Source organism: Cavia porcellus, unplaced genomic scaffold (assembly GCF_034190915.1).
Source record: "Cavia porcellus strain 051 isolate PalLab524CR breed Dunkin Hartley unplaced genomic scaffold, mCavPor4.1 scaffold_33, whole genome shotgun sequence".
NCBI classification, from domain to species: domain Eukaryota; kingdom Metazoa; phylum Chordata; class Mammalia; order Rodentia; family Caviidae; genus Cavia; species Cavia porcellus.
The window spans coordinates 2,632,489-2,704,577 of NW_026947516.1; positions in this window are offsets into that span (position 1 = coordinate 2,632,489).

The window sequence follows — 72,089 nt, forward strand, 5'->3', positions numbered from 1 at the left end:
TATCTGTATCTGTATCTGTATCTGTATCTGTATCTGTATCTGTATCTGTAGCTGCATCTGTATCAGTATCTGTATCTGTATATCTCTATCTCTATCTCTGCCTCTGTCTCTGTCTCTGTCTCTCTCTGTCTCTGTCTCTATCTCTGTCTCTATCTCATAGGCTGGAGATTTAGCTCCAGCAATGTAAGTACCTGCCTGGCAAGTGTGAGGTCATGAATTTCATCCCCGGTACCCTCTCAAAAATTTATATATATATATATATATATATATATATATATATATATATATACACACACACACACACACACACTACTAATCTCTGAAAGTTCATACAAAACAATAGTTTGTGCTCTCATTGATTATATGATCATTTTTTCTTGCCTAAATCTTGTAATCTGAACAACTACCTCTAAGATAGTTAGAGGTGCAGTATATTAACTAGGGTTAATTTTCTGCTATTTATGTTTTGAAATTCGATATCATTTCTATCTCTATTTTTGTCCTGTTTTTAAAATGAGAAAGAATTTTTAAAAATTATTTAGGAAAGATAAATAGATAATGTCAAACCATAAGTGGAATGCCACAAAGAAAATAGTTATTTAAGTAGGTTTTTTTTTCTCCTGAAATCAATGTTAGGTTTAATAAGTAGGAATCCTAGAGAATTTCAAAAGTTCTGAGGGACGATGTGATGCTAGGTATCCACTAAGATCAAGATCAGTTTTGCTAATTTTCAATATTCATAGTTACATTCTACTGACAGTGAAAAAATATGGCAGAAAGTCAAAAAAAGAGAAATCTGCATTGGACAGGGTCCAAGAGAAAGAAGCAAATGATCTTTTAGTTGTTTGGTTATTTTTTGTTTTATTTTGTTTTTTTGTGGTAGAGTCTTATGGATCATGCGTCACATTCTCTCCATCGCGTGAGGGCATCTATTAACTTTCTGTGGAATGAGAGAGACTTATCTGAGTTCTGTTATCCAGAAATCTATCAAGGGATAGCCATGTAAGTATGGAACATCTGTTTCCTTTGCCTCAACCCTCGTGAGAATTAAATCTGATAAAATATGGGCCCCATTCTTAGGTCATAAAAAATAAATCACATTACCAGGGGTAAATTTATGGTGTAGCTCAGTATTCCAGGTCAATAAAAATAACCCCTTAGCAAGAAGTATTCCAAACCTTCAGACATCACTGGTCAGGAGCTGGTCTTAAAGACCTTGCAAATGTACAGCGTCCGCTCACCTTGGTCTTTGTGGACTTGGTTTGGAAATCTTGCCAAAATTGTCAGAGGGAATTTCTGATTTGGAAAAACAGAGCTTAATTTTAGCATTTAATTAGGAACTCTTTATGTAATTCTAAGGACATGACCATCCAGTCAGCCTTAAGTTCTTAATTATTGGCCAACATCACATTCTTTTAAAAGCACTGCAGACATATTTATCTCTGAGTGTGTTGGCTTGAGGCACTTGTAACCAACCACTGGAAGTCGGTTAGAAACCACAGAACATTATCCATCACAGTTCTGAAAGCTGGAGTCCAGGGTAAAACCACATCAGTTGTCTGTTGAGAAACTGGTTCCCATTTCACAGACGGTGCCTAATTTTTTTTTGCTCTTCCCATGTTGGACAACAGAGAAGTCCCTTGGGCCATACTCCAAAGCTGATTGGTTCTGATTTATCAAAGAGTGTGGAGCTGAACAGAGAATTTGTTCTTAGATCTGCCTTGAGGCTGGTTCATCTTCTTTTACGCCGTTGTTGGAGTTGCACCCAGACTAAAAATGTTTACTCTGGTGTTCAGCATGCAATCCAGATTCTATGGATGCTCACCTCCTGCGATCAAGTGAGAAAATCTTTACAGAAAATTTCTTCATGTGCGTTACATTGGCTCCATTTATCCAGAAATCTTGGACTAATCACTTGATTTCAGAAGTCTACCTTCTAGAACATGCACAGATATTTGTTTTTAAAAATTAGAGCTCTAAAAATAAAAAAGAAAAGATCCAATCAAAAAATAGTCCAGTGGAATAAACTGATACTTCTCAGAAGTATAAATGTTTAAGAAATATAGAAGGAAATGCTCACCTTTGTTGGGCATGACAGAAATCCAAATTAAAACAATGCTGAGATTATGTTTTACCCCAGAAAGTATGGAAATTGGCAAAGCATCAAATAATGACAATGGCTGGAGGCAATGGGAAAACTGAACACATCTAATTCAGTGGTATAAATATAAAATAGTCCAACTAACGTGGAATACAGTATGCGGATTTCCCAAGAGACTGAATACACAAGTCCCATTGGAGTCAGCTGTTCTCACTGTGTTTTCCAGAGAGACAAAGAGATAATATAGTGATGCATACACACCCATGTTCAGAACAGCGTAAATTCATAATAGTGTAATCTTGGAAGCAGTCTGTATGTCCATCAACAGATGAACGGAGAGAGAAAATGTGGATTTCAGCCCCTGAGCAAATTGTGTTTCCTCCTTTATGACACAAGCTGGAAGGAATCTTGAGTCTATTAGGGAATGAACACATGAACACATGGGACTGGTTCATGTAAAGACTATATAACTCTGTCTATATGAACCAGCATTCCTGGTCCTGGGATATAGTCCCTGAAAACCAGAAGTTAAAGGACAAGAGCTTCAACCTAGTGCAATGGCTTAGGAGATGCAGTCCATGGCTCCAGGGCAGAAACATCATGGCGGATGGGTCTAGTGGAGGTAAATGCTTAATTCATGGTGGTCAGGAAGGAGAGCAGGGGCATGGTGTCAGAAAGAAAGAGATCAGGGCCCAAGTACAGCACCTACGGTCATGTTTCTGTGGCTCATCCATACACACACATATAAGAATTCTTTCTAAATTCCCTAGTTAGCTCCAAAGTCAAGAGAGTTGGCATAATTAAGCTTATTCACACTTTCTCAGTAGGAAACAAAAAATTCGGATGCATGCTTCTCCAGAGATGAATTTCATTGTTATCATAAATGTAATGAACCAGTCATAAAATGACCAGTCTGTTATAATGTGTAACTCGGGGGTCCTGGATTGGATGCAATGATAGACATGGTAGTTCCCACGGGTTAAATGAATAGAGCGTTATTTTGTAGTATGTGTGGAGTTTATAGTTGGTGACCAAGGCAGCTTTTTGCTGCTGTGATCAGATTCCTAGGAGAATGAACCTAGGAGAATCCATGAGCTGTGAATCCACCGAGACATGGATCCCCTGAGAAAGGCAAGACCCTCAGGATCCAATCAGCTCCCTGAGTTTCACACCTCAACAGCACTCGGGTCTAAAACTGACTCCTCACTGGGCCAGTGCAGGAGACCAGTGCAACCTTGGAGGAGACAGACATCTCGGCTTTGGGTCAGATCTCAAGACAAAAGGCAAGACAAATGCAACCACACCCTAAGAAAGAATGTCAGGGATTGATATTCCAAATAGGTCTCTATCACCCAGAGGAAGCCAGGAGTCACCATCCCAACGCCCTACAGGAAGAGTCACTTGCTCTGTAGCCATGCCCACTTGCTAGGTGACTCGCTCCCCATTGGTCCCCCGTTTAATCAATTTTACATGAGCAATTAATCTTATTGGTTGATCATAGTTCTGTCCCGCCTCATGCCCACCATGTTTTCCCCACCTTGGACCCATGTCATGTCATGATTTTACTCTGTAAAAGTCCCTAGAAAAGACAGAGTCCTTGGCAGCCTGCTAGGACCCCTCCTCTCTCCCCCAGACAGAAGCTTTCTTTCTCTTAATAAATACATTCTGTTCCTAACCTCCATTCTTCTTTGGTTTTAGAGAACACAAACTCGTACTGGACATACAGCAGGTTGGGAGTTTCATTCCCCTGTATCAATACACACTGTCTAGTTGTCTTAGTCTTTATAAGCGGATTCTATGATTGAACTTTTTGTCTTTAAGTTGCAGAGGGCTGTACTCAAAACTGCTGAGCTGTAAGCAAAAAAAGTGGTTGAAATGGAGGATGTGATGTATATTTTCCCCATTTCTTTTTGAATTTAGAGCGTAGCTTGTCCCTAGGGTTCCAGAATTCTGAGATCAGCAAGCCTCTGTCCTCGGTGGGTCTGTGCCTGCATTGCATAAAGAATAAATAGGCTTCCAATGAAACACAGAGCAAGACATTTAGGACATAAGGAGGCTTCAAAATAGGTTACACCCAAATGAAAAGAACGCATTTGTACATTTTAGGTTAGCTTAAGAAAAAATCCCTATAAAAGCTGCTCTAAAATTGGTGCTAAAAAAAAAGGTCACTTTTTTTTTAAATAAAGCAAATGTTTCATTAGCATTTTCCTGCTGATAGCCTGATAATAATTGCAGCTTAGGTCTTCATTCTATTTAGCGATGTGCTTTGTTTAAGGTGGTGCTCAAATTTCACCCAACCCATGGCCAGCAAGCTCAAAAGAAGCACCTCATTAGGCAGTGAACCCAAAACAAATGTTAAGAAAATTATACTGCAGGCCGATAACAACACGGGCTTTTGTTCTCTAACAAAAGAAGACAAGCTCATTAGCTCAGCACTGGGATGTTTAACCTGTGATTTGGATTCTGCAGAGAATAACACAAGATTCTGTGCATTGGACGCTTTTCCAGCTGGAGACGTGCAAGGGGGGTTCACAGGTAAACTAAGCCCCTGTGAACGGCAGTGGAAGGTGGTACCTTTGCTTCTAGGGAAAATAGGTGTGTAGTCAGGGGTTGTGTGAAGAACAATTACAAAACACAGATTTTATAACATGTATGATGTCACCCAGAGTTAATACAAGAAAGTGCAGGAAATCTGTCCACAACACTGAAGACTTAGAATGTTCAGCCAAGCGCCTGGATCCCACAGCAATGTCCTGCATGACTTCAGATGAAGACCCAGAGCTCGTGACAATGCCTCCCACGAGTCCAACAGGAGGTCCAGAGCCCACAAGAGGGACTCACATCAGTGTCTTTACGGATCCGTGCTGGGAAGGCCCACAGGTCAGCAGTGGAAGCCAGAAAGTCTGTGCCAGCAGGATGAAGGAGCTGTGCTTGTAGGTTGAGGGTTCTACACAGGAACCGAGAGGTCATGTTTAAAATAAACACCAGGGCTGCCCTGCAAAGCATCACAGCCATCCTCAGCGACATGGAGACCCCAGGCTCCTCTGATGAATAGTTGAGTACATGCCAGGAAGCCAGCATGATGAGTTTCTCTTAAACAGCGCACGTCTTCCCCTCCAGAGCCAGGAAGCGATGCTCGATGTAAGGACCAGAGCTCCCCCAAAATGAGCCACGGCCACTCTCACCAACAAGGTCTCGAGCTCCTCTGATGACAATAGTCAAACTCACACTGGGCAAGCTAAGCTAGTCCTGAGGAGCTCCTCCAGGAGAACCAGTGGCTCAAAACAGCAAAACTTAGAGAAACCGCCTCCTTCTCCACATCTCTATTTGTGCTGGCAACTTTCTTCAGGTGGAGCATCTATGCTCAGCACCATGGTGATGCAATTACACTGGTATTAAATTTACCATCAGCTTTTAACCCATAACAACAGATTTTCCTTTTCTCTGTGCAATGTGCGAGATCTCTCGGTCTCAGTTACCTTTCTCGTTTCTGACACAAAATACTACACACTGAAAGTGAACAGAGAGGTTCATTTGGCTCACAGATTGTAGGAGTTTCAGTCCATCATCAGTGGGCTCCAGGGCAGGGCGAGGTGCCAGAGCGCATCACAGTGGAGAAATAGTTCGTGGCAAGCAGAAGATATTAAAAGCAAGCAATCAGGGGATTTTAACAGCATCTTTCTGCCCGCTATATTTTATCCAGGCTCCTGGGAGAAGGTTGCACACATAGACCTAACCTTAGCACCTTTGAACCTAGCATTGCATCAATGATGAATCCCAGCATCACACACTCTAGATCGAGTCACCTCTGAAAAAGCTCACTCTGTGCCCACTAGAGGTTTTGGGGTGTCGTCTAGACACAAGCCATGAAATAATGCTAAATAACAGCCTACAGACTACAACCAGTGAATGATGATCATGATGTGCTTTAACTTTAAAGTGCAACTCTCAATACATTTTTTTTTTTAACTTTTTATCGGTACTGAGGATCGAACTCACAACCGCCTGCTTGAAAGGCAGGTGCTTATGCCGCTGAGCTAAATCCTCAGCCCTCTCAATACATATTTTTAAGCCAGGAGTGGTGATACATGTCTGTAATCCAGTGCTCTGGGAGGCTGAGGCAGGAGGATGGTGAGTTCAAACCCACGCAGGGCAATTATGCGACTTGGCAGATTCTGTCTCAAAATAAAACCAAACCAATAAACAAAAAGGATTCAGGATTGACCTCAGTGCAAAGGCCCTTAGGATCAGTCGCTGTTACCAGCAGTATAAAAATAATATTTTTGATACTATTGTATATGAAGTTATACTCAACTATTTCAAAGAAGGAGACATCATGGTAGTTACTGTTAATTACAGGTTGTCTTCTGGTGAAATATTGTTTTGCTTACATTGTTCTGATCTGTTGTTATGTGCTGTTTTGTCTTAATCTCTTTAAAATAAAATTTAAAAAATAAGATTTACAGAGTCAAGGGAGAAAGAGAAGACATTACCAGACCCCACTCATATGAAGGTAATATGTAATGAATGCTTTAAAAGATAAAGTCATTAATGTTCTCCAGTTCTGGAAATTAGAAGACCAAAATCAAAGTCCTTCTGAGAACTGTCAGGCTCAATTCTTTGCTCTTCAAAGGTTTGATGATTAATCTATGTGTGGGATATACAGTAAATATGCCATTATGGGAAATGGGTACATATCCACATTACATGATTTGTACCTTCCACTTCTTTCTACCCAGAGATCAAGTTTCCATCTGTGTGAGGTGTATATCCCTTTGATCCCACTATCTTTTGGTTTGCTCTTTATTTACACATTGGGTTACTCATATGAGAGAAACCATGTGATACTGTAGCTTTGTGTCTGATTTAATTCACTTCATATTACAGTCTCAAAGTACATCCGTGATCCTCCGAGCAACTTCACCAAATCCTTCATCATGGCTGCGTAGTACTCCACTGTGTGCAAACACCACGTGTCCTTTATCCGTCCACCTGTTGCTGGACACAGAGGCTGCTTCCAAGCTATTATGTATAGTGCTGCCGAAATATGAGGGTGCGTGGATTCCTGTCATAGCGTGTTTCTATCACAGTGTCTTCTAGTTGACTTTTTGGCGGTTACCTGCGGTCCTCTATTTTTGGGGCCTTAGCCCCATTCCTGCCTCCTATTGCCCTTGATTGTCACTGAGACTTGCTGTGTGTTCATTCCTCCATGTGGCTGTGTCCTAACTAACTCTTCAAATGTCACCAAAGTGATGTCATGGGGGCCCAGCCTGTCAACACTACCAGATCTGCAGGAAGACCTGTTTCCAAACCAATCTCACGTTCTTCGCCATCAGAGACTCAGACTTCAACACAGATGCAGCTGGGAAACAGAGTGGGGGTGTCCCAGGGTGATGCCCCCGAGTTTCTAACTTGACCCCACCCCAGAATCCCAGCCTTGTGCCCTCCCTGGCTGCAGCCATGGTTTCTAAAGTTCTTCTCACCCTGAGTTTATCTGCATTGATTTTCGTTTGCTTTCTGAAAACACTGCATGAAATTTTACTTCTGCTGATTACTAAGCGTTTGCTTCCTGTCTTAAACAGATAGCAGCCTGCAAGATACCTCCTTTGCTGAGCCCAACTCGCGTGTCTGCAGGTAGTTACTCAACTTCACCTCTGATCTGAAATTCCAGCAAATTTCATGTAACTCAAACTTCCCACCAGCATGCCTTCCTGCGTGTGGAAGGATGTGATCTCAAGTCTGTCTACTTTCTTAGACCCACTGACGGTCACAGTGGAATCACAGTGTACTGTCCTCTTTTCTTAGCTAAAAATAAAGTAAAATATTACTCCCCTCCCCTCCCCTGGTGAGCCACTGGTTCTCCTGGAGGAGCTCGTGATGCTGGCCTCTCCAGTGTGAGTTCATCCACTGACATCAGAGGAGCTCAGGACCTTGTTGGTGAGAGTGGCTGTTGTTCATTTTGGGGGAGCTCTGGCTCTTACACTGAGCATCGCTTCCTGGCTCCAGAGGGGAAGACGTGTGCTGTGCAATCTCCTGTACAAACTCGACATGCTGGCTTCTTGGCATGTACTTGGCTGTTATCATCATTAGAGGAGCTCGAGGCCTCCGTGTTGCTGAGGATGGCTGTGGTGCCTCTCAGGACAGCCCTGGTCTTTGTTGTGAGTGTAACTTCTCGGCTCCAGTGAAGAACCCTCAACCCACCAGCACAGCTCCTTCACCTTGCTGACATGGACTTTCTGGCTTCCATGCCGACCTTTGGGCCTTCCCAGCATGGATCCATAAAAGAGACTGGTGAGAGTCCTTCTTGTGGGCTCTGGACCTCCAGTCGGACTCCTGGGAGTCATTGTCATGAGCTCTGGGTTTTCGTCTGGACTGATGTGGGACATTGCTGTAGGATCCAGGCCCTGGGCTGAATATTCTGGGTCTTTAGTGTTGTGGACAGATTTCTTGCAATTTCTTGTGATGAACTCTGGGTCCCCATTGTAAATAATGTTATTAATCCTGCATCCTGATTCTAACAACCCCAGATCCCAAGACACCCTTGGGAGACACCCTCTGCTGTTGTTACGGGGTGGCACATCTTAAAGCCTGGCGTCTTCTGGCCTCTGGAAATGACTTCAGGTTCTCTAGCCTTGGTCTCTTTGACCCACCGAGCACTCTATTCCACGGTCAGTGCTTTCTATCAAAAGAACCTCGGAGTCCTCTTAGAAGTGAGTTGATCGGGTTTGGCGTGTTAAAGCTTAATCGTGTGTGTGTGCATGCGTGTGTGCATGTGTGTGTTTTGGTACTGGAAATTGAACTCCTAACTGTGCTCACCAGGTGGATGCATACACTGCTGAGCTAAATCCCTGGTCCCTAAAGCCTACTCTCTGTAAAAATCTCAGCCTTCAAACCAAGACTCTGTTCCATTCTGAATGATAGTATCAAGTTTGAGGGTATAGGCAACTACTTTGAAGGCAATAAGATTCACAAAGATGCCCATTCTGGTTTGACTATTGTCTCCTTTGGAAGTCCTGTAATGTTTACAATGCCTAAGTTTTATTGGTCTTGTTCTCTACTGTTTTGTCCAACTTTATAATATCTAATGAGATAGACAATTCTTTTTAAGGAAACAAGAGACAACGTTGATAACCATTGTTGATAACCTTGTACTCTGTTCTACACCATGTGCTATGTCTATCCTTGGTATTGACTGACAGCTTTGTTTTGCCATATTTGACTTTATTCTCTCCCCCCAAAAAGTAATAAGAACTAAGAGTAATAAAATGCAAAATGTGTAAATTTTGTTGTAAAAAAGAGAGGGAGGAAAAAAAAAAGAGCTCTAACGGATATAACAGCAAGTGTGTTAAGGGGTGTTAAATAGCTGACTATATTAATGTTTTTGGATCATTGAACACAGTTGTTTGCAGTCTCTCTGTTTGAATGTCCACTTTGAATTCTTTGATACTGTGATTTGAGCAACTATTTTCAAGATGATAATATGTAATCTATTAACAGTTGATTTCTTACTGTTATAGGTTTTTTTTTGTAGTTCTGTATTACGTGTACCCTTACACCGCTTTGTTTTGTTTTGTGTTTTTCTCTTTTTCCTCTAAAATAAAATAAAATAAAATAAAAAACAAGACTATAGGAAACCAACAATGGCTACCGTGATGTCTCTCGTTTGCTTTGAAATAGCTGTCCATACCTTCACACACAATAAAGTAAAACAAAATAAAACGGAATAAAACCAATCAAAACCAAAGCATGAAAGCATTGTGGGGCTTCAAAACAAGACCGTTGTTTTGTTTGACTTTATTGTATGGGCAGCTACTTTGAACAAAGCGAGAGACATTATGGTAGCCACTGTTGATTTCCTGATGTCTTATTTTGAAGTTCTGTTTTGCTTGAATTGTTCTGCTCTGATTTGCTTCACTCTATTCTGTGTTGTTTTGTTTTATTCACTTTAAAATAAAAAATAAAATAAAATGATTTAAAACATTGGAAAAAAATTCTCCCCTTTGCCTCCTGGGAGAAATGTCCTCTCCTCTCTAATCCTCTAGGATTTTGTAACTGAGAGGTCTTTATTTAAATGGTAGCAATCTTATATCTTGTCACCTCCTAAAAATAATTGGGACTATCATAGGAAGACCCTTGAAAACCAAGTTTATAAACCATGGTTTAAAAGGGGAGATTTGGTGCCATAAAAGCTATTGACCCTTCCGGAAGAAACATGAATGAACATACCTTCTGTCATGCTGCCTAGAAAACTCATGGACAAAATATAGGTCTTAAATCAACAGGAAATGAAGGAACTATTACATTATGCAATACAAGCCACAGAAGGACCTGGTTTATATTTTGGTCCACAAAAGGAATGCTTTTATATACTGCTCAGAATTAAGCATGGTGTTTACTTGTCTTAAATAAGTGAGGGCAGTTATAGTTTGCTGAACATGAAAAAGTAGGTCTGCTGGGTGTAATGGTGTGCCTTTACCATAGCAGCATTTGGGAGGCTGAGGCAGGAGGATCTCTGTGAGTTTGAGGTCAGCCTGGGCTACATAGTGAGCTCAAGGCCAGCCTGGCTGCACAGTGAGACCCTGTCTCAAAAAGAAGAAAGCAGGTGAAGAATGAAAATATTTTAGTTGTCCAAATTCTGTCATTCTCCTCCTCCTCTTCAGATGTATAATCCACCACAAGAGGAAGCAGGACACAGATTTGGGGGGAGCTGGGGGCTGGATTCAGGTGCTCCTCAATTCCAATTTAGAATCCACTACACCTCTTTCCCACACACCAGCTGCCTTGAGGGACAGTCGGATTGCTTCTGCCCAGAAATCTGTTCTCTGACTCATTTCTGAGTGGTAAGGTCCTGCAGAACCCCAAAGAATTGCTAAATATGTTCATGATTTCTCACGCTGGGCGTAAGAAAGGCCGCCCTGTTAACCGTTTTGTGGAGAGACCGTTTGCTGCCATGTAGAATCTGCATATTTGCGCTGAATCTTGCATCCCGTGTCATATTCATTCGAGAATGATGGGGCAGGTTCTCCATGATCCAAACGCCATGCACCTTGGTCACCTTCCGAGGACCACAACGGGGTACAGGAGGCAAAGGAGTTTGGGAAGAGATGTTTACTTAGCTCAAGGTTTTGGATGTTAAAAGAGACTGTGGCTGCAAGAAATTGAATTTAAGAGCACCTGAATCCAGCCCCCAGTTCCCCCAAAATCTGTGCCCTGCTGTCTCTTGTGATGGACTATGCGTCTCCTCCTGCAACACCTAAAGACTTCTTCTAAATTTCCATCTCTTAAAGGCCTCTGCTACAGCTATGAGCACCCTACAAACTAAACCTTTAGCGTGGACTTTTGCAAGCCTGAGTATCCCAACCACAGCGACTGGGATCATGGAGAGAAGATACAGCCCCAAATGAGTCCGATAGGTCCTTTGTCTAAACAGGGGACCGGGAGGAGCTGGCAGATGCTGGTGTTAGTCCACTGGAGCCTGTTTAACCCCACGACAGCAGAGATGTATCTAACAGAAGTCATGACGAAGACTGGTACAAACAGGACTTCCAGGACTCCTCCCGTCTCGAAGGATACTGGGCAGAAGTTATTTTAAAAATGCATATATTTTTTCAGGTCTACAAATGCAACATCGACTAACAGCTATCCATGGAGCATTACTCGAGAAAAACAAAATGCAGGCTGGTTCCCATCAAAACGGCGAGCTGTGCCTGTTATTAAATTACGTTTCTCCAAGTTGCATGATGCTTTTAGTGACCAGAATCCCAGACACATGGAAAAGCCAGTCGAGAATCAATCACCAGACAGGTGACGGTCTCCGTTCCCATGGAAGTGTCCCCAGATGCCTGTCATTAGATGGTTTCTAGGAGAGCTGACACACAAAGTCTACCGACAGGCAGAAAGAAATAAAAATGTAATCACAGAGGCAAACGTGGTGGTGAAAACATATGCTATCACTCTTGGAGGCTGAGGCAGGAGCATACAGATCTGAGTCCAGGCTGCGTAAATTAGAGACCCAGAAAGACCCTAAATCAAAGCTTAGAAATGAACACAAAGCAAGTCAGCATAGTACTGGGGATGTACCTCCATTCAGAGGAGTTGGGTTCAGTTTTCAATCACGCACACGTGCACACATACAAATGCACACACACACACACACACACACACACACACACAAGTGACAAATGACAGAGACTTGATAAGGGAAAGGGATGTTACCAGTGCACCTCAGAAGCGTGTTTTAAAAATGTCACAATGAAATCTATTATTGTGTGCAATTAATATGCATGGATAACGGCTCATAAAAATGGAGATATAATTGGTGTCAGCAACTTTTAATGAACTTCAAACCGTGACACGGGTGGGCACGCAATCAGGGAAAGCAGTTTGAAACACTAAGACTCTTGGCTAGAATAGTCAACTGGCTTCTAAAATCATGTTTCTTTATAAAAGAGACACAAAGCTATAGTAAAGGATTCTCGTGCGGTAGGAAACATTCTTTTATGTAGAAAGAAAAATGTGGATAAGTGTAGTCATGTGGTAATTTTTTATGAGACATTCCTCTGAGTCTCCGATACACACACTAGCATTTCTATAACAGTAAATGTTGGCCAGTAATTCCGCGGGTGGTTTTTAACTTGGGTCATCTAGTCAGCAGTTGGCTGTTTAAGACCCTGAGAGGAGTAAACTTTATTTGCTTTTTGCTTGGCTTTTTGTGACGCTGACAGCGATGGCCCGTGATCCCCTTTAAGACAGGTTCTCCCTGAGTTAACCCAGCTGGGTCTGTCCTGCCTCAGCCTCCAAAGAAGCTTAGGTTACAGGGACAGGTCGTTGCAGCTTGGAAGGAAACCTTCTAGATTGTGGAAAAGTATCAGAATCCAAAAGAATCATCAGTAGTAAGCCCTGTAAAATAACACAGCTGTGCAGTTTGAGGGTCTCGTGCATTTGTTCCTGTTAACACCAATGAGCTTGGAAATCTCAGAGCCGCTGTGTACACCAAGTCCGCCACCCGTGTTCACAGCAAATGCTTGGCCGATTCACACACCCCGACTTTGGCCAGCTTGAACTTGGGCGAATGTCACCCGTTTTGTTTTCTTTTGTAACTGAGATTTTACTGCTTGAAAACCAGTAAGCTTTTAAAACATGCCTCTAACTCTTTAAAGAAACACACAGCCGCGTGGTCTGTGGCTCACTTCTGTTGTGATAATGATTCTCGAATTCTGTCATCTGTGTCAAAACTCTGCCACTTGTCTTCGAGGTGGACAGGATGTTGCAGCGGGCACACAGCGTCATGGCCAGAGCTCAAGAAGTCCTCAGGCAGCTGCTGATCTGGGACACACACTTTCCAGGTGGCCTTGATTGAGGTACCAAAGCTCACCACTTTGCTCAAATACCAGATTCACTTAATTCTGCGTTCCCATCACCAGGGTGATTTATTCTCCCCTGATGAAGGGTGCTGTGAACCATTGCACAATTTTTTTTTTTCCCCGAAGATTTTCGGTCCAGAGTGTTGCACAGACCTGGGAGAAACACAGACTTGACTTCATTATTTGAAACAGGAGACAGGTTTTGATTCTGCAAAGTTCAGAGTGGCAAGGCACAGAATGGTCAGGATGCTTCTCACCCTCGTCTCAGAGACGTAATTTAGAAATCTTGGTGAAATGGCCCATCCAGGGTTATCCACGTGCTCTTCTGATTGGCTGTGCTGACAGGGCTCGGATGGGGCTGGGCTGTTATCTGATGCTCGACACCCCCAAAGCAGGAGTGTTGGAACAGGTCCACCTCTAACACACGGAGGGAGGATACCAGGAAGACCTCGAAACACCACGCAGAATGGCACACAGGATCATCAAATACACCTGTTTTGAAAACAGCCCCGGCAGGCACATAGTGATGCAAATTTTGCAACATAAGAATGGCAGGTGAGGGGACCCCAGGGGGGCACTGTTCATTTGCATATATCACACAATCACATGATGGAGCATGTGAGCTACTCCCACAGACCTAAGAGGCCGGGGCTTATTTATTTTGCAGGATGATCCGGGTATTTATTAACCATGTTTTCTTTATCACCTGTGTACCGATGCAGAGATGGTGACAGCCTCAGAATGGAGCAATGAAAGGACATTTTTTGTGGCAATGGTGCATTTTCTTGTTTTACTCCGTCATTTGTTAGGCGCTGTTAAACTGAGAGATGCACAATCTACAATTTGGATGCAACTCCTGGCACTGCAAAAAGAAATGAGCCATTTAACAATATGGTCTTAAAGTGTACTGATTGCCTACAGGTGATTAAAGCCTATCCTTCTTTATGGCATAGTAGTACTCCATCTTCTTTATTTGCTTATTTGTTGATAGACATATACACTGCTTTCAAAATGTAGCAGATAAAAAATGTCCCAGATTAAAAAAAAATACCACCAATTGCTTGGGCTTCTTGTCCAGTAAACAGGAAATAATAACATGGAAGAGACTAGAACTTGTGTCTTCTGTTTTGTACAAATTTGAAGAAAGAAATGAAAATTGATGATTTCCTTCAAAGTTGATTTTGGGTACTGATGACTTATTTAATACGTGTCATGTGAATACACCTTTGTGATTATGGAAAACTTTAAGGTCAACCTTAAAGAATATCATATCATTTAGCAATCAGGATTCAACATAGGTGAGATATCCTAAGATTCAATCATTTTCTGAAAGTCCACCTCTGAACTCATGAGAATTTGGATATTTTAGAATGAAACCATTACAAGAGAAAACACATACACGCGTGTGAACATACGTGTTTCTCATCTCTTGCCATGTGAGATCTTTTATTATATCAGAACTCTGTTAGCAAGATGCCGCCCTCAGCATGGGACCTCATCTAGAACCACGATGCAAAATAAACCTTTGTATTTTATCAAAAGTACTTATTCTGATGTTTCTTATGCTAACAAAATAATCTCAGAAGCACATTGTACACACCCCAAGAATGGTTTTCTTTTTCTTTATCATGCTGCTCCGTATGAGGGTCTGTTTGCTTCCTCAATAAAATTCCTGACTTCCATAATCTTAAATAGACAGCTAGGTGTGGCGGTGCCCTCCTGTAACCCCAGCATTTCGGAGTCAAAGTCTGGAACATTTCAAGTTCAAAGCCAGGCTGGGGAACTTGATTATTTCCAACCTGTTCTGTGGGTGGAGATTCTATCTCAAAACAAACCCAAGCAAAACTCAAAAAAGCCAGAGCACGGAAACCGATCTCTCAGAGTTTTTAATCATTCAGTTCAGGTGGTCAACTCTAAAGTTAGCAGGAACCCAAATAAGATCCCGTGAGCCAAGTAAGGACCCTCACAGAACTCTAACCAACTCAATTTTTTTCCAAACGGGAGCCCCATCCACCTTGTTTGACTGAGTTGCATCTGCCACTAATATTTCATTCTGTGTTAGATAACCTCAAGGTGTGTATCATTTTCATATACACATATTATATTACAGAAAGCATCAGTTGATATATTATTTTGAGTTGGTTTAATGTGAGGCAAACCGTCCTGCATGAATAACAAAAATCACGCGTGCACAAAGACGATGTTGTAATATTGAAATGAGGGTTCCTCTCTTATTTTTGTTCTTTTTTGAAAGAGAAAATTCTTTGATATGGTGCATGATGCCACCTGAACTCATTTCAAATACTCAGATAGGAAATTTGCAAGTTAAAAAGTAACAGGGATAGGATGTCTCAGTGAAGCTTCTTTTGAGATGAAAATTTAAAAGGTGGGGTACAAAGCTGGGTGAGAGAGAAATTCATTGACTAGTACGGTCAAAGCCCAGGGATTAAGCTCCCAAAAGCACAGAAAATCAAATTTTTAAAAAAGAAGAAAAAGCCACGGACTATATTTTCTTGACTTATCATTTGACACTTAAATTATCTCATGAAGTTTAATAACATGCTTGGATAAAAAGATTTGCAGTAATCTATGAAGCATCTGCTTCAAATAAAGAAAGTTCTTACTTGGACATTTTAACAGAAGTTAGCATAAATAAATGCAGAATAAATGGAAAACCCCAAGATTTTTTACTGCGACTTCTTGTATTTGAAGAAAACTTGGCATCCTAATATGAAAACTTACACTGTCTCACAGTTTTAGGGAATATCCACTCATGCATACATGTATTTCTTGTTTCTGAACAGAGAGATTTGAAGTTCCCTCTGCACAGGATATCGGAATGGTAAAATCACTTGTATTTCAAAAAAAAATAATTGATTTTTCAACCATTACACCCACACCCCCTGGAATGGATAGGATTTGTCAGAAATGTCCTGGAGAAATTTATTCCACCCTAAATTCCCTTCATATAAATTGTGGTGGATTAATCAGTGGTCACCTTACGATACCCAGCTGAACTGGGTCAGCGTGGTGCTGGACGTGGAAGTCCACCTGAGGATTGGTGCCATCAGCCTAAAAGCTGCAGGGGAAGACGGTGAGCTGTTGATTGTCTGGAGAAGCTTGTCACACCGGCTTTGCTGATGTGAACTCAGCTGTTCCCATCGTCGTTGGAGGAGCTTGGGTTCTTGCTGTCTCTGAGGATGATGGCGGTTCTCTGCGGGGGAGCCACTGATCCTTCACCCCACTGGCATAAACTTTCTACCTTCCACCACTGACCTTTGGGCCTTCCCAGTGCAGATCCTTGATGCAGACTCGCATGGATCCTTGTTGTGGGCTCTAGACCTCCAGTTGGACTCATGGGAAGCATCGTCATGGGCTCTAGGTCTTCAACTGGACCCCTGCAGGACATTGCCATGGGATCCAGCTCCTCAGCTGGAGTCTTTGGGTCCGCAATACATGGACAGATCTGCACCCTTCTGCATTTGACTCTTTGGGTCAAATTCTAAACATCCTAAAATAATCCTATATATTATATATCCTGCCCTAAATCTATTCCCTTGCAAACTCTGACCTCACAGTAGCTGACGTCTAGTTTTTGCAAACTTTCCCCAGGAGAAGCACCTTCTTTTAGAATCTACAGAAGCTTGTGAACAGCACCACTTCAATCCTGAGGCTCGGTTGCGTGGGGTGACACAGCTGTGCCCCAGCCCATGCGAGAGACCCAGTCGGCCAGCAACCATCAACAAACACACACGCGGTATAAACTGTAGTTGGTCTGATTTTGCAGTCTCCAAGGTTCTTCCACCCCTGAGAAAATCCAACCTTTAGTGGAATGAGAAGCCATGCCCATGAGATCCTCCCTTAATTCCGGACTCAAATAATAGAAGAATTAAAATGTGTGGTGAGCAAGCATCAACTTCACACACTGAATGGAATCTCTTGTAGAGGGCAGAGGTCTAAAAATAAAATGTAAATTAAAACAAGCCTGAGATACTACCTCACCCTGGAAAGAATGGCTGTCATCAAGAAATCTACTGATAACAAATGCTGGAGAGGCTGTGGGGGAAAAGGAACTCTCCTGCACTCTTGGTGGGAGTGTAGACTGGTGCAACCATTGTGGAGGTCAGTCTGCAGAGTCCTCAGAAAGCTGGGACTGGAGGTCACATTCAATCCAGCTTTTCCCCTTCTGGGTGACTTCCTAGAAGAATTGGAAACATCATACCATGGTGATATATATGCATTCATGTTTATAACAGAAAGATTTGTAACAAGTCAATCTTGGAGACAGTCCAAATGCCCATCAACCGAAGAATGGAATAAAAAGATGTGCTATTTTTAAACAGTGGAGTACTACTCAGCCATAAAGATGGATACATTTGAGGTTTTTATAGGCAAATGGATATAATGCCAGTCCACGCTCATAAAGGAAATAAATCAGACTCATATGTGTAAATTCTATATAGTGTAAAAAAATCTGAAACAAGGCTGGAAATATAGTTCAGTAGCACGAGCAGCTGCCTGGCAAGCACAAAGTCCTGAGTTCAATTTCTGATGCTTTCCCCGCAAAACTGAACGTGTAAATAAGATGCAAAGCGTACCATAGATGTGAACATGGAAGGGAAAGAAAGTGCTCAAAAGGAAAGGACAAAGGGGGTCGGGCAAAGGAGAGGAGGAAGAAAAAAGATTATATGTTTACAGGTGTATATGTGTGTATGAATATATATAATAAAACATATTTTTGCAAAAAATAAATATACTATTAATCTCTGTTAGTTTATCAAAAGGAACAGGTTGTACTTTCATTGGACTATTGTTTAAATATTTTTTCATGCCTAAATCTTATCATCTGAACAACTACTTTGAAGATAACAATGTGCAATGCATTAACTGGAGTCAATCTCCTATTATTTTGTTTTGAAATTTTGTATCCCTTTTCTCCTCTTTGGTTTTAAAGTTTAAGAAAATGAAAAATAAAAATTTTAAAAACAAAGATGTGCACTTTTATTATTTGCTTATCTTTCTGGGCTTATTTCTTTTTCTGTCTTTAGAATAATATGTTCGATTTCAATCATTTTGCTTCAAAGTGGAGATTTCATTCTTCATGGCTGAATAGTGCTCCATTGTGCCTACACATCACATTTTATTGACCTGTCCATCTTCTGAAAGTCTGGTTGCCTGTTTTAACTATCCCACAGAGCAGTGTGATCAGTATCAGTGTGCAGATGTATCTTAGATGTGTCGATTTTATTTCCTTTGGACCGATCCACAGACATGGAATAGAGTCCACTCATTTTTTATACACATGTGTAAAGTGTGTGTTTGCATTCATGTCTCTCGAGTTTTGTAATTTCTACAAAAAGCTCCATTTCCCACCATCTGAGACCTGTCTCAGGTGCACCCTGGTCTCAGAATCCTCAGGCTGCTTTGTAAGCAGTTTCATACTTTTGCATCCTATCAGGGAATTTTTCAAGGGCTCTGCTCTTGACAACTATGAGGTAAATTAAATTCAAAAACGTCTACTCTCTGTCTGTGTCAGCACCGAACGAAACAGGATGAGATCGCTAGCATTTAACACTTCGGTTTTTACAAAGCTTTCCTCTTCTCAGGGAGATCAAGCTGAGTTCCTGGAGGAATAGCAGAACTTAATTAGAGAATGGAAATAAACCCCTATCATTGTCCAGTTGCATTTGGGCTCAATCATTCAATTAAAAAACAGCGTAGGGAGTCCCTGGGTTTTAAATTAAAGGGGAAAAATGCAACCAAAGCAAAATCAGATTTCTTTCCCCTAATGAGCAAAACCAGAAAAATCAATAGATACCCAGTTAAAGTGTCCTCCACTGGTCATCAAAGACAGGAAAAATCCAAACAAAGAAATGAAATTTCAAAGTGTTGGTTCAGGGAAAAAAAAGTTAAAACATCTATTTTTCTCCCCACAAGTGGGGAACTATATCAAGAGAGAATTAGTGTACAGGTTTTGAGAAGCAAAGTGTGATTTTCTAGAGAAATGGGAAATCTCTCCCTGATTGGATACTCAGAAATACTTTTCAGAGAGAACGCAAAAAATCATCGATGTTATCAGACCTCAGGCTGAGCTTTTTTGACTCTGACAATCTCTGGTACAGCAAGTTTGTTGGTATAATTTAGAATCCAGTGTTGCATACTGAGGACACTAGATATTGATAGAAAACAAATGAACTTTATATTCTTAAAGAAAACTAAAATAATATAGTCCTTTTCCCGAAAAGGAAAAGAAATAGGTGATTTCTATCTAAGCCATAATGTAATCCCACCTCAAAACTGGCATAGACATCAGGCATAGAGGTGCATGCCTATAATCCCAGCACTCACTGGGGAGGCTGAGGCAGGAGGATTGTTGCGAGTTCGAGACCAGTCTGGGCTACAAAATGAGCTCAAGGCCGGCCTGAACTGCATAGCGAGACTCTGCCTCAAAAAGATGAAAAAAAGAGAAAAAATTGCATAAATATGCATAATGAAAAGAATGATCAAATAATTTGCAAAATATATTCTAAGATAACACAGCTCTAGTGTTTATTTTAAAATGCAATCATAAGATATTGGGACATGTTGATTTTAATGATGTGTATAAATGTAGAGATGTGCTTGCATATGTATTATGTACATGTATCAGAAGAATAATTAGAAACTATCAATGATTCACTCTAAACATAAAAAATAGATTTGCAAGACTCCAGGATTATATTTGGTCGCAACAAATGCACACAGCATGATGGAAATATATGATCAAAGTGTGAATTTTAGAAATGAACTGTACTAAGAGACATATATGTGTAAGTTCCCTCCCAAATATTCTGTTCATTTTAAATACAGCCATCCCTTTGCTTTGCCCCCCAGTCTCCAATTTCCCGGGTGTCTTTATGAAATATACGGTGACTGTCTGTGCCCAGAGCTGCCCAACAGCTAGACAGGCTCGTAAGATCGTGACGCTGTGCCCTGTGCCCTCACCTGGCTCAGTCACCAGATCTGGAGTTGTATGAACTCACAGCTGTTCCCCAGGATCAAAAGGACCACAAAAGGCCAATGTTTAAACCCATCCAGGCATCCAGGACAGCACAGTTAAAGATTCTCAAGAAAGAGGACTCCAGAGCTGCTACAGAAAGCCGTAAAGATGACGGGGTGAATCAGAGAGGAAGCTGGGGGGTTCACAGCAATGCGCCTTGACCTGTGACTAAATGTTTCATTTACACATTCTGTGTCATAGTTTGGGATCACACCTTATGCACGGGCGTGTGTGTATACACACTCAACGTACCGTGCAAATGATTCGTTTTATTAAATAAAATGTCAGTTGGAAGACTTTGAAAAAATATTTGATAGCAAGAAGATAACAAGAAAAGGAAAATTTATGAGACCACCTTTGAAAGAACCTTTCCAACAAGGATGGGGGTTACAAGAGATATAAGTCAGGGTCAGGGAAAACACTAACTTGCTTGAGGTGCTGGGATCCATCGCCTTTGATGGAGCTCTCTCTCTATAGTGCAAGATTGTACAGAATTTCTCAAACCATCTTTAGTTTGTTGTGCTTTTCCGTTTAGATTTTGTATTGAGTATTCATTTAAATCAGGAAATGTCAAAATATGTAGTTATAGTGTTATATATTTAGCTAGAATAGTATAAAATATTTAGCTATCATAGTATTATGCTTGCTATTTGTCCTGTGTCAATATCTAGAGTGCTGATTTGTGCTGAGTTACAATGAAATCACAGTTTGTGCTTTGCTTTACATGCATACATTTTTCATTTAATTCTTAACAAAAATTCTTTCATTAATTCTTAACAAAATGCTTAATACTTTTGTTAAGTATTCATCCTGAATGTATGAATCTGATCTGATCCATCTCACTTTCTGATGTGTACATACCCCACACATGCCCGACGCCTTTAGCTTATTAAGCAGTGAGGATTCAGGGAATAAAAAAGAGTTATAAGGTTTACACGTTTCTCTAAATATTGCTTTTCTTTGATGGCATTATTGTGAAGCACAAAACCTAGAGAACAATATAAAAGGCAAATAATAAGAAACGGCAGGACAGGTATTTTGCAAAGGAGGAGGAGACCAAGAGATGCAGGCATATGAAAAAAAGAAATAAGATACAGACACTAATCCATTTACCCTGTGCAGTGCCAACATTCTGTGCTACAGATGTGTACTAATAAGAATAAATCTTTTAAAAATACCTAAAATAGACAGAAGCTTCCATATCACCAAATCCCATGTGTGTTACTGAATATTTTACTGTCATAAATACCTGAGACTATCAATTTCAGGGTTTTTTGTTTGTTTGTTTTTGGTACCAGGGATCAAACTCACCACCTTGTGCTTGCCAGGCAGGTTCTTATGCCACTGAACTAAATCTCCAGACCTCTACTATCAATTTCTGACTCTGAGGTTTATTTGGGCTCATGGTATTGAACTTTCTGGGGCACCTGGGTTTGTGGCTTTAGGAGTACAGTAAAGTGACCATCATGGCAGAATGCACAGAGGTACAAAAATGTCCAACTTGGGGACAGAAGGAGATAAGAAACACCAACTGTGCACCCCGAATAAACTGCAGACATCCCACTGAGCTCTAGAAAGTTCCATGAGTTTCCAATACGGCCACATGGGTACCCAGAGCTGTAACTCATGGGGAAGCCAGGAGTAGCCATAGAATTGCATATGGCGCCACTTCCTGTGCCATTAGCGAGTCTTCCTTGTCTCCGTGGATTTCATTTGCAAAACACATTTTCAAAACGTTGCTTGTTTCAGAATTTCAAGATGGGTACAGCAGAGCTTTGTGTGAAGAATGGAGCCCCTTTGGTCCCTGGACCCTGCAAAACCTCTTCACTAGATAAGTCAACAAATGTGATTCGATTCCTCCTTTCCTCCAAGATTCTCTTTCCTAATCTGAGAAAAATTGTTATCTAGAATTGTGCCCTAATTCTTCTGATGTTCTACAAGTGGAAATAGTCTTAACATTCACTTGAGTCTAAGCATCCTATGTAGTTAGAGTACCTGCTTGGGTTTCTTTTTTTTTGAGGATCAAGTTTGCATAGATTCGTGCAAGTTGACATGCACAGAGATATATAGATATAGATATAGATATAAATATAGGTTTAGATGTGTATATATATATATATATATATATATATATAGAGAGAGAGAGAGAGAGAGAGAGAGAGAGAGATAGATAGATAGGTATAGATACAGATAGACATTAATCCATATATATATATGGATTTTCTTTTTTTTGGTACCAATACCAGGAATCGAACCCATGATCTTGTATTAGCTAGGCAGGGGCTTATGCCACTGAGCCCTTTATATGGATTTTCCATTCTTTATTCTGTGTAATACCATTTTAGGACAAATGCAAGACCAACTCATGATCCACTGTGCTTTTGACTAGCATGCTTGGGTTTTAAGGTTCTGCTCTTTGCAAAGAAATGGTTTCAGCAGACGGCTTGAGATGTTTTCTGGTCCTCCTGTTCCTGGGATAGTTCTGAATTTTCCATGCACACAGAACTGCTGGTTTGGGGCTCATTTCCAGGCTGGGCACAGCACTGTAACGACACACTGCATTCTGAGTTTATGATGAGAATTTGTGTCTTTCAATATTTTTTAATTTTTTCCAAGTGTGTGGGTTAGAATGGGCACGTCCCCGTTATGGTTCTATGATTTCTATGAATAATATTATTTTTCTGATTTGTTTTCAGTAGTTTCTATTAGTGCATGCTTCCCGTACATCATAATGGATTTTCTTGTGAGGAATTAGTGCATTTATAGAACACATCTTCCTCCTTTTCCCCTTCCTTCTGTCATGTGTCTCCTCCTTTCTCTATTTTTTAAAATTACTTCTCTTTATCTTGTGGTCTATATTTTGTGTTTCTCATATAAGAAAATGCATGTGATACTAAAGCTTGTGATATGGTATAATGTAAAATATTTTCCTCTTTAGATGCTGGTAGATATTTTTCTAATATTTATTTTGGGTTGCGTGTATCTATGTGTATTTGTACATAAGCATTACTGATCTATTTCCTGGTTTAACAAATCAAGATTAGCTTCTTAAAATTGGATTTTTCACTTACTATCTTTAGTTTAACTTTGCATGGGGAGTTATTTATACTTTTAATATCGTTCAGTTTCTGCTGTTTCCTTGAATTTCAGTTTTGTCTTTCACCACTTAGCTTGTTAAAGTTATCTTCAAATAGATGGGATAGGAAGGGGAAAAAATTAAATTGTGCTGGACACATGTCTGTCATCCCAGCACTCAGGAGGCTGAGGCAGGAGGACCGTTGCAAGTTTGAGACCAGCCTGGGCTACAAAGCGAGCTCAAGTCCAGCCTAAACTGTCTAGCAAGATCTTGTTTCAAAAGGACAAAAAAAAAAAAAAAAAAAAATCAAGAAATAAGTTGTAATATGTGCCTCTTCCAACTCCCCATAATAAGTGTAATTGTCTGTACTGCAAACCTGGGCTAATCAAAATTAAATACCCAAAATTAAAAATAAAACATCAACTAACACTGTGTGAAAGAGTAAAGCACCCAATATCCTACCCCAAATATAGTGCATTGTTTTGTCTGATTTGGAACTCGCTACTCAGAGAAACTCGGAAAAACTTTAAAGCCACGGGGCAGGCTCCAAAATGCAATCTTTTGTACAAAGAAATCAACATGCGTCCAAATTGGTAATGTTAAATAGTTAGCAGTGACAGGCAAAGAAACATTTCTGTCTGACACACACCCCTTCCAACCTTTCAGCCAGGCTGGGATCTTTGCACAAACACCAGAGTCCGGGGATCTGACGCTTAGGTAAAAATTTTGAATCAGTTCAGTGATGCAGGTGGGTTTTACCAGACAGATTTCCCTTGCACTGATAGATAGATTTTTTTTTTCTTTGCACACCTACCTCAGCTTCACCTCGCTTGTGCAATGCCCTAAGTTGTTTAAACCCTCCAAGCGTGACAGAAATCTGCATCCTTTACAGCTCTCCTAGCCAAGTTTGTTTGAATTTTACCAAATCAGTGATTGAATTAGGAGAGAATGTACGTCTTCATTTATGAAGTGAAATACATGTCCTGCCAAGCAAATTACCTTTGTTGCACTGAATTTTACAGATTGCCTGCTGTTCTGCATTTCTGGAGTGATGATTAAAGAAAGAAAATTGGGTTTTGAAAGTTGATACTGCGTCTAGCGATCCTGAAAAATACCCACGTGGATGTGAATTATCCTGTGTATTGCCGCATCGTTGATACAGTGTGATGGGGTGGCCATCTGTCCCATTCATAAATCATAATTTTTCCTGTTCTAGCATTTGTAGGCGAAATACCTTTATAAAAGAGATCAGTGCATCACTCTGCATTTAAAATTAAGATAATCACTTTTCTTTCTGTTTGGTGAGTGTCTTTTTCTCATTCATAAAACACTTTTGACTTACGATTTTCTGGAAATTTGAGGTGCCCAGATCTACAATGACCTTTTTAGCTATTTTGCTATTATTTGTAGAGCTTTTGATGAGATCACTGTTTTTTAGAATTACGGGGTGGAATTCTATTTTAAAATATGTAGAGTAAAATAGCGTGCCTTCGTGAAACAAGCTGATTGATCATAATGTATATTCTGTTGAATGCAATTTAAGTTTTCAGGCACCTGTACGTGTAATTTTCTGTGTTTGGTGATGTACGGCATTGCCCTGAGAGAACCCATTCCACCATAAGTCCTGCAGTGATCTTGAATTAGATGGTCAGTTACCGTCAGCTTAGAACAAACCCAATAGCATTAGAACCAACCTTAAATTTCCAGCGCATATTCAGAAATGATGCTGAGCACTGAAAACTTTATTACCCTAAAAATCATGTCACCACTGCCTGCACGTAGTTCCATCACACCTACTCAGCCTTCTAGCCACTTTCTGCAGCAATTCTGAGTCCTCTTTCTTCAGGGTTTTAACGAGCTATGATCAAAAATACGGTGAATGTCGTTTTCAAGGGAACCCAACAAGGATGATCAGATGAGTGTAATCAAAATGAGGAGAAAGATTTTCAGAAAGGAGAATGCCAGTGAGTTTTTCACTGTGACGTTTTCTATTGAAAAATTCAGTGCAATTTTTGATCACACCACCAACATTATTTTCTGGACGAGTTTTATGAACCAGTAAAGAGCTATTGAATACAGTCCTCTGTTTTCCTGATATATTGTTGTGTCTTGTTTTTCTTATTTTTCAATGTGTTCATGTGTTGCTGCTGAGAATGCCACCATGTCCCGTTCATTCTTGAAGCCTTCAGTTTGCCTTGAGTAAACCATGGAATTCCATTGAAAAATTAAAAGTAAGAATCATAAAATAGTTGATAGAACTTCAGAGAATAACAGATTTGAAAAGGTAAGTAAAAACACTGGCCATATATAATTTACCCTCCATATGGATGACCACAAAGTTGCTAAAATTGCTTTTTACAGGTGGGAAATGTAATAGCAGTTAAATATTGGGTTGAAGTTATGCTGTCTGAGGAGCAGGAGATGCATAAATATGTCTGAACATAGTTATAGCTGAGATTTCAAATTCTCCTCAAAATTCTGATATGCTCACAGCTGTGGCATTCAAAGGTGGTGGATCCCAGGCCGCTGGGCTCCTCAGTGGACCCATCCAGGGGTGAGTCCCTGGCTATCTGTGCTGCAGGAGGTGGGGCCTGGCTGGAGGTGGGCACTGGGGGGGACCTGGAAGGTGGGTTCTTATCCCCAACCCCTCTGTTTGTTCTTTCCTTTCTGGCTGTGATCGTTTGAAGAATTTCTCTCCACCACGTATTTCCACCTGGATGTTCCTGTGTGGGAATCGTCCAACCAGGGACTCACCACACTGAAACCGTAAGCCAGATTCAGGATCCCCTTTAGTTAGTGGGTGTCATGCATTGTGTTCTCGCCGTGACAAGAAGGGCAATGTAAAGTGGATTATTTATATTTATAGATCCAGTATTGATTTACTAAATTATGGGCAGTTAATTATCTGCTCCAGTACATGATGTATAATTTTACTGAAGTCAGGATAATTGCAAAATTATCTATCCATCCATCCACCCGTTATCATCCCCTACACTTTTTGTGAGTCTGTCATGTCTCTCAATTAACTTCCTGTCTCTTTTCTGTTTTGTATATATCTACATCCTTCCTGTTTATCTATCTGCATTCAATTTTCTATCAGCCATATATCTTATATTTCTATGATTTGTATACATTTTGATCTATTGCTTCATTTGTCTATGCCAGATCTCTGATTATCTATAATTATATCAATCATTTAAATATCTTTTCCCGCATTCACCCACATATACCTGATCTATTCTATCTGCTCACACATATCCCTCTGCCTATTCTCATTTCCTGTGTATTTATGTTCTATACTGAATCCCCAATTCATGAATATCCGAGTTGCAAATCTTGACAGGGGACCTGAATAAGACTCACTGTGTCAGTTCACAAACAAGTCCTATTTGACAAGCAATTTTCCTGGAATGGACTGTTAAGTCAAGGATTTTCCTACTGGTCTATTTAACTCTGTCTGTCTGTCTGTCTGTCTATCTATCTATCTATCTATCTATCTATCTATCTATCTATGTATCTACCTCTCCATCTGTCTATTTGTCTATCTGTGTGTCTATGTATCCACCCTGTCTGTCTATTTATCTATGTGTCTATCTATCTATCCATCCTGTCTGTCTGTCTATCTATCTATCTATCTATCTATCTATCTATCTATCTATTTATCATGTATCTATCTACCTATCTCTCCATCTGTCTATTTGTCTATGTGTCTATGTATCCACCCTATCTGTCTATCTATCTATCTATCTATCTATCTATCTATCTATCTATGAGCTGTTTATCCATCCTATGTCTGTCTGTTTGTCTATCTATCTATGAGCTGTTTATCCATCCTATGTCTGTCTGTTTGTCTGTCTATCTCTCTCTCCCTCCATCTATCTATTTGTCTATGTGTCTATGTATCTACCCTATCTGTCTATCTATGTGTCTATCTGTCTATGTATCCATCCTGTCTGTCTGTCTATCTATCTCTCCATCTGTCTATTTGTCTATCTATGTGTCTATGTATCCACCCTATCTGTCTATTTATCTATCTATGAGCTGTCTGTCTATCTATCCATCCTATCTGTCTGTCTGTCTGTCTGTCTATCTGTCTATCTATCTATCTATCTATCTATCTATCTATCTATCTATGTATCTACCTCTCCATCTGTCTATTTGTCTATCTGTGTGTCTATGTATCCACCCTGTCTGTCTATTTATCTATGAGTCTATCTATCTATCCATCCTGTTTGTCTGTCTGTCTATCTATCTATCTATCTATCTATCTATCTATCTAATCATGTATCTATCTACCTATCTCTTCATCTATCTATTTGTCTATGTGTCTATGTATCTACCCTATTTGTCTATCTATGTGTCTATCTATCCACCCTGTCTATTTATCTATCTATGTGTCTATCTGTTTATCTATCCATCCTATTTGTCTGTCTGTCTGTCTGTCTACCTATCTCTCCATCTGTCTATTTGTGTATGTGTCTATATACCCACCCTATCTGTCTATTTATCTATCTATCTATGTGTCTGTCTATCTATCCATCCTGTCTGTCTGTTTGTCTGCACATCTATCTATCTCTCCATCTGTCTATCTCTCCATCTATCTATGTGTCTATGTATCCATCATATCTATCTATCTATCTATCTATCTATCTATCTATCTATCTATCCATTCTATCTGTCTTTCTGTTTATCTATCTATCTGTCTATCTATCTATCTGTCTATCTATCTATCTATCTATCTATCTATCTATCTATGAGCTGTCTATCTATCCATTCTATCTGTCTTTCTGTTTATCTATCTGTCTATCTATCTATCTGTCTGTCTATCTATCTATCTATCTATCTATCTATCTATCTATTTATCTATCTCTCCATCTGTCTATGTGTCTATGTATCTACCCTATCTGTCTGTCTATCTATCTATGAGCTGTGTATCTCTCTATCTATCCATCCTATCTGTCTGTCTGTCTATCTATCTATCTATCTATCTATCTATCTATCTATCTACCTATCTATCTATCTATGAGCTGTGTATCTCTCTGTCTATCTATCCATCCTGTCTGTCTGTCTATCTGTCTGTCTGTCTGTCTATCTATCTATCTATCTATCTATCATCTGTCTATCTTCTCTCATGTATTTTTCTGTCATCTGCCTTTCATTTCAGCCACTTGTGTATTTTTGGTGATTCTCCTATTTCTTCATCCATCCAACTATCTCCCTTCTGTCCATCAAGAGATACTGACGTATGTCATGTACGTATAAAAGCTTCTCACAAGGAATGTAATCTTTCTCTCTTACAAATATAGACTAAAAGAAAGGAAAGAGATCAGGAGATGGTTGGTGGGGAAAAGGGAAGAAAGAAAGGAAATACATGGCAGGAAATCTTGGTGCATTTCTGTAATCCCAGAACTCGGGAGGCTGAGTCAGGATGAGTTTAAGAGGCGATGAGTTTAAGATTAGCCTGGGCTACAGAACAAGACCAAATCAAAACACACACATGAAGGATGATAAGTTCTATCCATATGTCATCTCCCACAATAAATGCACACATTATACTTTACAAATATGTACCAATTTATCCAACATCTCTTACCTTGTTATCATCAGTCACCTGTCTTTCATAGGCATCATTTAATTACTTTTTCAATCAAACATCGATCCATCTTGTCAACCCATCTACTCATTATCTACCTGCATGTCCAACGTCTCACCTACCTACCTAAACACACACACACACACACACACACACACACACACACACACACTCCTGAGTAGCCTGGGCTGTGCAGAAATTATGAATTTCCAGACAAAAAAAAAAAGGAAAGAAAATCATCTCTCGTGCTTATGGCTATAATTCATCAAGTAGAACTAGGTGTCCTGGCTTTGACAATTCAAGAAAATTGGCTTTTTCCCTCAGTGTCTTCTATGAACACACAGAAAAAGTTGGAGGATGTAAGAAATGTATGTTGAACAATCTTCCACGTAGCCCGCCAAGGGTCTTATTTTAGGAAAAGTAATTGTATTTGCAAAGGCGTATTCAAAGCATCCACTCGTAAGTATTACTATTATTTTTGTTTTCTGTTTTTGGTACCTCATTGCGAGGCGATAAGGATGCTCACAGAGATGAAGCCTTATGATCCATCCTTTGATATACCTTCCCTGCTGAGTTTATGCAGGAGTCAGGTTGTTCTATTTATGTTTTTCGCAGTTCAATCTAAGCTATATATTTTAGAATGATTTTGAGTCATTTTGCTTATTTTCTGAAAGAAGCACAAGCCAAGCTATCATATGTACGCCTTGATTATCTGCAGCTAGTATTTAAGAACATAAAGTAGTTTTCCTTGAGAGTTACGAAATAGATTCATCAGCACACACACACACACACACACACACACACACACACACACACACACACACACGGGCTGAATACATCACTGCCCTAAACCATTTTGATGTGTGAGATCGATAGAATTATACCAAGATTTTGATGTGTAGAAACTAAGAGTGTGTACTGTGAATTTTATTTATTCATTGATTTATTTATTTTTACTTTTTTGAGAGACAGGGTCTCACTATATAGGTCAGCCTGCCCTTGAAGTCGCTTTGCAATCTAGGCTAGCCTTGAACTCACAGCAATCCTCCTGCCTCAGCTTCCTGAGTACCGGGAATACAGGTGTGCACCACCACGCCTGGTTCATATTGTGAATTTTAGACTGACTTTTTAAAAAAACAGGTTCTTACAGAATTTGTCTGAGTTATATTTTTCTATTAATTTATATATTCATGGTCAACTTAAAAACACATTATTGTTTTTAAATCCACACTTGTAGAATGTGCCTATTACAGTGAGCTGAGGGTCAGTCAGACTCAGAATGAGAAGCTTTTTCAAAACAAAGCAAAGCCAAGCAAAACATTGAAGCTCCTTTCAGGAAAATGAGAATGTCGTTTATCCTGTGGTAGATATGAATGTCCCTGGTGCAAAAAATCAGATCTGAGTACCCCAAATGAGACTCACTCCAAAGTGTGAGCTTTTATAGCCTCAAGACCAAAGCAAGTCATGAATCTGCTCATCTACTCACGACCCTGAGGAAGCCTCAGGTGGGCGAGCTCTCTCAAGACAGGGAGGACTTTTCTTGAAGTTTCAGATGGTCTCACATTTCATCGTGAGTGCTGGTGGAATTCAAAGACTTCTAATCTTAGGGAGACCGTCTGAGAAGCTCATCTGTTGGTGAGAAAAATGTTAGGTCAGGTACCAAAGTTAAGGGATTAGCTGAGCATGGCATCACACATCCCAGCAGTCAGGTAGGCTGAGGCAGGAGGATTGCCAATCTGAACTCAGTCTGGGGAATGTGTTGACTGAGAAGAAGCTGTCTCAAAATTAGTAAACAAGTAGGTAGATGGATAGATAGATAATAAATAGATAGATAGATAGATAGATAGATAGATAGATAGATAGATAGGACTGTGTGAAGGTCCTCTGTTCAATCCCCAGTACTCCTGGAGCAAATTACAAACAATAAATAAATCATGCAAAAATAAATAATAAATAAGGGAACTAGATATTCAGGGGACAAAGGCAGCCCAAGTTGATTCTGGTTATTGAATTAAAACACTGAGTCACTTCTGGCTCATAACTTCTCATTAGCCAAGGTTTTGCAAATCACAGAATCCTTTACAGAGTACTTGAGCTCACACTTAAATATTTGCTTTGCAAAGAGGATCGGCACAAATAGATGAGTATGATCATTTGGTCTTCTAAATATCTTGGTCCTCCGGGAGGTGTTTGCTTGTGTCATTTAAGCATGAGAACACAGAGACAATGAACAGTCTTGATCTACGGTAAGAAATAGGTGTCTGTGTCCCACGCCCACCACCCCAAAGGATGACTACCAGAGATCAGAGCGTACCAGGATGAAACGTGCTTCTTGGAAATATTTTAAGCTGGTTATTTTGAGAGACCTGCAAGCATCTCCCTGAAAAGTTGTTACCTTGCAAAACACATTCAGGTCTGTAAGAGAAATCTGCATCACTCCTAAACATTACTGTCAGGAAGACGATGGTTCTAAGCTAACTTACCTTCTCTGAGGGCCTGGAAAGCCCACTGGGTAACAAGCTATGTTTGGTTGATGATGTGGCTAAAGGTAGATTCTCCAGAAAGCAGGGCTGAGGTCCTGGATTCTTTCCACAGAATCTAAAGAGCAAAAGAAGGCTCATTCAGTAACAGAAGGAGCTGACACAGAGCCTGGACTATCATCATGTTTCTGAGGGTTCATGCATCTTTCCACAAGTTCATTTGTTCTCTGTAAACGCCCTGCAGTCCTTTTTCTCTATGAAGAAACTATATGTTTCTAGAGCCCAAGGGGCTTGGGATTTCCATTTTTCTTTGATGATACCTCAAAGCGTAGAATAAATGTGTTATCTTTTTTCTCTTGTTCTTCTGTTTTATGTCTAATTTGTAGTGGAAAGAACCTAGGACGGAGTAGGAAATTCATTTTATTTTGTGCTCCTCTACATTGCCAAGCCTTGAGGAAAACACCGTCTTGACACTAAAGATATCTCAATATGTAGGATTGAAAAAAATCAAGTGGGGATGGAGGGAGGAAATTTAAGATGAGAAATTCACACTCCCTAAAAGGTTTGCTTTTGCTGGCTACTGTATTCTGCTTTGATTTGTTTTGTTTTGTATTAGTAACCTATGCACAAATAATTTTTAAAAATCCAAATAAAAGATCAACAATAGGAAACAGAAAGAATTAAAGCAGCAATTGCTCATGATAAGAGTATTTTTTAAGGTTCTGAAATGCTACCAAGTACAATATGTTGAAAGCAGATATCTGACACAATTCAGATCTTGTCTGAAAAAAAAAATTGAACAGTCGGAACTCAGGTGGCTGAGGAATACAAATGTGTGGAAAAATTGTGCAAAGTGGATAGAATTGGGATGGTTAGCAGCAGAGCGTGGTTTATAGTGCAAAGATCACAGTGTGCGTGCCCCAAAGTACAGTATAGGTGACGGAGGACAATTGTATCAGTTTCCAATCTCGTGTTTGGGAAATTTTCAGCTATTACTTCTCTAAATATCCTCTTGACATCCTTTATGTCGTCCCCTTCTTTTTCATTTATCCCTATCAATCTTATGTTGTTTCTCTTTGCATCATCTTGCAGGCGCTGAATTGTTATTTCCTGATTTGTTATTTTTAAAAGATCTTTCCTTTCCTGTTCACTGGCTGCAATCTTGTCTTCAAGGTCTGAAATTATTTCTTCACATTCATTGAGGCAGTTTTTACAACTTTTGATGGAGTTTTTTATTTCCTGTATATCTCTTTGCATCTGCTTTATATATTCTGTTTATTTCTTATATTGTTCATCCAGAGATTCTTTTTGTTTAGTTCCTCCAATTTTTAAACTGTGTCTTCTTCAGCATCTCCTTCATTTCTTTTATCATTTCTTCTGTTACCTGAGAGATTATTTCTAGTTTGAATTCCTTTAAGGCTTCCAAGAGTTGCTTCTTTATTTCAGTTACAATTATTTCAGGTATTTCAGGTATGTGGAATGTATTTTCTTCTATGTACATGGCTCGTAGGCTTTCTTGGGATGTGCTGGATGTTTGAGATTGCATTTGGATCTTTCATTTTGTCATTTTCCTATATTTTCGAACTTCAAGTGTTGTTCCAAGTGAGGGAGAGAGGTCAGCCAGACTGGGACGGGATTCTCTCCTCCTGACTGACTCACTGATCTCAACAGGAAGCCGAGGCCTGGTGAGGCACAACTGTAGAACCAACCAGGCTCCTGCCACAGACGTGATACAAGACTGGTATCTAATTCCAGATACGGGAAATCTGGTGTGGAAATACTCACTGTCATCTGACAGTGGCAAATAGCAGTGGTGAATTCCCCAGGTTTACAGGCGAAGAAGTCTGTTTCCTGAAAAAGAACTAGGTGTCATTCTAATGCCCAGCCCGATCAACTCTTCCCCAATATCCAAGCATCTGCAAGATGAGAGCGTCCATCCAGAAAAGTATCTAGAAACATTAACCAGCACATTAGTCACTGCTAAAAGAGAGACAGAGAGAGAGAGAGAGAGAGAGAGACAGAGAGACAGAGAGACAGAGAGACAGAGAGCTAGAGAGACAGACACAGAGAGACAGACAGAGACAGAGAGACGGACAGAGAGAGAGAGAGAGAGAGACAGACAGAGAGAGACTGAGAGAGACAAGAGAGAATGGAAAATAGTGAGGTGGGAAAGAAAAAAATAAAGACAGATAAAAAAGAAAATCATAACTTTTTAATGATATTTTTCTCACCCAGGCATGGTGGTGCACACCTGTAATCTCAGCACTCGGGAGGCTGAGGCAGGAGGATCCTTGCAAGTTGGAGACCAGCCTGTACTACAAAGTGAGTGCAAGGCCAGCCTGAACTGCATAGGAAGAGCTAGTCTCACAGCACACACCTGTGATCGTGCATTCACTCAGAAGGCTGAGGCAGGAGAACTTCTGCAAGGTCAAGGCCAGTCTGAGCTACTCTGTCTCAAAAAGAGAAAGTAAAATAAAGCGAATAATTTTATGAAAAGCTGTGGTTTGAAGACACAGAGTCACTTCGGGTTAGGAGGCTTAACTTTTCTGTCTTGCCAAAAACTCACGCCCTAAAAACAGAAGCAGCACTGAGGTATCCTAAGCCTGCCCCCTGGGCTCGTGACTTTTCCTGATTTTTCCCTCTGATTCTACACATTTCCAAATTCCACGGCCTTAACACCCGGAGGAAATGCTGCTGGGTCCTGGATGTCTAAACTTGCAACACTTGGAAATGCTAACCCCACCCACACACAGGCAACCTGGTTAGGAGGGAACACAATCCTGGGTTATCTTTCTTGTTTGTTTTTTTAACTTATTTATTTGCATTCTAGAGACTCAATCTGGGATCTTTGCCTTGAGCTGCATACAACCCCCACGCCTTTTATGTCACTTATTTACCTCTGTTGGGGACATAGAGACTTGCTAAGTTATTAAACTGCCTACCCTGAGCTCAAAGCTGTGAGCCTCCTGCCTCAGCCTCCGAGATTGATGTGATTATAGGTAGGTCATTATTAGGATCCCTTAAGATCCCATAAATATATCCATCTTCTACCATGATGCATGTTTCTCTGGAGGGCTAGCTCTCATTTTATCTGAGTGCCTACTTTTTCTTAACTAGTGCAAATTTAATTAGTGTGTAATATCTACCTTCCCGGTGTGGAGTTGGTACGCGCCTATAAAACACCTTAACTCACATTTTCACCTCCTTTCCTTTCCTTTCTACTCGTTGCTTCTATTTATTTCTTGGTCCCTTTTCCATGTGAGAAAGATCTCTCTCCCCACTTGCTTCCTCTATCCTGTGTTTCTTTTGGCTCCTTGCTTACACTTTGGAGTTCTCATGTACGAGAAACCGTGCAATTCCCCAGTGTGTGTGTGACAAATTTCACTCAGCATTACGGTCTCAAGATGAACCCATTTTTCTACATGACTCCAGTTTATGATTCTTTAGGGCACAGTAGTACTCCATAGTGTGCAAACACCATGTTATCTTATGCCTTCATCTTGAGGGTACACTATCTAACAACCCCGTTGATGATTTTCCCGGCTGTCCCCTGAAATTCATTATCTGTGGGAGAAACCAGCAAATCTACTGGCCACTTCCAGTAGGGATATGAATGAATCCCGGGTTCCCTGTAGTGATACCCGGGTTGTAATATGTAAATGAGTGCATTTTTGCTCTTCCCATTATTAGCTGAGTGGATCACTTAAAAATGAGCATGGATGCAAAAGGATGTTTGCATATTTATAACGTGTTACAGATAAAGACACGTTGTCCTTAAAGTACCTCAAAACACCTCCACTTTGTAAATGCATTCGCCTCTTTGTGTTGGCTTTTTGCAGCGGCTCTGGAGTCCTCTTTCCTGAGGGTCTTTACCGGGTGAGATCCAAACTACAGTGACGGCCACTGCCGAGGGCCGTCCAGCAGGAAGGTGGCTCGTCTACACAGGACCCTGCGACCTCATCCCCCTGAGTCATTGCATCTGCTGCTGTGAGACTCCTGAGTCCTCCCCAAGTTCACAGTGACCAGGAAAGGTCAAGATTTTGAGTCCTTTCAGGAGATGGAAGTGGCCAGGACAATGCAGCTAAAGACCCTCAGGAAAGAGGACCCCAGAGCTGCTGCAAAAATCAGCAAGCACGGTGGGATGGGAGTGTGCAGAGCTGACAATATGTCTGTTATTGCAATACTTTTTTCTTCTGGTCTCTTTGAGACAAGGTCTCTCCATGCAATCCAGGCTGGCTTTGAGCTCACATTGTAGCCCAGGCTGGTCTCCAATTTGCAAAGATCCTCCTGCCCCAGCCTCCCCAGTGGCTGGGGTGGGCCACCAAGCCTGGCTGTAATATATTTTTGTAATTCAAACACGTAGTGTATTTCTGCCTTGCATCTGTTATCTCCTGCCATGACAGTGAAACCTAAAATATAAGACCTGTTCAGGAGAGGGCTGTCTGTACCCAGTTCATACTGAGATGATTGGGAACATAGTTTCATAATCCAGCCCCTGAAGAACGGCTCAGCTGTGACTGTCTCATGCAAAGTAAGCTGTTTTTCTTCCTTTTTTTTTTTTTTATTGTCTTTTCTTTTTAACCAAAGGAGCAATCCTTGAAGTAGTACATGCTGAACATGATAAATGCTGTTGTCAGACAGAGGTCAAGGGTGCTAAAAACATCCACAGCAAACAGCCGTGCTAACCGCTGCTGGTCTCCTCTGGGGCGAAGGTTAAATCCCCTACATCCATTATTGTGTTCTCGCTGAAAGGCCAGAGACTCCACATTTTCATGATGGGGAGGCATCGTGGTGCTGGCAGTGCCAGACGGAGACGCTTCTTAAGATGCCTTAGGCAGCCCTCGGAGCGTGGCTTTGGGAACTTTGCAAGAGGAGGTTGAGGCAGGCCAGGCAGCAGCCTGACGGCCTTCACGGGACGAGTGCACCCCACTGTAAGCCTCTCTGAGGGAGGAGGGCACGGAGGGAACGCATCATACGGTATTATTTCACGTAATGAAACTTAAAAAAAAAAAAATCTTTGTGAAAAGCAGGCACCATAGCTTTATGGGATAGGGTGTGTGTCTCCGGCCAAAAATACTCCTTTCCAAATCCAGCACCCAAAATACTCTTAATACAATTAGTAGTTTTCTTTTATGCTATATACATACAGAAGGCAGGGGTCTTTGCACTGTGCTATGATCCCAATTCATTTTTTATATCTATCTATCTATCTGTCTGTCTGTCTGTCTATCCCTCTTACCTATCAACCTACCTATTGATCCATCCATCCTATCCTCTATCTACCCTATCTATCTATCTATCTATCTATCTATCTATCTATCTATCTATCTGTCTGTCTGTCTATGTATCTGTCTGTCTGTCTATCTGTCTATCTCTCCATCTTATCTATCAATCTATCTATCTATCTGTCTGTCGATCCATCCACCCTATCTATCATCTATCTATCTACCCTATCTGTCTATTTATCTATCTATCTGTCTGTCTATCTGTCTGTCTATCTCTCTATCCATCTTATCTATCAATCTATGTATCTATTGATCCATCCATCCATCCTATCATCTATCTACCCTATCTATCTGTCTGTCTGTCTATCTGTCTATCTCTCTATCCATCTTATCTATCAATCTATCTATCGATCAATCCACCCTATCATCTATCTATCTACTCTATCTGTCTGCCTATCTATCTATCTATCTATCTATCTATCTATCTATCTATCCATCTTATCTATCAATCTGTCTATTGATCCATCCATCCTATCTTTCATCTATCTATCTACCTTATCTATCTGTCTGTCTGTCTATCTATCTACAATCTATCCACCCTATCTACTCATCTATCCATCCGATCTGTCTGTCTATCCATCCTATCTATCTATGTATCTATGATCTATCATCTATCTATCCATCCTATCTGTGTATCTATCTATCCACCTATCTATCTACTTACCTGTTTATTTATTTGAGACAGACTTTCACTAACTTGCCCAGGCTGGGTTTGAATTCACAACCCTCTTGCCTAAGCCTCCCAGAGAGCTAGAAATGGGGAAAGGCACCACCAGTCCGGCTTAGATGATGAGTTTAATGTATATAATACAGCAACCAGGGCAGGGATTTAGCTCCGTGGTATAGCTCCTGCCTGGTCGATTCCTAGGACCCTCTTCTCCCTCCCTGCCAAAAAACAAACAACAACAACAACAACAACAAAAAAAAAAAACACTGCTCTAAATGTTTGCTGTAACCCTGGGAGGTGAGTTATCTATTCTTTCTTTTTTTTTAATACAGTGCAATTGTACATTTTTTTTTCAGTTAAAGATTTTCTGCATGAATTTATGGGAAAACCTTAGCGACTTTAATTGGGTCAATCATTTCTTGGGCTTCCTAAGGATAGCAATAGCACAGGATGCAGACAAAAGAAATAGTTATGAGGTCAGAAGGAGCCAAAGCAGGCAGATTGCGGGCCTGCCTGTGTGTGGGCTGTGCAATCCTGTTGTTTGCTTTCAGGCTGGAGTTTTGGTTCCTTATGCATTAAGGCTACTTTAAAATGATGCAGTTTACCAGGTGGCTTTCTCTTTCTTCTTTATGTGTTACTAGAGTGTATGCATATAATAAAAATTTAATGCATAAGAATTCTAAAACCGATTAATTTGCTTGAACTTGACACAAAGCAATAACATACTAACATCTAGATATTTGATTACTAAGTGAAAGTTATTTTTTCCATTCTTGTTACACAGAAGACTAGGGACAGCGTTTTTATAAAGCTGAATGGTATTTGTTTGTGGCTCTTTTAAAACAAAAAACTTTAAATCTAGCATCATTTCAAAGAGTAAACTTCCCTGTCTTCCTGAGTAAATTTTACACAAACAGGAACAGGAAGCCTGGGCATGAAACTCACTGTTAGAGCATTTATGTAGCATCCAGGAGGTTCAATCTCCAGAGCATCTGAAAACAGAAAAAAGAAAAACAGAATTAATAGAGATAACTAAAAACCGCCAATGACCAGGCACCAAGGTTTATTCCAAGACCTCGATTACATTTGCTTTGTTTCATTACCAATAATTCCCTGAAAATGACATACTGAAAGAAATCATTTTTAGTGTTCAAATTTGCAATTTCTTCATTCATTATATGGAGTTATGGTACAAGGTCCCTTTGAAAAAGAGATGAAAATGTTTACAGGTTGGTTAGAGTTATAGAATTCAGGAACCAGGCAAATATGTTGCATATTACTGTTTGATAATAAAGAGTATACATGTCAGCTTTTTGAAAGGTTTCCGTTGGACAATTTACTCTTTACATAGGATGGGTGAAATGCTTTTATCATTGCTGGTCAATCATTAAGATTACTGATTAATCCTTTTTTTTTTTTTCTGTTTATTATCAACCTAAGCATGATGCAAGAAGTTGACCCTCATGGAAAAATGTTCACGATTTGAGATGATCTTCTAAAATCTCTCTTCCTTTGTAGATCACCACACTTAAACATTCTTCGACTTCTATGAAATCATAAATTGCAATAAAGGTTTGATGACACAGAAATGTTTAATAAAACCAAAGTACAGGAAAGTAATACCAGCATCTAGGAAAACACAATACATTTCATACGTAATGAAATGTTTTGTGATTTTATTGCTCCAAAATATAATAAAGCAGTTTGAAAATTTTAGAGCTGTCATTAGAAAATGCTTAAAGCATGACTCATTCTGAAATGGTATCTTCATCTGTCTTTACAGAATTAAACAAATGGAATTATGCCCTATTCTGTTAGAAGGATTACTGTGTATATATTTGCCATGAAAATGAGATGTATTATCTTTATATTTCTGCAGTGATCTAAATACAATTCTACTATGCAATTATCTCTCCATTTAGAGGATTTTCAACCAGGAAAATCATATCCCAGAAACCCACATGACAAAACTGTCTACCTTACACTGAGTTTATAGCAACACTAGGAATAATCATAAAACTGCATCATACAAGCAAAAAAAAAGTTAATAATTTACCAGCATTTTTAGCAAATAAAAAAAAAAAAAGATGCATCAGATTGATCCAGCTGGTTGGTTTACACTTACTGAGTTTGACGTTAATGTATTTCTCAGCAAAGTTATCTTGAATTATTTTTGTCTCCATTTCTTTTGCAGGTGCTTCTTAAGAGGATCACTACGTACGAAAACATCTTTTGTTGAACGTTTTTTTCTGACAGGGGTGGAATCAGTAAAATATGGTTACATTCATTAACGATGATCATAATGTTTAATCCTGTCCATCAACAGAAAGTCGGAAGGGTTATATCAGAGACAAAAGCTTACACATCACACGGTGTCTCTTATATGAGAAACTCAAAGTATATACCAAGAGCAAACTTAGAGATAACAGGAAGTAGACAGGTAGATCTTTCTCGGAGGAGGGAGGGATCAGGGAATGAAAAAGGAATTAGGACGCTTCTGTACGTACCCAAACTGTAAATAAGGGGATTGATGGTAATGTACTACAAATTTACTAATAAAAAAAAGATCATAAAACAAAAGATTGTCTTACTGAAAAAATAGAATAGATCTCTCTGGAAATTCTGCATTTAATTTGCAGTAGAATCAAGCTGTAGAGTAAACATGTGGAGAAAAACCAACAATCTAACATGTATGCATGAGTCGGGCATGGTGGCACATACCTAACATACCAGCACTGGGGAGGCTGAGGCAGGAGGATCGCCGTGAGTTCAAGGTCAGCCTGGGCTACAGAAGTGAGTTCAAGATCAGGCTGCACTGCAGAGTGAGACAATGTATCAATAAATAAACACGTAAATAAACAAACAAATAAGTGGGAGATGTTGTTAACAACATTTTGCTAGTTCAGAGCTCTGTGTATCTGCATACTGTGTAAAGCAAAAGAAACATTCCACAGACTCTCTGACAGTGTTGTACGTCTTTGCTAAGTCCAACACAGAAAAAAATACAGCTCCACAGAGACAACCAAGGCGTTACACCCCCAAATTATCTCATGTAACAAGAAAAACACTTTCCTGTTCTTTAGGAGTGCTTCTTACTGTGTGTTAGTTGTATCTACTGGTGTTGTCTTACAATAAGAAGCAAACAATACCAAGCAGACTCAAAAATAATCTGAGAATTCCACTAAGATTCTGCATTCCCACCAGTATTGTCCTCTTTTGGTTTTAATATATTCTTTTCTTCTAATGAAGGGGATAATTGTGGAACTCTAAATACGAATTATAATACGTGCAAACCGTGAATTGTAAGCGTGTGTACATGACGTGTACGTGCATCTACTAGACATATACATGTAATCGGATATTTTTTCTTCCTTCTTTCTCTCTCTCTCTCTCTCTCTCTCTCTCTCTCTCTCTCTCTCTCTCTTTCTGTCTCACTTTGTGTCACCATTTCTCTGTCTCTGTTTATGTTTCTCCTCTTCTCTCCTGTTTTTTCCTTTCTTATTTGTACCTTGGTGGAACACTGGTACCTTCACTGTGACTTTAAAAGCGATTATGCTAGGTCCAGAGGAGCAAGAAGTACCTGAATAGATCTAATAAACCTGGTAGCTTTTGAGCTCGCTCAAATTCCATCCCATGCAGTTTGGCACGCTTATCCTGGAATCGGTACGTGGAATCCTGCAAAGCTTTTGCTAGCAGAATCAGCAACGTCTTGTGTCCACAGTAGTCACTCTGTCCAGCCACTCATAAAAACTGCAAAGAGGTAACTCTCCCTGACGATTAGGATCTGGGTTACGGTGCAACCAGGAGCTGGTTTCTGCTTCACAGCATCACAAGTCTCTGTGATCTTCGGCATGTTGGTGATGGACTGCACAGCCCTGGCTCTGAGTTTCCGGCTTAGGAGGTGAGGAAGTCAGCTCAGTAGAGAGAGTGGAGAACCTCACAGGCTTCCACTGCTGGGTGCAGGCATTCGTGCCGATCACATCACAGCAACTGGCAAAAATAGTCAGGACTTCATGGAGGTCTTAGTAATGCAAACGGAGGAAACACAAATGTATGAAGGATCCAGCTCCAGGGATGATATCTCAGACTCTGCAGACAATCTCAAAAAGTTTCAAGAGGAAACAGCAGGATGGGGATGCCGCAAAGCCTTAAGAATTATTTGGCAGGGAAACTCCTTTCGGAGATGAGAAGTGAACTGTGTGATAGGGTCCAGTGAGCCATAATAAAGGAAAAAAGCAAGGTACACAGGTGTCCATTCATCCACAAAACAAGTCTGGTGACATTTTGATCTGCATCTTGGTGCTGTATGCAGCATACCTATCCTGGGTGTCAAAAGATAACAAAAGCTCGCCATGGCCGACAGTGAGCAGATTTGTGCACAAGTCGTATTTCCTAAATTCTCCTGAGTTTTTTATTTATGTTTTCATGGCGTCAAGGATTGGAACCGGGACCCAAGGCTTGCTACACAAATGTTCTAACCCTGCGCTGCACGCTTTGGGTAATTATCAATGTCACACTCTCGTGCCATTGAAGGTCAAGTCTATACCACATACTCTTGTATTTTTTGGGGTGCTCCATATGCATTACCAACACCCAGCCCAGTTTCTTGTGAGTACTACGTAGTATTTCAAATGAACTGATTCACCACCTGCTCAAAAGAATTAGTACACCACCTTTTCGTTATTTTGCAGGAGAAACTTCCCAATTTGCATGCTTATGTCTTGTTGGATCATATTTTAGGTTGTTTTGCAGAAACATGTTTTTCCGTTTAAAGCAAAACCCATGTGACCATCATTGCTTTATAACCTGGGAGACACAGTTTTTGCTGAATGTTCCAGAAAGCCTGTAAAGGAATTGTCTTTTAAGTTAGGGGTAGAAATTTTTAGAGCTGACAATAACAAACGTTTCTGATTTGATATACTGATGGTTAGATGTGGATTTTTGTCTTTCGTCTTTCTGGCTGTAATCTAGAGATGTCTGTTAAACTCTCAACTCCTGGATGAATTGTTTGAACCTCTCCTTTGAGATTCTTCCAGCAAATCTCCAAAATGAATTAATTAACTCACTGAGAATGCAAATAGCTCTTCTCTCTCATTTTTCCCTTGGTCTTTCTTTCTTTTGTTTATTCTTTCCTTTCTCGTTTCCTTCCGTCCTTAGATCTGTTCTTTTCTTTGTGATAACTGGAGGCTTTTTTAATTTATAAATGACGATACAGGATCTTGGTAAGTTCTCTGTTTCCCAAAGCTGAGTTGGAATCTCAGATAAGCCTGCCTCTGGACTTGCAGGCCCGAGCCACTGAAAGTGTTTACAGTTAAGCAAACCACAACCTTACTGTTCCAATTATTTATATGCACACTGTACAGGTTTACTTTTTCTTTGGTTTTGCAGCACTGAAGACTGAACAGAGACTCTTCACCGTGAGCTACATGCAAGCCATTGATGGTTCCTTTACAATCTGTTTATTCAGTTATTTTTGAGACAGAATCTTGCCAAATTGCCCAGACTTGCAATCCTCCTGCCTCAGCCTCTCAAAATGCTGCGATTAGAGCAATGCACCACCATGGCCAGCTAATTTACCTTATCTTTATTTGCTTACCTTTTTATTTATAGAGAAAATCAAAACAAAAGTAAAACTGTACAAGTAATACAGAATTAAAAAATAAACAGTAAAAAATCACTAGTTAATAGATTACATATTGTCATTGTACAAAGAGTTGTTCAAGTTACAAAATTAAAGCATACAAAGTGGACATTCAAACAGTGAGACTGCAAACAGTTGTGTTCAATGATCCAACAAAAACTCAGTAATATGGTCATCTATCTTACACACCTAAACACACTTGCAGTTGTATCCTTTAGAGCACTTTCTTTTCCTCTCTTTTTTACAATAACATTTACACATTTTGGGTTTTATTACTCCCACAGTTCTTATTACTTTTTTCAAAGAATAAAACCAAATGTGACAAAACAAAACAGTCAGTCAAAACAAAGGATGGACATAGTACATGATGTAAAAACAGAATACAAGGTGATCAACAGGTTACCATAATGCCTCTTGCTATCTTAAAAAGAATTGCCTATATCATCAGGTATAATAAAATTGAATAAAATTGAATAGAACAAAACCAATAAAACTAAACATTGCAGACATTACAGGATTCAAAAGAAGATAATAGTCAAACCAGAATGGGCGTCATAGTGAATCTTATTGCCTTCAAAGTAGTTGCCTATTCCCTCAAACTTGCCTATACTATCAAAGAGAACAGAATAGAGTTAAATCAGTCAAAACAAGATGGTGAGAGCAATACAGGGCTTCAAATCAAGTTAACAGGAAATCAAAAAAGTTAGTATAATATATCCTGATAATTTACATTTTTATTTCAAAGGGGATAAACCCAAGGAAAATACAACCAGTCCGAAATAAACTGTGACCCAGGAATTCAAAAACTTACAGAGTCAGCAATTGATACCATGATGACTTTTGTTGCCTTCAAAATAACTGCAGATACCTTCTGATACAGTAAAAACCGAACAGATCAGAATAGAACAGAAATAATAACAATAAAACAGAGAATGCAATAAAGGACTTCACAATAAGCCATTTTGGTAAGTCCAAAATGACCACCATGGTACGTCTTGCTATCTTTAAATAGCTGCTCCTGCTGTCAGATTTAGCATCATCAAACAAAACAAAAGAGAATAAAACCCCATCCAATAAAACAATGAAAAACATACGGCTTCCAGGTGGGGATCCCCGGCTGGTGAAGCCTGGTTTTCTCCTCTTTAACTTTCTGTATTCCTTTAGGTAATACACTGGGTTTTTCTCTAATATTTTTGTGATGCTGGTATTACACTCTCCTGCCAGATCAACACCCTACTCCTGAACTGTGTCCCTAGACGACCTAGGCACCCCCGCACTGTGTCATGAAGTTTCTGTCCCAAGAAAAGCGGGTCCATTGACTTGGGTCCATTTTAATGCATGACTTTCAAACACTTTAATGTTTATGGACATTTTATATCTAGCTCACCGTTCAGTGCTTCTGTTCGTACAATTTTCTCATCAAATAATTAGTTCTTCTTAGTTTTCACAGTGACTTTATTCCATTGCATCCATAGATGGTGTAAATTTAATAATATATAAACTCGAGGGGAAAACCTGATGCGTCTACCAGTTCTGAGTCTCACCCAGAGGTGATGCCTAAACTTGTGTCTTTATTGGGAACACTCCAGAGGGTGGCGTTTGTTCCCTGTAGGATACAAGCACCCAGGTCTCTTATTGTACAGTTAGCCCTGTGCTGCACTGAAAGCCATCTACAGGGATCGAAAAGCAGATTTGGGTCACGGGTAGAACAGATGCCCCTTGGGATCATGATGTTCAGTGGAATAAGCCCGACACGTGAGTTCTAATATCACGGTTTCTGCTCTAGGAGGAATCCAAAGTATCAATAAACAGCCAAAGAAGCCCTAGACCGAAGGAAGCAGGGTGATAGATCTTTCTCAGAGGAGAAAGGATTCAAGAGACGGAGAGACCACAGGAAAAGAAAAGGAGAAGGGAATTTAAAAAAGGAGAGGAAATGCACAAGGAATGTTATACGTGCATACTGCAGACATGGGCTCATACGATTTGGTTTTACAAAAAAATGAGAAATATCTTTCTTAAAATGTGTATTGCATCCTTACTTAAATATAGAGAACTTTGTTGAGGTCACTGGTCCCTAAATAACACAAGATTCCAACTGTCTATTTAGAGGTTACATTGCATCAGATATTCGAAGCTAGAGATGATTTAAAACACACAGAAAGGAACCCAGAGTTTGCATGCAAATCCCAGATCGCTTTATATAGGGGCTTGAGCATCATGGGTTTGGAATCTGTGGGATGGTTCTGGAATCCCTCTTTACATACACAAAGCGACCCATGGACGTATTTACTGGAACTGACCTTGCATCTGACCCGGTCCAGTTATTGGAAGAAGAGCACAAGTAATCGCTCTGTGGACATGGCAAAGTTTCCAAACTTTCTAACAATATGGCACCGCACCAAGACGTGATAGATAGAATTCAGGGTTGAGCGATCACGTTTATTATGCAGACGCCAGGGAGGGCTGGTGGGTAACAGGAGAGTTTGGCTGGTTGCTATTTGATGGAGAGGATATTTTTAATTAAGTTTCTTTACCTAGGACTATTCAAACTAAGGGAAGTCCATGAGGAGACAAGAGCTATAGACCCAGGAAAACCTCCTGGATTTGATGTTCAAAGAGAACTTGATGCCTGAGAGAGAAATCCAGAGAAATAAATTAACTTGATTTAGAAACATTTCTGGTTCCCATTTTAATAGTTCGTGTTGTATCATACATTGTGTCTCTCAGTCTCTCTGTGTGTTTCAATTTCTCTTTTTATTCTCTCTCTGTTTCTGTCTCTGTCTCTCTCTGTCTCTCTGTCTCTGTCTCTCTGTCTCTCTCTGTCTCTCTATCTCTGTCTCTCTCTCTATCTCTGTCTCTGTCTCTGTCTCTCTGTCTCTCTGTCTCTCTCTCTGTCTCTCTCTCTGTCTCTCTGTCTCTGTCTCTCTGTCTCTGTCTCTGTCTCTCTGTCTCTCTGTCTCTGTCTCTGTCTCTTCTCTCTGTCTCTCTCTCTGTCTCTCTGTCTCTCTCTCTGTCTCTCTGTCTCTCACTGTCTCTCTGTCTCTCTGTCTCTATCTCTGTCTCTGTCTCTGTCTCTGTCTCTCTGTCTCTGTCTCTCTGTCTCTCTGTTTCTCTCTCTGTCTCTCTCTGTCTCTCTCTCTGTCTCTGTCTCTCTCTCTGTCTCTCTCTCTGTCTCTGTCTCTCTCTCTGTCTCTCTGTCTCTCTGTCTGTCTCTCTCTCTGTCTCTCTGTCTCTCTGTTTCTCTCTCTGTCTCTCTCTCTGTGTCTGTCTCTGTCTCTCTCTCTGTCTCTGTCTCTCTGACTCTCTCTCTCTCTCCTACACATCCATCTCATCTAACAAAAATACAGCAACGGAAAAATTATTAGGAAACCAAGCAGGTGATTCTGTAAATTCTAACTCTATATGCATATGCACAAGTACATGGGTACATCTATAATTCACAGCCCCTCTCTGTCCTGGTTACTTTTCTCTCATTACTGAGACAAAATACTCAAGTCTCACAATTAGGGCAGGAAAGATTTATTTCACTCACAGTTTGCGGAGGTTTCAGTCCGTAATCGGCTGACTCCAAAGCAGGCTGGCATAGCACAGGGGCAACACCTCAAGGCTGCAGAAGCAGGCAGAACAAGAGGAGGAGGAGGAGGACAAGACTTTTCCTCCTTTGTATTAAAAGGGGACTACCATCCCATCAGGACGGGTGCAGTGATCCCAAAATCCGCCTGTCCTCCCCTTGCACAGGCTCAGGGTTTTTGCAAAGTGAAGACCCTGGCCTCCTGCAGAGTCAGTTAGTTAAACATCTGGCCTTGTCAAATTAACACAGTGAACAATATCCTGAAGGGTAAGGCTTGTGCTGTGCACCCCAGAATCAGTTCGTTAAGCTTCTAGACTTCTCAAGATGACACAGTGCATCAACCATGACTATTAGAATGCGGGACCACACACTGTAGTGCTCAAAGCTGCAGGCTGGTTTTTGTTCAGTTGTGGAACTGGAAGCCTGGACTCCTGGAAGCCTGCCTCCGTCTTCCCGTGGGTTCCCTTTGTACCTGAGCCTCTGCTTTTGTCTCTCATGAGGACGCTGGCATTGCATTCAGGGCCACCCTGATCTCAGATGTTGTCACCTCCTGATCCTTCACTAATTCTATCTAATTCATCCCAAATGATGTCCCATTCTCAGGTTCTGAAGTCAGCACGTGGATCCATCTTTCAAGGCCAGCATTCCATCGACTCCCATGGTCCCCAGCTCTTTCCCCAGGCTTGAAGGAGATCCTCCTGTCTCTGCCTCCTCCTGGGGCTTTTCCCTTTGTAACCACACTGATTAGATCTATCACCTGAGCTAATCTGGGGAAACTCATTTTAAGTTAATCATATTTGTAAAGGCTTTTATTTTTATTTTTCTTTTTCATACCAGAGACTGAAGTCACAATCCTGTGCGTGCCAGGCAGACATTTGTGCCACGGAGCCATATCCCCAGCCCCTGTTTTGTTTGGCATAATCAACATAAATCAGGAGATGACTGTACTCGCAAATTTGGGGAACATGGCAAAGAAATGTTGAAGGTGATTCGTCACTTAGGAAGTAACAATGGATGTTCAGTAAATTTGCAATCATATTTGCTGCTTGCGTTCTAGAATCTAAGGTATTCTGACATGCCCACATAGAATAATGTTGATTCGTGTTTCCTAATTGATATCTACAAGCCTTTAAAAGTTTCATTTACTGAAACTGGATCCAGGTAGTGGATCTCAAAGATTATGACCCAAAACTGCTAAATTCCAAAGTCTTGGAGAACTGAACTATGCTACTGTATATATGGTACTGAAAAAAAAAAAAAAAATATATATATATATATATATATAAATTAGTGAAAATGTATATATATATATTTTTTTTTTTTGAGGCAAAATCTTCATAAGTCTGTAAATCATGCAGGATGGGCTCCTACCTGAGATTCTCCTGCCTCAGCTTCCTGGAGTGCTGGGATGAGAGGCTTGCACCACACACACCAGGAAACTTTAAATATTCTTATCTAAGATACAGCTTGTATGACGGATAAATGCTTACTCTTTTCTTCCTACAAAGGTCAGAATTAATATTTTTTATTGTAACTTTGCCATGCTTCATTCACGCTCCATACTTACGGAGTGCTTTAGTGAATATAACTGGATCTAGGAACACTGCAAAAACTGATTTTTGCTGTAATAGCCCATCAACTTTCACGGACCTGCACTTTACCTCACTGTACTGTTTGGAGAAAAATACAATAAATTACATTTCTTTCTAATATTTCTTCTATTACTGCAAACATATACACACACCTAAAAAAAGCCTTAGCAAAAGTAGGGGTTTTGGTATTAATTCTAGACTCTCCAAAACTGTTTAATAAAGTATGAGTCAAGTAATTATTTTTTGACCAAGCATGGTGCTGTGTGGCCTGTAACCCGAGCACTCAGGAGGCTGAGGCAGGTGGATCATGATGACTTGAGGCTGGCCTGGGCTACATAGCAAGTTCCAGGCCAGCCCAGACCACATAGCATAGCAAGATCCTGTCTCAAAAAAAAAAAAAAAAAAAAAAAAAAAAAGAACGAAATAAAGAAAGAATAATAATAAATATATATTTAAAATATATAATTAAAATATAATAAATATATATTATGATCTGTTATTTGAGTTTTAGATAGATACCAAAGTACAGTATATAAAAGAAAATAATAGATACAAATTCCCAAGAGCGCAGTTTTGCACACCCCTGTGATCCCAGCACTCTGGAGGCTGAAGCAAGAGGGTGCTAAGTTCAAATCCAGCCTGTGCAGTCAACGTCTGAAGGAGACCCTGTCTCAAAATTAAAACACAGAGAAGATGCTGGGGGTGTCTCTGAGCACAGAAGCCACCAGTTCAATCCCCAGCACAGAAAACAATCAATCACAAAGCCACACGTGTTTTTAAAAAAAACCTACAAAATCAAATTTCAGTAATGAAAGTATTTAAAGGTACGCACAGCAGAAGTAACTTGGCAGGAGGTGGGTGACCTCTTATCCTGGAGACCCGCTGGCCATTTAGGTCAGAGCAGTTTTTCAGTCTAAAATCTAGAAGCTTTTGACTCCTAGGATGGATGTTGCTAACAGTCTTTTTAGGACCGATTGCTCAGCAGAAAAAAAATAATAATAATAATAATAACAACAATGAAAAGAAAAAATATTGCATTTTTCTATACAAATGCAATGGTTCATGGCCAGGACAGACTTTTCCTAATTTGCATAACTGGTGGGTCCCACACTCTTGAAGGATGTTTGCAGAGTAACTCTTTCCTTTACCAATGAACACCCAGGTGTCTCTGCGGAGACTTTGCAGGTGTAAATAGGTTACAAACCCCCGTTTTTCTTCTCGGCAGAAAAGCCATCTCCTTTACAAAGCCCTGTTGATTGTATTACAAGGGGGAATTTTGCCATATCCTTGTGCTTTGAGCCTTGTCCTGAGAAATAAAATTCGCTCTCAGAAGAGTCCCAGAGAAAGTCTGCGGTGATTATCTGCATCTCAATGGTGCTGTCCTAGTGTTCTCCCAGGCAGGGAAAAAAGCCCTCATCAGATGCCTGTGAAGAGCTCACCGGGGAGCTAAAAGCCAGAAAGCCAATTGTAACGTAATCCCTAGGAAAGCAATTCAGCTGTGTGCAGTGATTCTCAAGCTACTCTGCACAAACGTCTGGAAGCTTGAGATGCTGGCAGTGTCTTTCCTGTATATGTATTTTGCCAGATGCTGGGATCAAACCCAGGCCTCACGTTTGCTAGGCAAGAGCTCTACCACAGAGCTACATTTTCACAGCTCTGCCGTATTATAGTGCAAAACACACTACAAGTAAAAAAAAAAAAAAAGTGGTATATGGAGTTTATTCAGAACAAAGACCTCCAATTTGTGGAGGAAATCAAATTTTAAATTGAATTGACCTTTGGTGGATGATGCATGGAGGGTTTATTTCGATGTGTTTGTTTCACCTAGCTGGATCCAGCTATTAAGAGCATATTCAAAACAGGTTTCCTGCTGAAGCCAGAAAAAAGGGCTGGGAATCAAATACAGACATGTTGAGTGGATCACACACACGTGACCTTTTGAAATATTCATTTTCATGTAGCTCATTGTATTCTTGGATGAATTCAAGACCCTCTCAACAAGGTGTCCACGCAAAAGATTTTTTTGTTACTTTAAAGAAACAGATGGTTTGATTTTTTTTAAAAAAATCAGCAGTTGAATGGAACAGACACTTGCAAAGAAAAACTGCAAATTGCTGAAGGAATCTGACCACCACCATCCTGGTCTAAGCAGATCTCCTCTCCCCATTTTCTCCTCCGTCTCCTCACTCATCTACTCTTCCATCTCCTCCTCCATCTCCTCTTCCTTCCCCTCCTCTCCTCCTCCTCCCTCTCCTCCTCCTCCATGTCCTCCTCCTCCTCCTCCATCTCCTCCTCCATCCCTCCTCCTCCATCTCCTCCCTCTCCTCCATCTCCTCCTCCTCCATCTCCTCCTCCTTCTCCTCCTCCTCCATCTCCTCCTCCTCCTCCATCTCTCCTCCTCCATCTCCTCCTCCTCCATCTCCTCCTCCTCCATCTCCCTCCTCCTCCATCTCCTCCTCCTCCCTCTCCTCCCTCCTTCCGTCCTCCTCCTTCCTCCTCCATCTCCTCATCCATCTCCTCCTCCATCTCCTCCTCCTCCTCCATCTCCTCCTCCTCCATCTCCTCCTCCATCTCCTCCTCCTCCATCCTCCTCCTCCTCCTCCATCTCCTCCTCCTCCTTCCTCCTCTCCTCCTCCACCTCCCCTCCATCCCTCCTCCTCCTCCATCTCCTCTCCATCTCCCTCCTCCACTCCTCCTCCTCCCTCTCCTCCTCCTCCTCCACCTCCTCCTCCATGTCCTCCTCCTCCTCCATCTCCTCCTCCTCCATCTCCTCCTCCTCCATCCTCCTCTCTCCTCCTTCTCCTCCTCCTCCATCTCCTCTTCCTCCTCCTCCATCTCCTCCTCCTCTCCATCCTCCTCCTCCTCCCTCCTCTCCTCCATCTCCTCCTCCTCCTCCATCTGCTCCTCCTTCTCCATCTCCTCCTCCTCCATCTCCTCCTCCTTCTCCTCCTCCTTCCTCCATCTCCTCCTCCTCCATCTCCTCCTCCTCCATCTCCTCCTCCTCCATCTCCACCTCCTCCTCCATCCCTCCTCCCTCTCCTCCTCCTCCATCTCCTCCTCCTCCATATCCTCCTCCTCCATCTCCTCCTCCTCCATCTCCTCCTCCTCCATCTCCTCCTCCTCCATCTCCTCCTCCTCCATCTCCTCCTCCTCCATCTCCTCCTCCTCCATCTCCTCCTCCTCCATCTCCTCTCCCTCCATCTCCTCCTCCTCCATCTCCTCCTCCATCTCCTCCTCCTCCATCTCCTCCTCCTCCTCCATCTCCCCTCCTCCATCTCCCTCCTCCTCCATCTCCTCCCTCCTCCATCTCCTCCTCCTCCATCTCCTCCTCCTCCATCTCCCTCCTCCCTCTCCTCCTCCTCCATGTCCTCCTCCTCCTCCTCCATCTCCTCCTCCATCTCCTCCCATCTCCTCCTCCTCCTCCATCCTCCTCCTCCCTCCTCCTCTCCTCCTCCATCTCCTCCTCCCTCCATCCTCCTCCATCCTCCATCTCCTCCTCCTCCTTCCTTCCCCTCCTCCTCACCTCCTCCTCCATGTCCTCCTCCCTCCTCCATCTCCTCCATCTCCTCCTCCATCTCCTCCTCCTCCCTCTCCTCCTCCTCCACCTCCTCCTCCATGTCCTCCTCCTCCTCCATCTCCTCCTCCTCCATCTCCTCCTCCTCCATCTCCTCCTACTCCTCCTCCATCTCCTCCTCCTCCATCTCCTCTTCCTCCTCCTCCATCTCCTCCTCCTCCATCTCCTCCTCCTCCATGTCCTCCTCCTCCATCTCCTCCTCCTCCATCTCCTCCATCTGCTCCTCCTTCTCCATCTCCTCCTCCTCCATCTCCTCCTCCATCTCCTCCTCCTCCTCCATCTCCTCCTCCTCCATCTCCTCCTCCTCCATCTCCTCCTCCTCCATCTCCACCTCCTCCTCCGTCTCCTCCTCCATCTCCTCCTCCTCCCCCTCCTCCATCTCCTCCTCCCTCCTCCTCCTCCATCTCTTCTTCCTCCATGTCCTCCCCCATTGCCTCCTCCTCCTCTTACTTCTTCTCTTCCTCTTCTTTTTCCATCTCTCTTTTCTCTTCTGTTACCATTTTGCAGTCCTGAGAACTGATCCCAAGAATTTTCATATGCTGGTAAATCGTTCCACTCCTCAGCACCACCCCAGTCTGTTTTACTTTGAGAGAGAATCACGATAAATTGTCCAAGCTGGCCTCAGGTCTACAATTTCAGCCTCCCTGGTAGCTGGGATTACAGGAATACATCCTCCTACTCTGCTGAACTTATTCTATGATGACGATATTCTACCATGAGTTGGAATGTGTCTCAGTATATAGAATGCATGGAATTCTGACACAGGCTACATCACAGACAGGATTTAATGACACTATGTTCGGTGTAATAATCCAATCACAAATGGACAGACGCTATGTCTTAGTTACTTTTTACTCGTCACTGAGACAAAATACCTGATGTGCCAAGTTCGGAAAGGAAAGGTTTATTTCTTACTGTTTGGAGGTTTCAGAACATACTCGGTTGGCTCCAAGGCAGGTGGGCATGGCGGGGCTGCAGTTCATGGCAGCTGCAAACAGCAAGGCAGAAACCAGCAAAAGAGCGAGACACGCCTTCTTCCTGCCATTACATCACAGCCTGGCTCCACCCCTATGTGGGTGGAGCACTCACACCACCAATCCAAGCTCTAGACAATGAACCTATCACAAATGCACAATGCAAATGCATGAGCCCTGGGGGCTACCATCATAAACCATGACATGCTATGTGATTTGACTAATTCATATGAAGCCCACAGAGTACTCAAAGACTGTGGCATTTAATATTACACGTATGCTGCTAGTGATAGAAGTTCTGTCTTCTGGCAAAGAAGGTTTCACTCAAATCTGTGTTCAAATTACGACCTACTCTGCAAATGCTCCACTGGATTATTAAGCTATGATCATGAACAGGTCCTAGGTTGAGCCAGTCTTTCTCAGCTGTCCTCAGACAACTCAAAAAAAACCTCAATCAGTTGCCAACTTTTCCTTCATAAATAGTTTTGGTGGTGTGAAACTCTGAGTGTGCACAATGCCTTATGGCAGGGAATGTTGTCTTTTCACTGCAGCATGATGAGATGCTATATTTTTGAGTTTACAAACAAGAGTTGGATCAGAAGGCAGAGATACATTTAGTCTGTTAGCCTGAGCTCTCTAACGAAGTATTTTCTTTCTGCTCTTCTGCATGAGCAAATTGTTCATATGTGAAATACAGGAGCAGGGGAAAGATATTGCAAAAGCAATATCTTGCATTGAACAAGGATAAACACAAGTTTTATAATGGTGACCATACTCATTTATTTCAATAGACTTCCTTTATCATATAAGCGTGTATTTTATTATCATTTATTTTGAAATCAAGAACTTAAGAGTAGACACAGTAATAATGTCTCAGTTCACGAATGCAAACAGTTGGGTTCGCGAACAGAAGGACTGAACAAAAATTTTGCTTCTGTTGGATTATTCTTGTCAGGTGATGACTGCACCCCTACAGCCATCTTCCCAGTGAAAACATGAACCCAGACAATTTTTTTTCTAGGGTAGTGGAACAAATGAAGTTTGTGAACTGAATTTCCAATTTGTGAGGTCATTTCTATAAAGCATCAGATAATTATTAATACTACTATATCAACGTCCCTTGAGTAAGAGCAGCCTATCAGATCAGTAAAGCACCGTTGTGGGCGTGTCTGTGAATGATGGGCATGTGGACCAGCAAATGGAAAAGAAAGACCCGCTCTGGTTTCTGAGTGACGTCAAACCATAGGCTTGCAGTCTGGTTGAGTAAGAAGGGGAAGAAGGAGGAAGTGGCGCCATTTTGGAGGAACTCCGTTCTTTAAAATCGCCTTTGGATATTGGTGTTCAGTTTCTTCATCTTAACAGGACAGACTTGTTCCAGTGGGTCCACACTGAGCTTCCATGCCTTCAACCCCAGACTAGTATTTCATCCTTGTCTCCCCCTTATTGTGTGTCTTTCGTGTTCTTGGGTTGAGCAGCCACCATGTCTTGAAACTCTTCAGCACATGGAAAGCCATTATGGATTCTCCAGCCTCTGGTCTCCTGGATGGCTATTTATGAATATTTTGTTTCTGATCCCAAATTGCAAGCTAAGTAACACATAGGATTCTTCACAACAGCCTAAGATTGACAGCAGGCTAATATTCATCCATGGCTGCCTGGATTAAGAAAATAGTTATGATGAGACGCCCCTGTGTCATTAAACAAATGGAGTTCTGACATCAGGGTAGCACAGATGGCCCTGGAGGACAGTGTACTCCATTAACAGAGCCAATCCGAAGAAGGTTGTACTCAATATCAAAAAGTCAGCAAGGATGATGCTCTTTGGGAGGTGGATGGTAGTGATGTTTGCAGGATAATATGAGCAAAGTTAATGCCATCAAATTACACTTGTAAGCATGATAAAAAGTAATTTTAGGTCAGGTAGAGTTCAGCATAATAAAAAAAGTGGAAAAAATATGAGATTTGCCCTAGATTTTCTATCAAGCTGTGATATCGTCATTGTGAGTTTTACCATGTATACTCTCTTGGAATACTACAAGTCCCTCCTCGGCCTCCTTCCTCGCCCCCTGTAACCCTGGCTTCCCAAAGCATGCAGGGTGATTTTGTACAAATGAGAATCAGACCACTGTGCCCCAGAGCCTGAGAGAAAGTTTGTTGGGTTTCCATGACGTGGAACACGAGGTCTCATGTGCTGGTTATTTGTGCATGGCCCAGTGTATTACATCTCTCTCTGATTCCTACTTATGATGTCAACACTCTACTCCAATCTCCAAGATGGGGCTAATGTGATTTCCTTTTGGTTTTTGGAGCTCTCTGAGGCTGCTTAAGCAAAGCACACGGGTGAGATTCCTTCCCACCTGTGACGGAGTGGTGTATTTTATCTGTCACTGAACTCATCTGTCCAGCCTGACTTCTTTCTTTTCAACATACTATCATGCTGTGTTGATGTTTATGACACCCTCCCCAAATATATAAGATAAAATCTTTACCCTTGCTGCAGTGGTGTCACGAGATGAGGACTTTGGGATGCCGTCACTATAAACGTGGAACCTCATGAATGGGAATTGTCCTGGTTTCTTTTCTCTTGTTGCTCAATGTCCCAAGAAAAAGAAGGAAAGGCTTATTGTACTTCACAGTTTGTAGAGTTTTCAGTCTGTGGTTGGCTGGCTCCAAGTTTGGTGGGTTGGCAGAGGGGCATTAGAGAGGAGAAACAGTTCATAGTAGCAGAATACAACAGAAACAAACCAGGGAAAGGAGACAGAAGCCTCTTTCTGACCCTTTTATGTCATCTAGTCTGCTGGGATTAGGGCAGTGCCAGTCCAGTCAGTGGACTGACCCAGCAATCACCCACCTTTAATCCCACACCCTTAATCTCAGCAATGAACCATGAATCACAAACTCTGGTTTCACCTGCTTCTCCAAAAGCTCCCCTCCATAAGGGCATGAAGCTCTGGGGGTCATGTGCACACAAACCAGAACAGGATTCATGCCCTTGAAAGATTAAAAAACAAGCCTTCAAAATCTTTATGACTCTTTCCTCATACTCTGATTACAGCATGAACTCACATTATGCTAGTTCTCTATACGCCATGGTTTTTTCTTCAAATAACAGTAATATGAGGTGGAAGAAACTTTACAGATGAGATCTAGCAGGAGGAAACTAGTTTGCTGGGGAATCCCAGGGTCTCAGACTTTCGTTGAAAACTCTTACTGAGACAGGCAGCCTCACCGTGATGTGTTCTGCTTCCCAGGGAACTAAATTCTATGCATGGATTTGCATGGATTTGAACCTTCAGAAGTCTGTTTCAGTGATGCAAAGAACATTGATCCTTGCTTTGCAGGAGAGAGCTTGAAGATGCCACCTTGAGCCAGAAAGCCGCCCTCACCAGGCACAGGACCTGCCACACCTCGGCTTTGGACATCAGCCTCCAGGGGTGGGAGATGGGTGCCACCACGGTCTCCTGTTTATAAGCCTCTTTGTACATGCTAGTTTGTTACAGCATCCTGTAGGTACACGTACCTTCTGTTATCATGTACTGCCATCGTGTTTCAAATCATGTTTAATTTCTTCAAGGAGCATCAGCCCCAAGTACATTTTCTCAAATTACAGATTTTGCTCACCTGGAGTTATGTTGTCCAAATTGCATTATTGGAATATAAGCAAGTGATGTATCTTGTAGGATTGGATTAAAAGAGAGACCACGACAGAGTCATATATATAGGTATTGAATGAAAGTTGGTGGATGTCATAGTGGGAGATAAAAAAAAAAACAAACAAACAAACTATAATCATTGACTGGTGATGTTTTTCTGTAACACACTAGCTAAACTCTGGAGATTCAATCCAGGCTTTTTTGTTAAAGACAATAGTACATGTGTTGTGCTGTATCTTTATTTATTTATGTTGGTAATGGTAATCCACCTCTGGACCTTGCACTTGCCAGGCAGGCACTGTACCACCGAGCTATATACCCCGCCCATGGTTTGTACCTTTTGTGAGCATACTTCTCTCTGACATGGATTTAAATTTAAATTCAGCTCACTGTGTCTCTGCTCCTGTCAAGTCCAAGAGAAAGTGAGTAATGCTGGATACATTTTTGGAGAGGAGAAAACGATGCATTTGGAGGAATGCAAAGGTTACAGGGTCGATCCTTTGCATTAGCCAGCCAGGGGCTGTAGCAGGAGGATTTTGTCCAAGGTCTTGGAGTGCATCTGGTGCTGAAGGCACCCAGGACTAAACACCGTGGTCCTGCCCAGGAGGGTTAGGGTCTGTTCTGAGACTCTCAAGAAGCAAGAAAAGAAAGTGCACATTGGGGCTGGGGATTTAGCTCAGCGGCATAAGCACCTGCCTTGCAAGCAGGCGGCCGTGAGTTAGATCCCTGGTACCGATAAAAAAAGAATAAGAAAAAGACAAAAAAAAAAAAAAAAAAAGAAAGTGCACCTTGAGAACTCAGTACCAGTGATGCAGGATTTTCAAAGTGCAGAAGGCAAAACGGACCTGTTTGAAACTGTGGCACAAGATACTCGCAAGATGTGACGATTTACCTTGGTGGTAACACTTTGCAGAATGCTTAAAAACTATAGAATACCTCTATTTCAGAAGTAAATCTGCTGCTTTTGAAGTACAATTAATGCTGAGATAGAGGAAAAAATTAAGCTGAAAATTACACTTTGCAAAATGCAATGTTTGTATGCATATAAAGCCTACATATGTTCATAAATTATATGTACACATATGTAATTGGAAGACATGTACACACATAGATATGCAAAATCACAGCTCAAGAATGAAATAGAATCCTGAGATATGAGAAACTTTTATACATTTTTAACAACAAAACTCGGACAGGTTAGAGGCAATATTTACTTTTTTCCCTCTTTTCTTATTTTTTTCATTATTTTGTCCTCTTTTGCAATTGGAAAATAAGCAGTATATCCCTCAAAGAGAATTTCAGTAATCTGGTAAGCTACTAAGCTCATACCAGTGCAAGCAGTAAGATGATTAGGCACAGGATGTTGGAATCTCGAGTATCTTAACTCTAATACAAATAGATAACAAAAGAAGTTAAAAATCTCTTCATTAACAATGCAGTGGGATTTTACTTGGCATGTTTGGGATTCAGACTTTAAGCATTTACTGGAGAGAGTCATAAGTTTGGAAGCTGGAATGATTAAGGGCATTATCTATGTATTCTAAAAAGGAACCTCCAGCCCGTTCTAGAATGGTCCACGGATATTTGGCACCTCTATAAAGCATTGCGTTTTGAACTGTTTTATCATACTGTCTCACGCTGACTATTTGCCATCAAGGTCTTAGAGTGTATCTGGTGCATTTTTTAAAGCTGTGCTCTACCTGGCTTTGTGGAGAAAAATAATCGTTGTCCATCTGGCCGGTGGACATTCATGGCTGGTGATACAAATAGACCGAATCCCAAGGCCAAGGTCACCGTGTGCAGGCATATGGATTCTCTTCTGTTCCTCACTTCTAACATTTGTTTTCTTCCTGGCTGTCAGCCCAAGGTGTGGCAGCAAATGTCTACCAGGACAGGTTGCTGAGGACCCTTGCATCCTGTAATCCGGAAAGATTTTGCATCACTCCATGTCTTGAGCTTTCTACAATTTTGCTGCTCTTTTGAGGATGCCTCTTGGTTAAAATATTGTCATTTCTTGGGAATCATAAATTTCATTTCCCAGTCTCTGTTCTTTCTAATTTATTTTCCTGTATGTATCCATTTTCCTCTGACTCTGCCTTTACAATCAGTAGATGTTGAGACGCAAACTTATACAGGAGAACCAAACTCCTAACCTACTATGTCCAGTGTGAGTTCGTGTTCTCTAAAATTAAACAATGAATTTTAGGAAACTTGATGGTTAAGAACAGAATATATTTATTGAGAGAAAGAAAGCTTCTGTGTGAGAGAGAAACAGGAGGGTTCCTGAGCTAGTTGCCAAGGACTCTGGCTCTTACAGGGACTTTTATAGAGTAAAATCACGGGATGAGTTGGGTCAAGGTGGACAAAACTGGGAACTCACAAGGCAGAACTATGGTTAGCCAATAAGATTAAGAGTTCAGGTAAAATTGATTAAGTGGGGGACCAATGGGGAAGCGAGTCATGTAGAAAGTGGGCATGGATACCTATCGTCCTCAGGGTGATAGAGACCTGGCTAGAATATCAGTCCTTAGGATGGGGTGCATTTCCTTGATCTTTTGTCTTGAGGTCTGGCCCACAGCAGAGATGTCTGTCTCCCCACAGTTGCATGGTGTCTGTCCTTCTGCACTGGTTCCTTTGAGGACCCAGCCCTCTTTCACTGCCTGTAGTATCTCTAACTAACTCAGCTGCTTGCAACAAAAGTACCACACAGTTGGGAACTGGGACCTTATCAAAAGAGATGGGTCATTGGCAATGTGTCCTGATGTGATACAGTTCCACCCCTGGGTCCCCCCTTCTGTCTCTGCACCCTCAGTGCCATGAAGGAATCCAGTTTCCACTGCAGCCAGCCCTGCCACGGGGATGCTGCTGGGTTAGAGCCAACCCGGATTTAAACATCTGAAACCCTGAGCCAAAATAAACCTGTCCTCTTTTGAGTTATGAGTGTCAGGCATATTTTTCGAAGCAACAAAGAAATTAACTAAGCAGCCTAGGAAACTAGCCTCACCTTAAGAGTCTGGTGAGAGGACAGGCCGTCATTCCCAAGCCTGGGTCTCTGACTTCTTTCTCTGTGACGTGCTCTAATGATCGTTACAAGTGGAAAGCGACTTGGATCGATTTCGGACTGCTTAGAGAGAATCGTATACAGAGTAGGCATAATTGCAGCGTGGGCCAGAAGGAGAATCAACTCCCAAGATCCGTCCATGGAGGGACTCAGGCAGCCTATTCACCCGCCCTCTTGATAAGCGCCTGAAGCATGGGCCAGGAGCAGAACCATTACCTGTGAGCCTACTACCACATGGGCTGAAAATCAAGCACCCTTCCCGCTCACATCCCCCCCATAGCTACTGGGGATAGACGTCTCAGCATCTCTCGGGAGGATGACCATATGCAGTATAGCAAATATGGGGGATTTCCTTCTATCCTCTGTTTGAAGGCAAAGGTTGTTTTCACTGTTTTGTTTTATGTTTCTTTAGCTCTATTCAGTATTCTCAATTGGTTTTATAATGTTCTATTTTTGGTTTGATTTTGCTATACCTAATTGACTGGACAACTATTGTGAAGTTAAGGAGATATACCATAGTACCTGTTACTACTATTCCAGTGTTCTACTGCGAAATCCTGTACGAGATTCACTGCATTGTCTAGACTGGCTTTGTGCTGTCTTGTGCTGTTGAATTTTTACTACTATCTCGAGCTGTATCAAAATGATTTTCGTATGTGAAGGGAAGCCTGTCACCTGGCTACGCTGTGACACGGCACACACTCATGAGGATCCAGAAAGATTTGAAGTTGGTCGAAAAGTTGAGATATGGAGTGGAAGAGTTTCAACAGGCAGTTGGTCTCCTACAGCGAGAATAAAATGTGGGGTTTGCCTCTTTGTGTCAGTGAAAGTGAAAGATGTTAAGACGTTCAGGGAATAGCAATAGCTCCAATGAATTCAGGACGTTGAGGCAGACAGGGCGTGGAGACTGAAGACCCTCAAGGGCCACACCAGAGCTGCTGCAGAAAGGGATAGGGACGCTGGGGTGAAACCATTTGAAGATGGGGATTTTGAGGGGGATTCATGGCAATGTGTCTTTTAGTATAACATTTTTTTAAAAAAATCATTCATTTTAGCAAAATTTGTCATTGTTTTGCAGCACAGAAGGATTAATATACTAGTGCATTGTATATTTTAAAATAACTAGAAGAATAGATTGTTGGCTGGGCGTGGTGGCTCACACCTGTAATCCCAGCACTCGGGAGGCTGAGGCAGGAGGATCATTGCAAGTTCAAGATCAGCCTGCCCTACAAACTGAGCTCAAGGTCAGCCTGAGCTGCATAGGGAGACCCTGTCTCAAAGAGACAAAAATAAAAATACAAATAGATTGTTCATATTTCACCTTTATCTTTGAGATTGCAGCTATGATAATTATTACCATTTAATGATACAAATCATTACTCCATGTCCTACAAATATGAAATATTAGTGTCTATCAGTGAAAAAAATAACAATTTTAGTAATGCAAATGAAGCTTGACATTGATAGGGGGAAAATAACCCATTACGTAATGTCATAATGCAAGCATTTCATTGATGAGCTAGAAATCAAAGTGAATTTAATTCCTGCCCTGTTCTCTCAATATTTGACGTAGGGACCTGGTTTAGATTTTGGTCAGTCTTACAGTCTCAGATTTGCATCATCTGGGTTATTTGTGGGGAAAATGTTGGACGGGAAAATACAGAGATATTTGTTGGGAAAATTAAAAGAAGGAAAAAAGAGAGATAGTCACAAGAAAGACGGAACTGGGAGAAAAAAAAATAAATTCAGGGCCAGGGAGATAGCTCAGTGGCAAAAGCAGCTGCCTGGCAAGTCCAAGGTCCTGAGTTCAATTTCTGACACTCCCAAAAATTAAATGAATAAATGCAGACTCATGGGAGGAGAAAGAGTCTACGATATCAGCTGAGGAAAATCAATGTTTCAACTCATTGTTTTGGGAAACCAATGCACTTAGACAAAGGCAGTCAGGATCGGTTTTGCTTCCCTGCCCAGGACACTTGGTGATGATGGTGGACAAAATGTTTATTTTCACTGTAAGAGACTTTGCTGGTCTTATCTGTCTCCTTGTGCTTGAGATGGGTATATTCCTAAGCAAACTACTCAGTACGAAGTAGACCTGTTCAAAAGTAATTATCTTTCCTCAAGACACAAAAAACTCAAAGATGAAGAAACTACATTAAATAACAAACTTTGACTGAAAGCCACATGTCCCTTTGCTCTTTTGATGTTTAGAGCGTATTATTTAAGGTACCATTTGATAGGATTTCATGTTGATATTTTAATGTAATACACGTAGGTATTAATAAAAATATAAAAAGACACTCCTGATTTCTTTAAGATTGTAATGCACAGTATATCAACACTGCTATTCGTAATTAATTGAAACTTTATTCTATATATGTCATAGATGCATTTAAAGGATCATTTTAGGCAACAGATTTCACACAAATAATCATTTTGGCCTGTGATTAGTGATGTAGCTGTTATTCTTATAAAGTGACAATTAGAATATTTAATCGCTAGAAATAAACGAAGCATGCATTTGCCAGAAGAGGTCAACCTTTTGCTGTCATGCATTTTATTTCAATAACACCTTAATTAGGCATGATGTTTTCCAATAAACGGAAAAATGTATTGCAGTTTGCAATCACAACAATGTTAAGTAGGTTTCATATTTCATAAAAATCTTGAGCTTTTCTATAAGACTGAGTTTAAAATCTTGGAATGCATCTCTTTACCTCGCTTAGTGGCATAAGCGCCTGCCTGGCAAGCACAAGGTCATGACTTTGATCTCCAGTACGAAAAAAAAATTAATGCGTCTCTACCTCATATACAAAGAAAATTTAACAACAGCAACAACAGAAACATTGGTTGTATTAAAAGTCAAATTCACACCAGGGGTTTAGCTCAACAGCACAAGCACCTGCCTGGCAAGTGCAAAGTTGTGAGTTCGATTCTTGGTACAAAAAAAAAAAAAAAAGTCATATTCAATGCCCTGTGCTTCTCAAAAGTGTATTTGGTGATTTTAAAATTAGCAACTTGTACACTATGGAAAGAGCTTCATTACTATCACCAGAAGAATGGATTATGAAACCATGGTCTGTCTCCACAGTGGAATATTATTCAGCCATAAAAAATAATAAGCTCACGACATTGGAGGGGAATGTGGGTGAGTCCAGATAAACCGAGGTACAAGAAGAGGTAAGGAGTAGGGTGAGAGAGGAGGAAATGGAGAGGGAGAAACAGAAGAATGAATAGGTTTTATGGATGCATGAGTGTTTCTAGGTAAAATCCAGGACTCTGCAACCAAAATGTGTCAAGGAATAAAATTAAATAAAATTAGCTGATGGGTGAGAACCTTCAGGACCCCCTAGCAACATGAGTAATTTAGAACAGACTTTGTGTTTCTGTTGCTCATTCAACTGTGCTGTCAGCTCTTTCTCCTGAATTACCACATGATCATCGATACCTAGGGGGTGATTTCTTCTTTTTCCTGACAACAAACAAAACCCAACCTTCGAATGTGTGGGAGGAGTAGCAGAGTTGGGTTTGACTTCTTTAGCTTTGGTTTGCTTTCTTTTTTTTTTTTTTCTTCTTGGTTTGTTTGTTTTCACAGCTGTGCCAAAAGGCTCTGATGGAGTCCTGCCAATCTTAATCAGTAAACCTAACACAATAAAGCATCAGAGAATGGCAGGTGTCTGACTTTCTCTGTACACTGGAGCAATACCAAGGAGCAGGATGGTTCAGGGTAGGTCATCTGTTAAGGTTTGCAGATGGTTTTTTTTTCCTAATAGAATACCCTCATGTATCTTGTGTCTGTGTTAAGATCAGTAGATACTGGTTGTCTTGTTCACATTCCTGGACATATACTCAACTTCTACAATGTAAATAAGAAGAGCTTAGCTTTGGTGTGCGTTGTTAGTCCATGTTCAGCTGGCTTCAAGGAAAAATGGCACAGGGGAAGGGTCCAGGAGGAAGATAGCGGCTCACATCACAGTGGTAGGGATTCAGGGAAAGAAAGCAGGAGCCCAGAGGAAGGGTGAACATTTCTGGGTCACTTCTGACCAGCCTCTTCTCTGAACAGCACTCAGCGCCTTATATTGTGTTGTAGTCAGGTGTTGTGCGGTGAACAATTAGAATCAGGATATGGAATTTATATTATTTTATGATGGTCACCCAGAGTTAACACAAGAAAGTGCAGGAAATCTTTGTACAACACTGAACACCCAGAATATTCAGCCAAAGGCCTGCATTCCACAGCAGTGTCTCACGTGAGTCCAGATGAAGACCCAGAGCTCATGGCAATGCCTCCCACGAATCCAACTGGAGGTCCAGAGCCCACAAGAAGGACTCACGCCAGTCTCTTTTACGGATCCATGCCGGGAAGACCCAAGGGTCAGCGGTGGAAGCCAGAAAGTCCATGCCAGCAGGGTGAAGGAGCTGTGCTGGTGGGATGATGGTTCTATGTTGGAGCCCAGAGGTCACACTCACAACAAACCAGGGCTGTCCTGAAAGACACCACAGCCATCCTCAGTGACATAGAGGCCACACACACAGTCGGGTACATGCCAGGAAGCCAGCATGATGAGTTCATCCTGCAGACCAAGAGGCACACGTCTTCCCCTCCGGAGCCAGGAAGCAATGCTCCATGTCAGGACCAGAGCTTCTCCAGGAGAACCAACAGCTCAGACAGAGACTCGTAAGAGAACCCACAATGCCTGAATGCCTCCCTTCTCCTTCTCCACGTCTCTATTTATACTGGCAACTTTCCTCAGGTGGAGCATCTGCACTCAGCACCATGGTGATTTAATTCCGCTGGCATTAAGTTGACCACTGGTTTTTAATCTATAACACCTTCTGAATGGATTAATCTATCGGTGAGTGTAGACTCCATGACCCAACCACCTTCTAAAAGCCTCACCTCCGAGCATGTGATTTTTTTGGAAAGCCATTTTAGATCAAAAGCACAGTATTGATCACATAGCAAATGCTTGCTTTTGTTCAATTTTTGAAAAGAGTTCTTAAATATATACTCTACATGTTTGAGTAGATAAGCTTATTCTAAATTAAGCTTCATAGAGAAAAAAAGATGTCAAGTCTCAGTGGATCCAGGTGTGTACAAAAGCTGGCATTAAAAAAAGAGACTAAAAGAAAATTCAGAAAAGTAATCTCTGACTTAGTGTACCCTCAAGTCTTCAAATAATTCTCAGGGTCCCCCAAATAAGGGGTTACTTTGATTTTTTCTATATGTATTTGGAACAAGACATCATTTTCCCTATGGTCTTGGGAATTTTTCATTTAAGTAGATATGCTAATTTATTTCACTTATACCATTAGTTTCTGTTCTTGAAAAAAGAAAGCTTTGTGCTATTATTGTTTCTGTCTATTTATAAGAGAAGATCTTTGTCTCAGAGTAACCCTTTGAAGATGATGGACGGCTTATGAATTGATTTAGTCTCCTTACTTTGTCATGAAATTTCCTTTGCTCTTTCTTTGTAAAATTTTACAAAGTGAAGCGAATGCAGACTAGATCACAAAAACGCAAAACGAGATGAGCCTTATAGTTCAAAGGAGGAAAAATCGATCCCAAAATGCAACAGGTCACAAATAGGGCTGGGTTCAAAAGTCAGGTTGTAATCAGCAGGTAAAAACAGGCATATTTTGCAGTGCAAATGCCCATGCATATTTGGAACTGTGCGTGTATATTTATGTTCAAGATTTTGCAAATATCTGTGCTTCAAGGTTTTTCCAACATAAACAACTTGAAGTGTGGATTTGGTGTCAATTTAAGGGGAGTGAATCAAGGTAAGTTACAGAGAACTGGGTATTACTTTATAGGTTTATATCCTCCAACACTGCAGGATTTTGTAGAGTACAGTCAGGCTATTCAGTCAGAATAAACAACATGATTAGGAGCTAAGAATTATTTGAGAATGGAAGTGATGATGTGTCTTCCTGTCAATTATTTTTAGTATTATGTCTTATTTGATTGGAATCTTTTTCATTTTATTTTTATCATGATAAGAATTAATTATAAGTGGGTATAGCTTAGTGGTAAAGTGTTCCTCTAGCATACATGAAACCCTAGTTTTTATCACCAGCACCAGCAAAAAAGTATTTAAAAGATCTTTTTAAAGTTATATGTAAATAACGCATTAAGTAAGCAAAGAGAGCATTTTGTTCATTTTCGTGGAACAAAAGAAGACAAATAAAATTATGAAGATCATTCACAGATTACAAAAATTAGACATGGAGAAAGAAAGAAAGAAAGAAAGAAAGAAAGAAAGAAAGAATTTGACCAGCTATGCAATAGAATTCTCTATCTAACCATGGGAAAATTTTGTTCTGACCATTACCAACCCAAGGCTTGCAATGGAAAAGCTATTTTTGCCATCTTGTTTTGAGACAGCCTGTCCAGCTCAGGCTGCTCTTAAACCCATTGTGTAGCCTAAGTTGAGGTCAAACTCCTGATATTCCTCCAGCCTCAGCCTCCTGAGTGCTGAAATTATGGATGTGCACCACCATGCCCAGTTCTTGAAAAAGATTTCTTTAATCGGGCCAGGTATTTGGCTCAGCAGTATAAGCACCTGCCCGACAAGGGTGAGGTCATAAACTCAATCTCTGGTACAAAAAACAAATTTCTTTAATTATGTTACAGTAATAGATTGCTATATTATTAAAATACTTTGGTTACACTTTGTTTTTGATGCTGTTTATATAAATACATACAAAGATATATGTGTTCATTTCATTATCTATATGGGTGATATATGTCTTCATGGGCACACCTATGTAGAGTTAATGATATGTTATTTATTTTTTTAAAAAAGAATAATTATTAAGGAGCTTTAATTTTGACAATTATCAGTGTATAAGAACCTAATTAAAGTGTTTGATTCCTTTCTCCCTTTACATGTATTTTTTATGTAGAGAAAAAATGCAAAACAGAAAAAAAGTAAAAATGATAGAGAATTTTTAAAAATAACACTAAGAAGTCGTTAGTTGATAAATTACATATTGTTATTTTAGAAGTAGTTGTTCAAGTTAGAAAATCAAAGAGACAGACAAACAAACCATGGCAGTACAAATCATTCTGTTTGATAAACTAACAAAAACTTAGTAGTATGATTATCTATCTTACACACTTAAACATACATACAGTTATATCCTTTAGAGCATTTTCCGTGCCTTTCAATCCTATATATATTTTATGCAAAACTAAAACTACTACAGAATTTTTACACTAATTCTTGAATTAACTCACAGATAAAATTCAGTGATTCTTTATTGACAAATCCTTGTGTGAAGAAGAATATCTGTCTTATGCTTTATTGCCCTATGCAAGGACACTTATAGCCAACAAGGTTTTTGTGATGATGTGGGAAAAAATTTACAGCGTTCAGGATATGCGTGAATGGCCAGCTCTTGTGATTAAGAACTAGGCATTATAACACAGCTGTTAAAACAGTGTTTGTAGCATGCCCATACTTTTTGAGGACTGCATTTGCTTGTGGATTAAACTTCCTTAAACCCTCTAAAAGCAAAATACTGCAGTTTTTAAAAAAGACAGTGCCATAATAACTAAAGCTTATGCAATCTATAAATTTTGCAATGTGTCATTCTTACAAGACTCCATGGAGACTCACTGTCATGCTTTGGACCTGAAATTTTCCACTAGGGCTGTGTGCTGAAGGTTTCTCAGTCTGTGGTGTTCTTGGGCAATGGTAGAGCTTTTATAAACAGGGCCACTGGGAAGAAATTTGGTCACTGGAGTCATGTCCTTGTGTGGTGGGGATAATGGGACCCCATTTCTTCCTCTGTTTCTCTTTCCCTTCTGATCCCGTGAGGTGAGCCATTCTGCTCTACTGTACCTGTTAGTCATCTTGATTCTCATGGCTGACCAAAAAGCAATGGACACAGCTGAGCGTGGACTGGTATCTCTTGAACCATGAGCCAAACCTTTCCTTAAGTTGACTGTCTCAGGTAATTTTTCACAGAGATAAAATTGAAACAAACACGCAATTTAAAATAAGGAGTCAGCATCGCAAAATACTTAAAGAAGGATTATGTCTAAAAACAATGGATTTCATGGAAAATTTGGTAACATATTCTTATAATTCATCAAGCAGACAAATGCATTTGGCTTTGAATTACTACATTGCTTTTGGTCAAAATCTGCATATACAAATACTAAATTCAGTCCAATACATGTATCTTGGGGTAAATTATTAGGAAATTGACTAATTTTATAGATTTGTCTATATTTTATTTCACTCCAAAAATGGAACTTATATCAATAGTTGAATCACAAAATAGACATTAAAAAGGATGGGTGTAAAACTAAGCATTAATGAGATGCATGGCTGAATATTATCCACAATTATGAATCAAAGTTTGTTTACTTGGGTTTTTTGAGGCAGGTTCTCATTGTGAAGGTCAGGGTGGCTTTGAACTCACTATGGAGCCCAGGCAAACCTCCAACTCATGGTGAGCTTTTTGCTGTTATACACTAACAGAAAGAGCTTTGTTATGTTTGTGTTATACCTAAGTTATATGACCAAAGTACCTGTAAACCATCATACTGTTCTGTATGTGCCATTTTGTGGGTGACCTAATTGACAATCAATGCTCCCCTCTGCAAAGGACTGTAAATCCCTGGGAATCTGACCTAAAGGACAGATGTTATCAAAAATTGAGTGCTAAAATAAGTTGACAAAGGATTGTAAATTCCTGCGAGACCTCTCTGTCCTCTGCAAAGGGAAACCAAGGTCTTCCTCATTCCCTAGCAGATCAAGGATTTTTCATTTCTTGACCCACACCCATAACCCCTTCCTTTGTAAATCGTGCTTTCTACAAAAACTCTGGAAAGTTTTGAGGGAGACACACAGCTTTTGCAAACTCCAACTGCACTGTGTCGCTGGGCCCAGGATAAAATAAATCAGAGCTGCTTTTTTAAAAAAACACAGCATGCCCCATTTTGGACTGGTTAGGGGCGTGGGGGCTCGTTTTTTGGGGCTACAAGACTTGCTCCCACTTCTTGTTCCCATGCTGGAATCTTAGGCAGTCACCACCACGCCTGGCTCAAAATGTTGAAAATTCTCTAGCCCAGTCTGTTTTATCTTTTTGTCTATTGCAAAGGTATCCACTACCATCGGTTGAGCCTCTTGAAATAATTGGGTAGCACACCAAAGATTTAGTCGTATGTTGGAAAATTGAGTCAGAAATTGGTATGTGAGTTGGTAATAATCACAGGTGCAAATATTCATTGCAGTGTGGTCACCACTGTGGGTGTGCACCTTGGACTATTTAGAAAACTTAGCTTGCAGTTCACAAACCTTGAGCACCAATGTGAGTTTTATTAGTAAGATAGGACAATCACTTTTTAAAAATCTCATTAGGGGGATTTTGGAGACTCTACCCTGTCTTGATTTAGTCTCTAAAAAAGAAAAATCTCTAAGAGGTTCTGTTGATCAATTACCACCAGAAGACACTTTCCCTAAAGTATATTTTCCAGTTCCTTTCTCTTCAGGCTTTGAGATGGAAATCCTAGCCCAAATCACTAAGAGAAGGGAGTCAGCCCCATTCAGTTGATTGATTACCATCACAAAGGAAGTCATTTTTCTCTCTCAAAGATCTTTTTTAAAAACTTCAGTAGGGGGTTGGCTGGGGAAGGTAGTCGTCTAAGAGGAATTTATAAAAATCCTACTGGTATCCTGATGCAAGCTATAAATAACAATGAATATATCATGATAAATATTCAAAGCAAGCTCCCGATATTTACATTTCGAGCCTGACCTTCTTCGAAGCCTTTGAAAGTCAAAATTTTGCCTGAGGGGAAGGGAATAAGCTCCTGATTGATGAAGTCAGCTGTGCGTGAGGCCTGTTCTTCAGCCCTTCCCTGAAGACAGACTGATTCGTCTCTCTCCACAACCGGATCTCAAGTTCTGGAGTAACATCCCTCTCACCTGCATTTTGTTTGATCTCTTGAACATCACAACACATTTAAGAAAGAAGGCAGATGATACAGAGAGAACATCTTCTAATTTTTGCTTTAAGGCAATGTTTTAGTTTTACACTATTTGCACAGATGGTTTAAGAAAAGGATTTCACCCCTTGATGTGGGACTTTTTGCTTTTTTACTTAATTTTTTTTGTTTTTTCTTTTTATTTTTGTTTAGTCTTGTGTGTGACTAGGGTGGTTGTTTTTAGTGGGATTTGCAAACTATTCTGTACCCAGCAACATAAATGCTTAAAATAGTAAGCGAAAAAAGTTAGATAGTCCATATCATGTCCTGTTTCTAACTACCTGTGTCCTGAATATAGCTCAATTCAAAAGTCTTTCGTGAGCAGCTGGGGATTTAGCTTAGTGGCCTAAGTACCCACCAGGTGAGTGCTAGGTTGTGCGTTTGATCCCCAGTACCAGAAAAAGAAACAAAAAGTCATTCATGATGGATTTTCTTTTCTTTTCTTTCTTTCTTTCTTTCTCTTTCTTTCTTCCTTTCTTTCTTTCTTTCTTTCTTTCTTTCTTTCTTTCTTTCTTTCTTTCTTTCTTTCTTTCTTTCTTTCTTTTTCTTTCCCTTTCTTTTCTGAGACTATTTTGCTATGCAGTTCAGGCTGGCTCACTTTGTAGCCCAGGCTGCCCTCAAATTTACAATGATCCTCCTGCTTCAGCCTCTGGAGTTCTGGAATCACTAGCATGCCCACATGTATATTTTTTTTATAACAGCAGCAAGAGAACCCTAATATATTTAGCCACAAAGAACCCCATACATTTACTTGTTAATGAGAGGTAAGGTAAGAAAATTCCCGTCTTCTTCATAACTAAAATGTAGGCCGATTTGGCAAGTCAGCAGATAATATTTTACAATCAGGGAGGGAGTCCCGCCCCCTATAGACAAGATTAAGTATAGCAGAGCAAGCCTGTCAACTCATGATAATGGCAACCAACTTATGGAATCAGCTGGGGTGTTTATCATAAGCAAGAAAATGGGTGCATATGCATCATAGAATAATATTTAAGCATTAAAGAAGAATGAAATCTTGCAATCACAGGCAGGAAAATGGGTGTAACTGGAGACCCTCGTGGTATGTAACATTAGCCAGACTCTGGAGAGTTGTTCACATTTTCTCTCATACATGGATTGTAAGGAAGCAAAACAACAGGATATTGATGTAGAAGGAAAGGGATAAAGCAGGAGGAATGGGAAGAGAGAGATAAAAATCAGTAACAGAGGGGCTGGGGATTTAGCTTAGTGGCATAAGCGCGTGCCTTGCAAGCAGGCAGTCATGAGTTCGATCCCTGGTACCGATAAAAATGAAAAAGACAAAAAAAAAAAATCAGTAACAGAGAAGGTAAATATAATCAGAGCACCCCATAGGGATATATGATGATACCCAATATTTGTTGCAATTAATATGAGGTCACAAGTATACAAATTTTATAAAAAGCATTAACACAGCATGATTGAGACTCTAATCAGGTTGATCCTAAATTGACAGCCCAGACTGGTCCTGAACTGAAACCAGAGATTTTGGATTTCGGGAGTTCTAATGCTTCCGTGATTTGCAGACAGCAACAGTGTGATTGGCCTGGCTGGTTAAGAATATGGCTAAATTTGATTACCTGTTTTCCTTACAAGAGTCTGGTATTTTTTTAATGTGCTAGGGAGAGATGGTTTATGCAGCAAATCACCCTTCAGCGATGGTCTTTAATGTAGTTGTACCACAAACAAGGTCTCACATGGTTGTTAAAATCTGATATTGGAATAATTAAACATGGCTACTAGAGGCTGACTTTAGGTTTCTGTTTGGGTCCTGGGAATCGAACTCATGACCTCATGCTTGCCAGGCTGGTGCTTTGCTCCTCAACTATACCCCTGGCAGGATGTTTATCTCCAATCTCTTCTGCTCCTTTCTGTCAATCTCTTCCCCTTGTATTGATTGGGTTTTGTTTCCTTCTGCTGTGATAAAGTACAGCTATAGGAGGAAAAAAATCCTATAAACTGAGTCCTTGTAGAGAATCATCAAGTCTGGGGTGGAGCTTTGGGTACTCTTAATGTAATTCTTTTTTGGAAATGTGAGTATATATTCTCATGTAAGGAAGTCTTTTCCAATACTCTGTGTATACAATCTTTTATTTTTTACTACATCTTTACTGAAGTGAAATCTTCTTGATGGTTGAGTTTCATTGGGTCAAGCCTAAAGGATTAGTGAAGAACAATTCTGGTTGTGCTGGTGAGAAACAGGTGCGTGACCTGGGGTATTGTGTATGCTCCCTAGCCCCTTCCTCTCTGGAATTATCTACTTGCTATGTTGCTTGGCTGCCATAAACTAAGCATTTTTGCTCTGCCATGTTCCACCTGCCATGATGTTTCAGCCTTGGAGACCGACGACCATGAACTGAATCCTCTACAACCATGAGCCAAATGACTTAGAATCCTT